This window comes from Oryza glaberrima, chromosome 11, assembly GCF_000147395.1.
Source record: "Oryza glaberrima chromosome 11, OglaRS2, whole genome shotgun sequence".
Lineage (NCBI taxonomy): Eukaryota > Viridiplantae > Streptophyta > Magnoliopsida > Poales > Poaceae > Oryza > Oryza glaberrima.
The window spans coordinates 24,120,345-24,191,241 of NC_068336.1; the positions used below are offsets into that span (position 1 = coordinate 24,120,345).

The following is a 70,897-nucleotide window of genomic DNA, read 5'->3' on the forward strand; positions in this document are numbered from 1 at the left end:
TTAAAAAAGGCTTTTTTGTACATTTGGAATATATGACAATCTTAATTACTTTTTGATGATCGAAGTCTTTGGCATATTATTATTTCGCTCATCTCGCATTATGCCATACCTCCCCTTTCTTCCGCCTATTCTTACTATGTAAGCTGTGTCTTGCTTTTTCTGCACTGTCCATCAGGGGGTTCGCTGAAAGTCGTGCATCCGGCCCCCTTCCGGGAGCTGGCGAAGTCAAAACGAGAAATTTGTAGCAGTGAAGGGTCTGCCGAAGGTGCGATGTCCTTGGGTCTTGCGCGTTGCCACGTTGCCTAATGTTTCGGCATTGCTCCATGGTGTGCGAAGAGCGTCCGTGAAAGGCGCAGTAGAGGTCTTTTCGGACCTTCTTGCGGGCTGGCTGCTGATGGTTGCTCGCTTGCTGGGCATCGAACTCCTTGTGGAGGGCTTGCACTTCTTCGACCGCCATCACAGCTTTGCCCGCACGGTCTGTTCTGAACTTTCTCCAAGTTATGGGGGCTTGGCCTTGCCTTGGCGGCTGTCCTTGGATCGCCGGCTGAGACTGGCGAACAGAGAGGGGAGGTGGTTCGGCAACTTGAACTTGTGCTTGATCTTGAGCAGCGACGATGGAGGCTTTGTCGTACTCATCTTGTATAGCTTGTCGTCGCTTGGAATCCTCCTCGCCCCTTGCGAACCCGTCAATGATACGAAGTAGGTGCTCGAGCGTCTGTGGCTCCTTGTTGGCGATTTTTCTTGTGAGTTCGCCCTCGAGCAGACCGGCCGAAGCGGCGTTTATAACTGACGCCTCGGTTATGCCTTGAACTTGGCACCGGGCTTGCGAGAAGCGACGCATGTACTCCCTTATCGACTCCCCCAGCCTTTGGCGAATGCCGAGGAGGTGTTGCTGCGTCTTCGACTCCTCATAGGTGCCTCGAAAGTTAAGGACAAAAACATCGCGCAATTACTCCCATGAGTAAATGCTATTGGCTGGTAAATTGAAATACCAAGAACGGGCGATGCCGTCTAGAGCGAGATGTATTACCTTTGCCTTCGTATTTTCGTCACCATGAGCCGCTTCGATCGCTGACTCGTAGATGGAGAGGAACTTGTCATAGCTAGATTTTTGTTTTAGGATTTATAAATTATCTAATAAATTATCAATAGAATTTATATTAAATGTTCATTAATTTACAACTGAAGTTAAATGTGGGAAATAAAATTTTCTAAATTTAAAGCATGGCTGGATTTAATTTTTATTAAATTCTCCATGATTAATTATACTCTTTGAAATTTTCTCTGATTTTTTCAGAGCTCAATTCCTAAATGATACAAAGAACAGTTCAGTAATTATTTAATCATTAACGATCTAATTATAATTATGTTAAGAGCTTTTCTTGTTTAAAAATCCTTAATTTATAAATTGTTGTCTAAAAGGGAATTATTAGAAATGATCTTAAAAGCCTAGAAGAGAAGATCTAATTTTAATTTGGTAAATCTCAATATAAAAGTGGGCTAGATAAAATTTTGTTAAATACTTCTCTTGTTTCTATAGTTCCTAGATTTTTCTGGGATTTATTTGAGCTAAGGAAGTATGTTTAATCAATGGAATTGCATTTAATGAATAATTTAAATTGAAAAAGGTTTTTAAAAATCCTCCTTTGGCTTTGGGCCGAAAGTCGGCCCAATCCCTCTCTCTCTCTCCCTCGGCCCAAGCCAGCCTGCAGCCAAGCCGCCAGCCCGCGTGCGCGCGTCTGCCGCTGACAGGTGGGGCCCGCATGTCGGGGTCGTCGTCTACCTCACGCCGCTGCCGGCCGAAACCCTAGCCGCCGCCGCTTTCCAATCCGGTCGATCCTTTCCGTTTCCGATGAAATCAATAGAGGGGAAATGATCTTCTCGATCTCCTCTATCTTTTCTCTTTTGGAATCACCGGCTAAAATCGCTTGGAAAGTGTTGGATTCGAGGTCGATTCGGATCGGTCTCTCTATCTCCGAACCCTAACTTTCCATCCCGTCGCCGGCCGCCGTGGGCCTTCGTCGCCGCCTCCTAGCCCCTACAAAAAGATCCCCAGGACCTCCTCTCTCCACCGCCACCTTTGTCTTAGCCCGCCGTCGCGTGTAGCGCCGCCTCCGTGTAGCCCTAGCCGCCGCCATCGTTGTTGTCGGTTCAGCCACGCCGCGCCGCCGTTGCAGTCGCCGCCTTCGGTCACCGTCGCCACCATCGGCATCGTAAGGTCTTCATCGTTCCCGTCCACCGCTTCGCCGCCGCCGAAGACCGCCGGAGCACCGCCGTCACCGTCGACCCAAAGACCGCCGCCGCTTCAACCTCGCTGCCGTCGTCGTCTGTCGTCGTCTGCCGTCGTCCAAGTGCTCGGTGAGTTCGCCGCGTCATCCTCTACGCGTTGGTGTCTTCCGTTTGCGCCGCCTCGCCGTCGCTCGCCGTCGAGCATGCGTGAGCCGAATCGCCGCCGGTGATGACGTCATCGTCGCCTTGTCCCGTGGACCGGTCGTGGGCCGATGGATCTTGGCCGTCCGTTTTGGATGGATTGATCTCGGCCGTCCGTTCTGTAGACCGCCGCTGTGCACCTGGTCCACCGTAAACCTGAGCCGATGACGCAATAATTCCCTTTTCCTTTTCAAAAATAATTCATTATTGCGTCATAATTCAATTAAAATCCATATAAATGCTTTAATCCGGTTTAATCTTTAAAAATTCATAACTAATTCATTGTAACTCAGTTTAATGTGATTCAAGTTGCAAAAGTTGTATAAAATAAAGATCTACATATTAAAATTATCAATAAATTGAATTAAATTTATTTAATCCTTTTTAAATGGGCTTTAATTAGATTTAATCTTGTAAAATTCGTAATAAATTCATTTGAAGTCAGAATGAGGCCGTTCAAGTCTCATAATTCATCTAAAATTATGATCTACATGTTTGTTTACTTTATATGTATTGTTTATTTGGAGTTTCTTAGTCGTTTTCCTCATTTTGCGTTTTAGCTTGTCGTTTCCGTCGTTTCAAAGGTCCACGAGTGCGTCGGAAGTGTTCAAGAAGATTAATTGAAGACCCTTTATTGCAAGGCAAGTCACACAGATCCTAAACACAATTCCTTTGAGCATGTTGATCCTATATTTAAATTCTCTATTTATTTCAACTGTGCATTTATTTTCGAATGTCACTAGGTGGTGTGAATCTATTCTTTTGTTATGGCCTGTTTGCATTGATTACTCTATTCCTTGATACCTTGGGATATTATAATTTGACTAGTTGAGTTTTATATATATTGGTTCAGTTAGATGTTAGACATAATTGCTTAGCCATGCTTAGAAACATTAGCACACAATTGGGATAACTAATGTTTCACTATTACTTAATGATGGATATTAAATGATAGCTCACGATGGTCAATCGTGATTGGTTAATTAATTAATGTGCCAACTAAAACTTGATAATGGTGGGTTGTGAGCACATGGTTTTGATGGTCGTGCTCATGAAAATTAAGGACCGGTTCACGATTTTCGGTTGTGAAACATTAACCGTGCCAACCACAAGCCAGAATGGGCAACGGCTAGACACTTTGTATAATAAGGCTCATTGCGGAGCACCAGACTGAGAAGTGGCGGAGATAAGCCCACGGGGGTCGCTGGGGAGTCCATGCCTTGTTTATAAGGGGGTGACTATGATCCGGGAACGGTGCACTGTTTTGGGTTGAGTTATGTGAGGGGTCTTGTCACAACTACACAAATGGTGACATGTTCAGCATGGGCACATGATGATATGGTGACATGTTCAGCATGGGCACATGATGATATGGTGACATATTGTGGAGTTGTGTCTTGTGGGTACAGTGGTACACCTCTGGCCAGAGTAAAACTATTCGAATAGCCGTGCCCGCGGTTATGGGCGGGTCTAACAATGTCTTTCGTGATTAGTCTCACACTTCTCACCATAATAAATGATGATAAAATTGGTAATAATTTGATTAGCTCCTGGTTTGGAATGGTATATTCCTGGTTTGGAGATAGATCTGTGCAGCCGGGTATGGTTGTTCAGAATGGTTGGGCCTGTGCAGCATGGGTGTGCTATTCAGTGTTGATTAATATTGATGATTAATTACTTTACTGTTTTACAATTCTCAAATGTTTGCTAAATGCTGCTTTTGCAAATGAGCCCTATATTATGCCATCCTTTGGTATCCTTGTGCACTTGCATATTTGCTGTGTGGCTTGCTGAGTATGTCATATGCTCACCTTGCAATAATCAATCAAACCTCAGTTGAAGACAAGTTGCGAAGGAGAAGACGTTTGGCTTATACCCCAGTTGAGCTGCCTGTGGGAGTGGAGCCGGAGCTTCGCTAGATTTTATTTTCCGCTGCAGTTTTCTTCATGGTGAGGACTAAGTGCCTCTTAAGTAAGTATTTATCGTTTTAGTTAATTTGATGAATCTGTATATTAAATTGTCAGTTTGTGTACCTCGGCTGATTCCTGGACGAGGATTTTATGCACAAATAAGTTCGGAAATTACTAGTGAATTTCTGGGCGTGACAGAACTCCTTCGGGTCAGTTTCGCCTGAATAGCGCGGGACGGGTGGGAACTTAAACTGTGGTGGGATTGGATGAGTCTTGATTCCCCCACTCAGCGGTAGCCCCTTTTTGCCCCCCGCCCTGTTTGCCGCACCTTGCTGCGGGTACAGTGTGGCGAAAGGCAAAATCGCAGCTTGTGCGTGAGGTTGGGCCGTGGCATTCGACTGCCCGGTTCCAACTGGAGGTACTTGCTGAGCCGCCATGGATGGGTCAAAGTTTGGCTGCGACCACGTCATGGCAGCTTGGATTGGTGCTTGGTTTGTTCCGAAGCCTGGAGTTGGAGCTTGCTGCCGAACGGTTGGCGCCTGAGCACCGTTGACGAAGTCGAACTACGGTCCTTGATTCCACGGCAAAACTCCCAGGCCCGGCTGAATCGGTGGCAACCAATTAGGCGCACCTTGACTTGTATTCCCCTCCAGGTGGGCCAATGGGTTGTACTTGAAATGCAGTGGGGTTGGTTGAGTTGCTGAAGGAAAGCTTGGAGTTGCGCCTGCAGAGCTGAAGCCCCTTCTGCCACTGTTTGTGGCGCTTGGCCAGGTGGTTGATGGTGTACTTGGGCAGCGACTGGTTGAGCTTGCAGTTGCACGTGAGGGGCCAGATGCACAGCTGCGGCCGATTGCTACTCAGCGAAGTACACCGGCGCCTGTGCGGCTTGTGGCGGAAAGGGCTGGGTCGTCACTTGCGGATGGACTTGAGGTGGGACATAACTTGCCGAATACTGAAGGATTGGAGCCGACGTGGCCTTGGTCCGCCTTGCCGCCTCGTATGCTTGTTGTTGTTCTTGCATTTGGCGAAGCATATCTTGGAGCCGTGTCATGTTCTGTCGCATGGCTTCCATGTCGGCTTCGGCTTGTGCTTCGGGGTCAGGGCTGACTTGGGCCTGCACAACGGCGAGCGCAGTTGGGGCCGCTGCCGGCTGCGATGGAGCGGCTTGGGGCACCACCGGTTGGCTTGTCGAAAGGATCTCCGCCCTGGTCTGGAGTGCCCTTGCTGCCGCAGCCGCCTTCGCCACATCGGCCGCATTCGGCACTTGCACAGAGGTTGCAGGGGCCGAAGGCGGTTGTGATGGCGCTTGTCCTCCTTCATCTTTGGCCACGGGCGCCGAAGGCTCTGCTCCTTCCTCCGCGGCCATGTCCGGTCCGGCGTCGCTTTCCTTCCGCCTGGCAACCTTCTCCTTCACGACCCTCTTCGGTGGCATTCGCTCTCAGTGGTTTCGCTCGGAGGTCCCCACGGTCGACGGCAGCTGTTGTCGAAATGACAACTGCATACGTCGAAAGACGTGGTTACTCAACAGTAGTTGGAAGGAAACGAAGTGTATTGAATCTTGAATTTCTTCCTTTTTTGGGGACTATTTATAGCCCCATTACAGGTTCTTACTACTAAGGTTTAGGTTATACAGGGGAATTTACATGATTACCCTTACGAAAGGGACATTTACAGGGGTACATGATGTTATAGGGGCTCATGGGCCCCTGATGGGCCGTCTGGCGATCGCCGGCCCTATAGCCCCTAGGCTTGATGGGCCGGAAAGGCTTCTTCGGCCCTCGCGAGGGCGAACTTGCCATGGCGAAGTCGTCTTCCTTCGGCAGATAGTCTTCGTCTTGCACCCTTCGCCTGAGACGCCTCTGGCCTGGCAAGGCACTCGTACGACTCTTCGCCTCACGCCGTTCTTGCTCCATAGCCTTCGCCACGGGTTTCGGCAGATTTGGTCGAAGGGCCTCATGCCATCCGCCAACAATGACTATCAAAAGTAGATGGAGAGAGTATCATATTAATTTATTTTTTAAGTTTGTAATAATTAAAACTCAATCAACCATACGTTAATATCACCTTATTTTGCGTAAAAAACTTAATCTTCATCTTTAGGAGAAAAGAACACCACCGTAGAGATGCCTAATGGGATTCGGAGTTCAAAACTCCGAACGATTTTGCTATATCTCACTCGAGAGATTTTTTTCTTATCTCTCACTCTATTTTCTCACTCAAATTTACAGTGTATTTTCTTGTAAGTTACAGTGTAATTTATGAAACTTACACTGTAAGTTTTGTAAGTTACAGTATAATTTTTGAATCTTCACATGTAAGTTTTGAAATTTATATTGGATTTGGTCTTTTTATTGAAGATATGGTAATTTAGTGTCCATTATGGTGTTTTTTAGTTGTTTTTTGCCTTTTACTGTTTCTATTGGATTTTAATCCAAAGATTAAAAATCTGTGTGATAAGATCGTAAAAATCTTTCGAAATATGCATATTTACTCCCAAAACCCACCTTGGCTCTGCGGACGTGGGCCGAAACCGAAACACGCTGCAGCTACTGGCCCAGTAAAAATTGCGACGCGACGGCCCAAATAAATAGCTGGCCCACTTAAACTGGGTTGCCCACATCTGAGGGCCGAGGAGGTCCGGAGTATGAAACTCCGAACCCCCTACGCCGTCTGTTGCTTGATGCCCGTCTGATCCTACGCTTATCAATCAACAAAGCATATACTCGTATGATGATTGATGCATGTGCCCGTGCAGAATGATAGACGCCGCCGGCTGTCGTCGGCGGTGAGCAATGGCTGGAATTAAGCCTGGAACATGGCGGCCATGTGATGTGACTGTCAATTTCTGTTTCTGCAACTCATGGAACGTAACTCACCAGCAATTTGTCTTTGTCAACTTATATTAAACTCTACTAACTCCAGGAAGCTGCCACAAGAACCAAACAAAAGGAAAAGCAAGCAAAACTAGTATGTACGCAGTTATAAGTTATGATCTACTAATAAGCAGTCCGTCCTGTTGGTGCTTAATTTGCTTGATGACAAACTGGTAATAATATGCACAGTTTCAGCACTAGAGTATCTGAATGTTTCTGATAGATAACAAGAAGATCATATGACCAAAACGGGAGTGCTTCAGTGCATGCGCAACAGCAGGTGACTGTCAATACCAACGAAATTCAGCAAACGAGACAAAGAACATATATTCTCTGGACAGTTATATCTTTGCTTCTTAAATTCCAGATTTCCACTCTAATTAACAAAAATAAAATTACAAAATGTGCATGTCTTTGCTGCTGAGTTTAATATAAGCTGACAACAACTGAACAGAGGACAACAGGATCATCAGATGATCAAAATGGAGTGTTTCACTGCATGCGCAGCAGCAGGTGACTGTTAATACCAACGAGACTCAGCAAACGAGACAAGACAAAAATTCTCTGGACAGTTACATATTTGCTTCTTGAATTCCAGGCTTACACTTCAATAAAAACAAGATTAAAGAATGTGTAGGGATAACATGATGAGTTCCAGCACTAGACTTGCTGATCTATTATGATAGACAAGAAGTAAATAGAAATCACCCTGGCATGAAGCATAGTGGAAGATCAGTTCGATCAAGATTCAGAGCTTCAGAATATTTTTAACAGCTCATCAAGATATAGTGCTAAAGAATATTTGAGAACAGGTTGATCAACACACCTTGAATCCTCTTGACTCACCATTAATGTAGAGGCTACAGCCTCTCTCCCTTCTGTGTCAAAGAAAAAAAATCAACACAACAGCTTAGATATTACAGATTCAGTGCACTTCTGATGAATGAGGCAGCGTACATTGGTAATAAAATAAATATAAGAGTATCAAGCTACCTAGGACGACACGATTACGCGTAGTAACATTTGGAGAAAGTCAACCACGCGTTCCATGTTAAAACTAATCCACAATAATGGTCAACGGAAGATGGGTCAGCTGTTCCATGCAGCCATACGACGAATGCAAGCCACTCCACATGCAGGTAGCTAGCTAGTCACTCCTGCTACTTAGCTTCACTCTCTTAGCTTGTTTGGAATGATCACCACGCACTGAAAGTCTGAAAACCAACCAGCAAATCAAGCTTTGTGGCCACCGGGCGCCTGCAATGGCGGAGCTCGTGGTCAGCTCGGCCAAGGGCGCCGTGAGGTCGCTGCTGGGCCGCATCAGCACCATGCTCATCAACGAGGCACAGCTGCTTGGCCGCGTCCGCCGCGACATGCAGTTCATCAAGGACGAGATGGAGATGATGGACGCCTTCCTCCTGCTCCTCCTGCACCAGCAGGCCGGCACCCTCGACCACCACTACCACAACCAATGCACGCCATGGATCAGGCAGGCGATGGAGCTCGCCCGCGACTGCCAGGACTGCGTCGAGCAGTACGCGCAGTGCATCGCAGCTGGGCCACCCTCCAAGAGCCTCCTCCTCAGCCTCCTCCGCCGGGTGTCCCGGCTTGTCCGGAGCTTCCCCGAACGCCACAGGCTGGCCGTGCAGATCCAAGACATCAAGGTCCGGCTGGGCGAGGTGAGCCACCGGCGGAAGGCGTATGACATTTGTGCCAACCTCAACAGCTACCGTCCACCTGAGCAGGACAACGGCGGTGAACAGGAAGATGAAGCTGCTTGGAGGTGTTATTTGGCTTCTGCTGAACCACCGGCCGACCTGAAGAACACTGTGAACGAGCTTGGCTCATGGAGGATCAACCTGCAGGGCTTAGAATCATACCTGTGGTCGGAATCTGCGTGGATACCAGCGCGATTATTGCTGAGAGAGTCTACCAGCACTCCTCTGTCACCAGCCTGTTTGACTGCAAGGCTTGGATCACTGTCCGTGATTGTCAATCTCATCTTCAGATTCTCAAAGATATACTATGTCAACTTGTTCTCCCTCTGAACAAGTTCAGGAGTGAGATGATTGGCTGGAACGAGGAGCAGCTGGTGGAGAAGCTGCGCTGCTATTTGCGAGGTAAAATCTTCCTCATTGTTCTTCACGATGTCCGTGATGAATCAATCTGGAGTCATATAAAGCTTGCCTTCCCAGATGATTGTTCTGCTGGTAGTGCCATCATAATCACCACAGATGATGATAAAGTGGCCGAGTCTTTCTCTGCGTATAAAATCTTCAACCCAGATAGCCCCGGTTATGTTCTCAATTTCTTCCTTAGTAAAGCTATAGCTCTGCTTAAACATGAAAATGAAAAACAGCTAAGGAAAATCCTACCGTGCATGCTGATCCATCTTGAACCTGAAACCTTTTTTATGAAGATGCTCCTTCGGTACCTTTATTATGGGAGATATGCTACGTTACGACTGCGTGATGCACTGCAGCATACGTCATCGCTGCATGATTATTGGCCTAAGAAGATGGTATACTTATGCTACAATTATTTGCCTGATAAGTACAGGAGCTGCATGCTGTATCTGTCTATTTTCCCACCTGGTTGCAGCATCAGGAGGACCAGCTTAGTAAGACGATGGATTGTTGAAGGCCTCATCACTGATGAGCAAGAGAGGAGTGCACTAAAACAAGCTGATCACTGTTTTGATGCCCTCGTTGGCAGGTTGATTCTCTGTCCACGCGACATTGATGCTTCAGGCAAGGTCAGGACCTGCATAGTACCTGACTTGGTTCACGATGCTCTTACTGATCTGGTAGCCAGAGGAAGCAACATTACTTCTGTGGACACAGTTTTGGCACCACCAGAGTTGGCCCGTCATCTTTCAATCCGCTTCAGCATGAAGTTGCACATGTCTCCATCTGAACCAATCAATAGTATTCTTTCCTTTCTCAAGTCCTTGCCTTCATCATCTCGGCTTGGTCTGCTTAAAGTCCTAGATTTGGATGGCTGCAAAGGTTTGAAGAGACGCCACCTGAAGAACATATGTAGCATATATTTGCTCAAGTATTTGAGCCTACGGGATACAGATATCACCAGACTGCCCAAGGAAATAGAGAATCTGATCTACTTGGAAACACTTGACATCTGACAGACGAAGATCAGTGTCTTCCCCAGGAAATCTTTAGTGCTCCCTATGCTCAAGCATTTGTTCTCAGGCCATACTGTCTATCCAAGTGAAGACGTTATCAGGCAGCAGGAATCGTTCTCTGCCATCCACATTCCTCACCAAATCAGGAGGATGACAAACATGGAGATATTGTCCCATGTCAAAGTTTCACATGGTGGAATGGAGTTGATTGCTGTTGGCCAGCTACTGAAGCTGAGGAAGTTAGGTGTTGTCATCCATGACACAGATAAAGATGGTTTTGACAGTTTGCTTCATGTAATTGGCAAATTGAACAAATGCCTACGATCTTTGTCAGTCCAGATTAGATCACCTTCTGCTGCTGATGGAAGCAATGGCTTTGACATGAGCATGATGTACAGCACATACCCGAGGCTTCTTGAGAGCCTGACCATCTGTGGCATCAAAAGTGGATTGCCTCCCTGGATTGAACATCTCCACCAACTTACTAAGGTTACTCTGCATGATACCTCCCTGACAGAGAGTGCTATCCATGTCCTGGGCAAGCTCGTGGGCTTGCGCTATCTCAGGCTCCGACACAGGTCATACGTCCGAGGCGACCTCACCATCTCTACAAGGGAATTCAAAAACCTCAGGTTTCTTTTCATTGAGGGCCCAGACATTGTCAGCATCAGTTTCGACGAGGGGGCAGCTCCTAGGCTCGAGAGGATGGTCTGGCGTTTCACGAGAATGGTTTCTCTTGTTGGGATTGGTCACCTCCTAAGCATCAGGGAGCTCGAGCTTGAAGGAGATTGTGACCTGGAGAAGATTGGGGTGATTCTCCGTGACATCAAAGCACACCCCAATGACCCCAGTCTGAAGCACATTCCAGCAGCAGGGAACTAATCATGCACAAGGACTGGTGCCTACGGATGAAGCAAACTGAATAAACTGCCGTGGCTTAGATTCATTATGTGCCATGGACAAACAAGGATGCTTGACATTACTACTTCTTTCCCACTTTGAGCTGCTTGTTGATGCTGCTGCTCCTGCTACTTCTGAAGCGCTTCTACTGCTAGTATGGAATAAAGATGCTGATGCATGGATTGTTGGCTTTGTTGCATTGTAGCACCAATATTTAGTATGCTTGTTTGTTTGTCTCCTTTCCCAACTGTCATGGGTTTAATTTCCTGTACCATTCATTAGTAAGGCTTTTGAAAGAATTCCTGTGTTTATCTTATCTTCCTTGTGCAAGAAAAAACTTGGTCCTATTGCCTAAAGCTTAGTCTTCCTCCCTTGTTTCTGTACACAGATATGTTCTCACTTGGCACCCAATAATTACCACTGTTGTCAATAATCCTTTAACAAGTAAACACCGGCCTAGAAGCATCATCCCTCCAAAATCCAAGCCCCTTTTAGTGAACTATGCACTATGCAACGAAAAAAAAGATGCAGCTAGCTTTCTGACAAATTCAGAATCAGCAGACATGTGAGATGAAGACAAAAAAAAGGGGGAAATGGTACGAGTCCTACATGATACAGAGAAGTGCCAAGGTATTACTGCGAGATTTTTCATCAAACCGAACAAAAGTTATTCAGACATAAGCATGTAGAATACTGAAAAGTGATTCTTCTACATGGAATCAAAAAAAAAAAAAAAAAGAGGTGGGCGAATTTTACCTAGGGCTTACGCGCGGATGTGAAATCCTCCCACGCATCTGGCGGAGGCGAAATCCCCAGTAAAATCAAGATTCAGTTAGTTATCCCCTAAAATCCCCTTACTCTGTGTCAGGATCAGCGTGACACTCTGATCCCCCACAAAAGTTCAGGCGATTGATCTAGCAATCGAAGCTCATAAGGCCTACAGCTCACCTGCCGACGCCTACCTGCGGCAAACGTTGAGTAGGGCAAAACTATATAGCGGCAAATATAGTAAGTCATATTTGTGTAGAATTTTACTTATGGACTTTAATCCAATGCTAACATCAAGTAGGAGTTACTATTAGCAACTAATAGAGATATCTGGCAGTCTTGGTGGCTGGAGTTTGGCATGAATAGGACTTTTTAATCATTGTGGAATTGAATCAGCAAAAGTTACCAAAAATGATCTTGTAAGCAGTTCATTGTTTCCTTGGGTGCCAACCAACGCCTTGTCTAAGATGCTTTACTGTTTTCAAAACCTCCAGCGCACCTGAAATTTAAGAGAACATGTAATATTAGAATATTGTATAAAGTGGTTTTCAAGACTGACGCAGTAGATAAAATTTAGCCTCATGCTTGCAATTATGTGTTGACATAAGTGGTGATTAAAAATAGTTTGACCATGTTGTCTTACTATGTAATTGTTAGTGTCAAAGTCAGAAGAATATGTTACTCCATGAATGTGGACATACAAACAGATGCATACTGAATGACTAGAAATTCAAACCAAGCCAAGGTCATTAAGCCTTTTCTTTATGCATAATGGGCACCTCATTACGCTATGAAATAACATCAGCACCTAGCTAGCCACCTAACTACGGCAGTAAAATTTGATAATCTCCATTTCCTAATCATCGAGGATGTAGCTCCTACAGATTTTTTCTTTTTTTAACCGTCCATTGGAAATACTAGAAGCACAAGTTGTACTACATATATTTAAGGCATGATAAATTATGGCCGACCGTTAAATCACTTCTACCTTTTCCTTGTCTCTACTAATGTATAGCAATCAACTAATCTTAAAACACTGAGGATAATAAGAAGCAAACCCACATGCAGTGCAGTAGTGCACACAGCAAATTACTACCTTTTCTTCTATAGTAGTCCAGGTCTCTAGCTAGCCAGCTAGCGCTCCAAACTGCATTATTCTCCATTGTATCCTGCTTGCTTGGTCGGCCTGCGTTGAGATGGACAAGGAAACTAGCACCCCTTGACTGGAGCAGCTAGTGCGATGGCTGAGGTTGCCGCAATCTCAGCGAAGGGCGCCGTCGACTCGCTGCTAGGCCACATCAGCGCCGTGCTCGTCAGCGAGGCACAGCTGCTCGGCCGCGTGCGCGGCGATATGCAGTTCATCAAGGACGAGATGGAAATGATGAACGACTTGCTCATGCTCCTCAGCACCCAACACCGGCACCACCTGCCGTGGATGAAGCAGGCGACGGAACTCGCCCGCGACACCCAGGACTGCATCGACCAGTACGTGCAGTGCGTCGCTGCTGGGGCTCTGCCAAAGGGTATCCTCGGCCGCCTCCGGCAGGTGTCCAGGCTTGTGCTGAGGCTTTCCGTCCGCCACCGTCTCGCCACGCAGATCCAGGACATCAAGGTCCGGATATGCCAAGTGAACGACCGGCGGCAGGCATATGACATTGCCCCCATCACTGACCCCTATGGGCGAATAATGCGTGACATAGACATCGTCTTCACTGATTCGCGCGACGCCTGGAGTTTTTCTCCCTCCTTTGATGAACCACAGGCTGACCTGAAAATGAGCACTGTGAATGAGCTGATCGGGTGGCTGATGGAGGATCAATCTGCAGGGCTCAGGATCATACCTGTCACAGCAGTCTGCGTGGAAGCCAGTAAGGTTATTGCTGAGAGAGTCTACAAGAACTCCTCCATCACTGGCTTGTTTGACTGCCAGGCCTGGATCAATGTCCATGGAGCTGAATCTCACGTTGACATACTTAAAGACATACTATCTCAGGTTGTTCTCCCTCTGAACAAGTTCAAGAGTGACATGGATGGCTGGTGTTGAGTTATGTATGTGTTGGCCCATGAGGCCCATATACTACTCATATGTACATGTATATAGCAGAGTTAGAGAAATGAAAAAAGTAGTGAAGCTTCTAAAAAAAAATTCCCCAAACTTCATGGTATCAGAGCCAACCGGCTGGTGGCTGGCGACGGGCGACGGCTAAACCCTAGCCTCGCCGGAGCTTGTCGAGGCGTGCAGAGAGGTGCTAAGGGAGCTGCGCTGGCAGAGCTGCACGTGTACGCGGCGCAGGAGCGCGTGGAGCTCCAGGTGAGGAGGGAAACGCTGGTGCTGGAGCTCCCGGCGAGGACGCAGCGGCGTCGACGGCGGCAGGCAGAGCCAACGGCGGCCGCGCGCGGAGGGAGCTGCTGGTTGTGAGGACGGCACTGCTGGTGCTGGTGTGAGGATTTGGTGAGCTGCTATTGCTGTTCTGTTGCTGAGGCAGAGAAGATCGAGCTGAGGATTTGGTAGTGTGTTGTTGCTGTTGCTGTTGAGCGAGCAGAGGAATTGTTTGCCGGTTGTGCTATTGGTGTGGCTTGTGTGTGCTGCGGCAAGGAGGTGAGCTTGTGAGTATTGTACTGCTGTGTGTGGTTGAGAAAGGAAGAAAAAGAAGGGAGTATTGCTGCTGGATCTGTTGGTGGTGTTGTGTGTGCTGAAGATTACAGGTGCAGAGAGCAATAGCAGGTGAGGAAAGCTGTAGCTAGCTTCATCTAGAAGGGAAGAAGCGGCTTTGGTGTTGGAAATTAATTATTGTCAAGAAGTAAGGCAACAGGTTGTGCAAGGTGAATGTGAAGTTAGTGCTTCAGATTGGCAGGCAACCAACCAAAATTCGTGTGTGCGAGAACACAGTCCAAGCCTCGGCAGTCACAGAGAGGGAGAGGGGTGCTGCTGTGTCGAGTTCCCTGATCAGGAGGAAAGAAAACCAGGGGACGTTGTCTTCAAGGTGTTAGAATAGAGTGAGTTTGTAAAAAAAAAAAGAATGGAGGGAAGTCAAGGAATTGAACAACTGCTTGAGAAAATGGCTGTAGAAATACAAGAAATAAGGGAAAGAATACGGAAGGAAAGGGAGAAAACAACAGTTCTTGGCAACCTTGTCAACCTCGCGCATCCCATGCAGATGCAGGTACCTCACTCAACCTGGATATTAGACTCTGGAGCATCTAGACATGTAACAGGTATGCCAAGTGAGTTTGTGTCATTTACTCCATATCCACCCACATATAAAGAAACTGTTCAGACCGCCGATGGTACTTCACAGCCTATCAAAGGTGTGGGAAGAGTACAGTGCACTCCATCCATTACATTATCATCAGTGTTATATGCTCCCTCCTTTCCAGTTAATTTGGTATCAATAAGTTCTTTGGTTGACCATATGGATTGTCGGGTTACTCTTGATCGAGAAAATTGTCTAATAGAAGAGAGAAGAACAGGAAGGAAGCTTGGGATTGGCATTAGGCAGAACGGATTGTGGTACTTAGATAGAAGCGGAACAAATAAAGCACTATGTAGTGCATTGGCAGTTGGTACAAGTGAAGAGGAAGCTAGATTGATTCTCCAGCATTGTCGATTGGGCCATATGTGTTTTGAAACTATGAGGAAGATATATCCTGATGAGATGAGTAAGGTGGACAGAAGCAAACTAGTATGTGATGCATGTGAATATGGAAAGCATACAAGAGCTACATATATAAGCAGAGGACTTCGGAGCATATCACCCTTTATGTTAATCCACTCTGATGTGTGGACTTCCCCTATTGTCTCGGTGAGTGGAATGAAGTACTTTGTGACTTTTATTGATTGTTACTCCCGAATGACCTGGATATATCTTATGAAACATAAAAATGAAGTACCAAAATGCTTCAAGGACTTCTACGCATTTGTTAGAAACCAATTCAACACATGTGTCAAAATTATCAGAACTGATAATGGGAAAGAGTATGTGAACAACGAATTTGGTAGTTTCCTTTCGATAGAAGGGATACTACATCAAACTTCTTGTCCTGACACACCACCGCAGAATGGGGTGGCTGAGAGAAAGAATCGCCATATCTTGGAGGTGGCACGTTCACTCATGTATACTATGAATGTACCAAAGTTCCTCTGGAGTGAGGCGGTCATGACAGCTACATATCTTATCAATCGTACACCATCAAGAATACTTGGGATGAAGGCTCCATATGAGATGGTATTTGGATGTAATGAATTTATTGTTCCACCAAAGGTGTTTGGATGCGTATGCTTTGTTCGAGATCATAGACCTTCTGTGGGAAAATTGGATCCCAGAGCTATCAAGTGCATATTTATAGGTTACTCATCTGGTCAGAAAGGATACAAATGTTGGAGTCCATCTGAAAGGCGAACATTTGTAAGTATGGATGTCACCTTCAGAGAGTCTATTCCTTTCTATGGAGAAATGACAGATTTGAGTTATTTGTTTTCTGATCTTGACAATCCAATCATGAGTGAAGATAGGTATGAAGGGGTGAATGAATCACTAGGAATGGAAGAAGGGGATGAATCAAAGAGGACGAAGGTTATTATTGGGTCAATCCCATGCCCTATGGGCAAACTCCCACATGAGCAGAATTGGAGGAAACCACATGAAGAAGAAAATCTACAGGTTTACACAAGGAGAAAGCCAAGGTCCTTGGAGACACAACAGGTAGAACAACAACCTCTAACAATTGATAGGAATGAGATGGTGGAACAACATCAACAACCTCTAGTCATTGATGAAATAAATGATCAATCTTCTTATCAGTCAGATCCTATACAAGAGAATACCGAGACAGGGGGAGAGGAGAGTGAAATATCAGGAGAGGAATCTAACTTGCCTATTGCTAATAGGAAAGGGATAAGAAGCACAGCAGGAAAACCCCCTATAAGATATGGCTTTGAGGAGGTTGAGGAAAATGGGAATGACATAGCTAATTATGTGTCATATTCATCTTTATCTCCTGCCTATAGGGCTTTTATTGCATCATTACAATCCATAGTAATCCCAAAGGATTGGAGAGAAGCGAAGAATGATCCAAACTGGCATGAGGCAATGATGGAGGAGATGTCAGCACTTGAGAAGAACAAGACCTGGGAGCTTGTACCTTTTCCAACAGGTAAGAAGGTGGTTAGTTGCAAGTGGGTGTATGCTGTAAAACAAGATCCACTTGGGAAAGTAGAAAGGTACAAGGCAAGGCTTGTGGCAAAAGGGTACAGTCAAACATATGGAATCGATTATGATGAAACCTTTGCACCTGTTGCAAAGATGAGCACAGTGAGAACCTTGATATCATGTGCAGCTAACTTTGATTGGCCACTATACCAACTAGATGTTAAGAATGCATTTTTGCATGGAGATCTTCAAGAGGAAGTTTATATGGAGATTCCACCGGGTTTTTCCACCTCTCAAACTAAAGGAAAGGTATTGAGATTGAAGAAATCCTTGTATGGCCTTAAGCAGTCACCAAGGGCTTGGTTTGATAGATTTAGACGTGCAATGTGTGGCATGGGCTACAAACAGTGCAATGGAGACCATACATTGTTTTATCGTCACCGTGGAAAGAAGATTGCCATCCTGGCTGTATATGTGGATGACATAATTATTACAGGAGATGACACTCAAGAAATAGCTCAGTTAAAAGAGAATATAAGCAAAGAATTTGAAGTCAAAGATCTTGGTCAGCTCAAATATTTTTTGGGCATTGAGATTGCAAGATCCCCTAGAGGGATAGTTCTTTCACAACGAAAGTATGTATTGGATCTACTTTGTGACACAGGTATGCTCGGTTGCCGACCTGCCTCTACACCAATTGAGCAAAATCATAAGTTATGTGCTGAATTAGGAGATCCAGTGAATAAAGAAAGATATCAAAGACTTGTGGGACGACTGATATATTTGTGTCATACCAGGCCTGACATAACTTATGCTGTGAGTGTTGTTAGTCGATACATGCATGACCCTCGAAGTGGTCACATGGACGCAGTATATAGAATCCTGAGATATTTAAAAGGGAGCCCAGGAAAAGGCTTATGGTTCAAGAAAAATGGACATCTAGGTGTGGAGGGCTACTGTGATGCGGACTGGGCTAGCAGCCTTGATGATAGGAGGTCAACCTCTGGTTACTGCGTATTTGTTGGTGGCAATTTGGTCTCTTGGAGGAGCAAGAAACAACCGGTAGTGTCTCGCTCAACTGCTGAGGCAGAATACAGGGCAATGTCAGTGAGTTTAAGTGAGCTGTTATGGTTGAGAAATCTTCTTTCTGAGTTAAAGTTGCTAATGAATATTCCCATGAAGTTGTGGTGTGACAATAAGTCGGCTATTAGCATCGCTAACAATCCAGTTCAGCATGATCGAACAAAACATGTGGAGATAGATCGTTTTTTTATCAAGGAAAAACTAGATGAAGGGATTTTGAAGCTAGGTTTTGTTATGTCGGGGGAACAAGTAGCTGACTGTTTAACAAAAGCTTTAAGTGTTGGGGAGTGTACTTCATCGTGTAACAAGATGGGCATGATAGATATCTATCGCCCATCTTGAGGGGGAGTGTTGAGTTATGTATGTGTTGGCCCATGAGGCCCATATACTACTCATATGTACATGTATATAGCAGAGTTAGAGAAATGAAAAAAGTAGTGAAGCTTCTAAAAAAAAATTCCCCAAACTTCAGCTGGAATAAGGAGCAACTGGTGGAGAAGATTCACTGCTATTTGCAAGGTAAAATCTTTCTCGTTGTTCTTCACGACGTCCGTGACGAATCGATCTGGAGTCATATAAAGCTTGCTTTCCCAGATGATTGCTCTGCTCGTAGTGCCATCATAATCACGCCAAATAATGATGAAGTAACTGAGTCTTTCTCCCTGTATAAAATCTTCAACCCTGATACCTCTGGTTATGTTCTCACTTTCTTCCTTGAAAGAGCTATACCGCTGCTTAAACATCAACGTGAAGACACGCTATGGCCATCTGTACCCTGCATGCTGATTCATCTTGAACCTCAGATATTTTTTATGAAGATGTTCCTTCGGTATCTGTATTATAAGGGAAGCTGTTATTGGCTCCGTGTAGAAGAAGAACACCATGGGGGCTTGCTGCATGATTATTGGCCTAGGAAGATGGTAGAGTTATGCTTCTATGATTTGCCTGTTAAGTGTCAGAACTGCATGCTGTATCTGTCTATTTTTCCACCTGGTTGCAGCATCAGGAGGACCAGCTTAGTAAGACGATGGGTTGTTGAAGGTCTCATCACCGACAGGCAAGAGAGCAGTGCACTAGAACAAGCTGATCGCTGTTTCGATGCCCTTGTTGGAAGGCTGCTTCTCTGTCCAAGCGATATTGATGCTTCAGGTAAGGTCAAGACCTGCACGGTACGAGACTTGGTTCACGATGTGATTATTGATCTGGTAGCCAGAGGAAGCGGCACTACTCTCGTGGGCACAATTTTGGCACCAAAAGAGTTGGTGCGTCATCTTTCAATCCGCTTCAGCATGAAGTTGCACATGTCTCCGTCTGAACCGATCGATAATGTTCTTACCTTTCTCAAGTCCCTGCCATCATCTTCTCTGCTGGGTCTGCTCAAAGTGCTGGATTTGGATGGCTGCAGAGGTTTGAAGAGGCACCACCTCAAGAACATCTGCGGCATCTATTTGCTCAAGTATTTGAGCCTACGGGACACAGATGTCACCAGACTTCCCAGAGAAATAGAGAATCTGATCCACTTGGAAACACTTGACATCCGACAGACGAAGATCAATACCTTCCCCAGGAAATCTTTAGTGCTCCCTATGCTCAAGCATTTGTTCTCAGGCTACACTGTCTGCCCAAGTGAAGACATCATCAGGCAGCAGGAATCATTCTCTGCCATCCACATTCCTCACCGAATTGGGAGGATGAGAAATATGGAGATACTGTCCCACGTCGAAGTTTCACATGGTGGAATGGAGTTGATTGATGTTGGCCAGCTACTGAAGCTGAGGAAGTTAGGTGTGGTCATCCATGATACTGATAAGGATGGTTTTGATCGTTTACTTCATGTAATCAGCAGGTTGCACAAGTGCCTACGCTCTCTGTCAATCCGGATCAGATTATATTCTCCTGATGATGGAAGCAGGGGCTTTGACATGAGCATGATGGATGCCACACTCCCAAGGCTTCTCGAGAGCCTGAGAATCTCTGGCATCAGAAGTGGATTACCTCAGTGGATAGAACATCTCCACCAACTTACCAAGGTTACTCTGCGTGATACCTCCCTGACAGAGAGTGATATCCATGTCCTTGGCAAGCTTGTGGGCTTGCGCTATCTCAGGCTCCGACACAGGTCATACATCCCAGGCAACCTCACCATCTCCGGAAGGGAATTCAAAAACCTCCAGCTTCTTTTGATCGAGAACTCAGACATTGTCAGCATTAGGTTTGATGAGAGAGCAGCTCCTAGGCTCGAGAGGTTGGTCTGGCGTTTTACCATAATGGATTCTCTTGTCGGGATCGATCACCTCCTAAGCTTCAGGGAGCTCCAGCTTCACGGTGACTGTGACACGGAGAAGATTGGGGTGATTCTGCATGACATCAAAGCACACTCCAATGACCCCAGTCTGAAGCACATTCCAGCAGCAGGGAACTAGTCATGCACAAGGACTGGTTCCTACGGATGAAGCAAACTGAATAAACTGTCATGGCTTCAACTCATTGTGTGCCCTGGAGGAAAAAGGATGCTTAACATTGCTATTTCTTTTCCACTTTGAGTTGCTTCTCCAGCTACTTCTGAAGTACTTCAACTACTAGTATCGAATAAAGATGCTGAAGGGGCTCTTACTCTTCCATGCACCAATTGTTAGCTTGCATTGTAGCACCAATATTTAGTATGTTTGCTTGTTTGTCTCCCTTCCCAACTGTCATGGGTTTAATTTCCTTCATTAGTGGGGCTCTTGAACTAATGCATGTGTACAATTCCTGCGTTTGTTTTATCTGCCCTGTGCAGGCAAAACTTGGTATTATTACCTAAAGTTTACCCTTTCCCCCCTTGTTTCTGTCAGATATAACATCTGAACATTCGCATGATCAAACACCATCCCAATCAAGAAATCCCCTGCGTAAAGGAATATGTTCTCACTTGGCACCCATTAATTACCACCGTTCTCAATAATCCTTTAACAAGTAAACATCGGCCTAGAAGCATCATCCCTCCAAAATTCAAGCCTCTTTTAGCTAATTATGCACTATGTAACGAAAAAACACACAGCTAACTTTCTGACAGAAATTCAGTATCAGCAGACATATGAGATGAACATTATAAGGGGGAATGATACAATTCCTACTTGATACAGAGAACTGCCTAGGTATTACTGCGATATTTTTCATCAAACGAGCAAAAAGTATTCAGACATAAGCACTGTAGAATACTGAAAAGTGATTCTTCTACACGGAATTGCAAAAAAAAAAAAAAAAAAAAAAAAGGTGGGAGAATTTTACCTTGGCTTGCTTACGCGCGCGGATGTGAAATCCTCCCGATTCAGTTAGTTATCCCCTGAAATCCGCCGCGACACATGCAGTTAGTTATCCCCTCACCCTGATTCCCCACCAAAGTGCAGGCGAGTAATCTAGCAATCGAAGCTCGTAAGGCTACTCCTGCTCACCTCATCTGCCGACGCCGATCTGCGGCAAACGTTGCCCAGTCTTTAACCATGCATATCCCTCCCGCCAGAACATCCCACCGCCGCTCTGGACTCCAGTGGTCGACGGCGGCGAAGTCGCCGAGACGTGCCACGGCTGGGTGTGATGCCGTCCGGCGGACGGCGGCGGCATGCCGGCGGTGAGCTGTCCCCCAACGCGAGAGACGGTGCGGCGGTGGCGTGGCGATGTTTCTCTTCCCTCTCTCCGGTGAGAGGTTGGGCTATGTGGGCCGAAACCAAGACCGACTGCAGCTCCTGGCCCAGTAAAAATGCACCACGACGCCCCAAAGACTTAGCTGGGCTGCTCGCTTCTTCTGATAGAATGTGACTCAGTAAGGTGGTAGTTGAATATCCTGAAGATGAACATGAAGATTAAGTGTTTCACGTAAAACGAGATATTAATAACGTATGATTAATTGAGTTTTAATTATTACAAACTTGAAAAATAGATTAATCTGATATTTTAGAACAACTTTCATATAGAAAGTTTTCGCACGAAACACACCATTAGCCGTTTGAAAAGCGTGTCATTTTAATCCAAAAGTTTATCTCCCACTTTCATAAGAAACGAAGAGCCTAAACAGTTAAACACACACTCAAATATGCACACTGTAAAGACTCAAATATGCACACTGTAAAGAATATCTATACTGAATGAATACCTTTATGAACCAAATTATACGGAGCATACAAAGAAGCTGCAAGGGACATGTATATGAGTAAGTCCATGTCCACCAGGTTACAAATTAATGCCCTTTTGCACAGCAACAGATACAGAATTACACACTGAAATTCAATGATACTACCTTCGTTTTTAATATATGACACCGTTAATTTTTGAAAAACATTTAATCATTCGTATTATTCAAAATTTTTGTACACATATAAATATATTTAAGTCATGCTTAAAAACATTTAATGATAAATCAAGTCACAATAAAATAAATAATAATTATATAATTTTTTTAAATAAGACGAATGGTTAAATGTATGTCAAAAAGTCAATGACGTCGTATATTAAAAAAACGGAGAGAGTACTACTATCCAATGACCATATGATCGACCTACCTTCAGCTCCAGGCCTCCAGCTCCGCGAGTAATTCAATTAATCATGCATCCATGAGCCTGACTGAATTTGTCTTCCAGTAGGCATGTGACTCCGGTCAAATTTGGTAAAATCCACATCTTGGATGAATGAAGGCAGCATCTGGTACACAAGAATGTAAACAAAGAATGAACCAATCAATGTTACTTTCCAGCTAGAATGCATACATGCCTGGTATTATTCTAGGTTATCTTGTCTTTTTTTTTTTCAGAAGTATCATTCATACTCAAAACAAGTCGATTCCTGACTTGTTCAAAATCCACATGGCTGTTGGTCCTAGCAGACTAAATTAAGGATTTCATAAACAAACAGAATAGACAAATACATACCAACTACCTCCGTTACTAGCGTGATGTGCCTATATTACGAATCTTGTTCCCACCAAATTCAGTGTAATAGTTTATAGGTGAGGTGAGACCAAATAGTCCGAACGGAGAAATCGATATGTAATATGTTGACGATTCACATTGCAAGTCATGAATTAATTTGACTGTGTTTGTGGAAATGTAATGGTACCTTAGAGGATCTGGATCCTTTGATTCTGCTTAGCATGTGGTTGCACACTTGCTGACTTGGTGATGTTAAAAGGAGATGAAGGATGAAGCTGGGGCTCATTAAATAGACTCCAGATTGCTAGTAGTATACTTTCCCCCTCTCCAGTTGCACTTCCACCTGTTCAGGCTGAGTTCATCCTTCCTACTTAGCCATGGTGTGTGTCTGATGAGCGAGCTGAGCGACGGAGATCCCAGATATGGATGGTTTTGGCCTCAGCTCCACCCACTCTGCCGTGAAGTCCCTCGTCGGCCGGCTGACTGACGTCCTCTCCGACCAAGTGCAGCTGCTAGGCGGGCTGAGACGCGAGGTGCAGTTCATCCGGGACGAGATGGAGAGCATGAACGGCTTCCTCCTCAACCACGCCCGCAAGGGGCGCATGGATCACCAGCTCCAGGCATGGATGAACCAGGTCAAGGACCTCGCCAACCATTCCCAGTACTGCGTCGACCAGTACTTGCGGTGCCTCGGCACCACCAGCCACCGCTCGCCGGGTGGCCTCTGGGGCTCCGTGCGCCGTCTCCCCCGGTTCGTCAGCACGTTGCCGGCGCGCTACCGGTTGGCTATCCAAATCCAGGACATCAAGATCCGGGTAGTGGAGGTTAGCCAGAGGCAGCAGAGGTATCCTCTCCATGGCACGGCTACCGAGCAGGAGCCGCAGTCTGGCATGGCCAGCGATCGTAGCCAGCAAGCTTTCCTTACCGGTGACAGTGAAGCCGATCAGCAGGAGCATCTTCGGAGGCGTATCTTGGCCGAGGACGACTCTGGTCTGTTCAAGGAGGCTGCCGATGAGCTCACCAGCTGGCTGACAGTGGAAGGAGATGGCAGATCAGATCTCAGAATCGTCCCCATTGTCGGCTCCCGTGGTATGGGCAAAACCACTCTAGCTGAGCAAGTGTACAAAGGTTATTCCTCAAGGTTGGCAGACCAAAAGGCATGGATCTCGGTCGGCTCCAACCAATCTCCCCAGCAAGTACTCCGGGACATACTCGCGCAGATTGTAGGGCTTCATGCCAATAATCTGCAGGACATGGGAACATGGGGAAACAGCCAAATCGCACTGATGATTCAGGAGCAGCTGGAAGGTAAAAGGTTCCTTATTGTTCTTGATGATGTCTGCTCCGAGTCGCTCTGGAAAGATATCGAAGCTGCTCTCCACTGCGGTAATTCTGCTCCCAGTGCTATACTTGTCACCACAAGCTTGCCTGAAGTGGCACAGTCATTTTGTCCTTACAGAATATATGATCTAAGGTGTATCCAGGAGGAGCATAACCGCTCCTTAGTTGATTTCTTCCTCGTGAGAGCAGCTAACTTGATTAGTGACAGTGGTCATGGCAAAGCTGGTCTCAAGGAGGAGGTTCTTCGCAGCATTTTAGTGAAATGTTCCCCCTGTATCTTTAGCATGAAGATGCTGCTCCGCTTCCTTTATGCCAATCCTAACAAGACCCTACAGGAACTGCACGACTTCGGCAATAGCTTGTGCTTCTGCAGCCCTCTGCATCTGTCTTCGTGGCTGTCCAATGCCGAGAAGATGCTCACATTCTGCTACAACGCGTTGCCCTGCGATTACAGGAGCTGCTTGTTGTATCTTACCATTTTCCCCAACGACCACAACATCAGGAGAACGAGCCTGCTCAGACGATGGATTGCAGAAGGCCTAATAGCTGAAAGAGATGGGCTGAGTGCATTTGATGTTGCCAACCGATGTTTTGATGCTCTTCTCGCTCAAAGATTTGTTCTTCCTGGTGACATTGGCAATTCAGGCAAAGTAAACAGCTGTAGAGTGCACAATCTAGTCCGTGACTTCATTGCTTGGGTCATCAGAGATGACAACTTTGTGTACACAAAGCTACCAGTCGACTTGGCTCACCGCCTTCCCATCCACAATGGAGAAAGATTGCAGCAGGTATCGCGGATCAAGCTTCGTGCTTCTCATTTCAACGACTGTTGGAGCATGACAAGGTGTTGCTTCACTACGAAGTCAGTGGATCCCTTGGCTGGCATATCCATGTTACTTAGATCAATTCAGGAATCTGCTCAACTAGGATTACGCCTCAATGTACTTGATCTAGAAGGCTGCAAAGGATTGGAGAAGTATCACCTGAACAGCATTTGCAAGATATTTCAACTCAAGTATTTGAGCCTCAGGAATACAGATGTTTCCCACTTGCCCAAGAAGATCGACAAGCTACAGTACCTGGAGACGCTTGACATCCGGCAAACCCAGATAAAGGCATTCCCAGGAAAGAATGTTATCCTTCCTGGGCTGAAGCACCTACTTGCTGGTTGCTCCAATTGTCCTAGCAAGAAAAACAATCTCAAGGAAAAGGAATCTTGCTCGTTTTCCACTGTGCTCATGCCTCGAAAAATTGTGAGGATGGGAAAGTTGGAGATACTATGCTATGCTGAGGTTTCCAGTGGCCTCACTGGGCTAATGGGCATTTGTCAGCTACGACGACTCAGAAAATTGGGAGTACTCTTGCAAGGTAATGCAGCTTGTAATCTGGATTACTTGTTCCGACAAATCGATATGTTGGATAGAAGCCTGCACTCTTTGTCAATCCGGATGGAACGGCTGAAGTTAGCCAAAGACGATGCTCGCAAAAGGGATGACATGGTACCCGCGTCATTTCCCTTCTCACCTCCAAAGTTTGTTCAGAAGCTAAACATCAGTGGCATCAGAAGTGCATTGCTTGGTTGGATTGGTGACCTCCACCAACTTTCCAAGATAACTCTGCATGAGACTTCACTCACAGAACATGTTCTCGGTATCCTGGGACAGCTTGGCAGCCTGCGGTGCCTCAAGCTCCAATGCAATTCAACCATGGGTAGCAGTCTATCATTCAGGAGTGGAGCATTTCGGAACCTCGTAGCTCTTGTTGTCCAGGACAATAGCCTCCTTGACATTATCTTCGATTACGGAGCAGCTCCAAGGCTTGAGAGAGTGATATTGTCGATCGCCGCCATTGACTCTCTGTCTGGAGTACAGCACCTTCAGCAGCTGAAAGAGCTCGAGCTACATGGAAGTGCAAGAAACATAGGCGAGGTCGAACAGGCCATAGCAGGACACCATAATAATCCAGTTTTCAGACACGAGCAATGGAATGATCTTCACTGAAGCTTCCGAAATTCTGAATGTCTGGTGCTTGCATCTGTGTTCTACAATGAAGATAGTAATAAGTGGACGCAAAGCAAACCTCTTTTTTCTTGATGCATCCATGTTAAATTTTACTTGTGTTGGATTTTCAGTTTGTTTGATTTATATGTATCCTCCACAGTTACCACTATTAAGCTTGTTGCAACTATATCTTCCGGAAGCATTTCTGTTGTACAAAAGTTGCCTTAGTCTTCTCATTGAAATCTCCTGTAGATACATGGCAAATATCACCAATGTACAATTACAACAGTGGCCTCCCTCATCAAAGCAATACACATCCATTTGCATTAGTATACACCAGCGCACCATCTAGTCAAAGATTGCACCATGTCAAGGGTAATGCTCTGTTTAGTTGATTGCATGCTAGGCAAAGAAAGATGCAGCAGAATTCCTGACAGAAATCCAGAATCAGTAGGCACATATAAGATGACCCAAACCAAACAATCAGTAGTGTTGATGGGTGAGAACGGTTTCAGTTCAGTCATTTCATCAGCATCTAAGATTCCAACATGATATACAGAACTCCAAGGTGCAGCTGCGAATCTTTCATCAAACCGACCAAAATGTATTCAGATATAAGCACAAATCAATATTAAAATGAAATTTTTTTACTTGGAACTGCAAAAATGGGGGGAAGATTATACCTACAGTACACGCGCGGGTGTGAATCGTCCCACGCATTCGGCGGAGGCGAGATCCCCAGTAAAATCACGATTCACCCGGCCGAGAAGAACCAAACCTTTCCCCCTGAAATCCGCCGCGACACATGCAGTTAGTCATCCCTCTCGCTCCGATCTCCTACCAAAGTTCAGGCGATTGATATAGCAATCGAAGCTCATAAGGCTACTGCTCACTTGCCGACACCAACCTGCGGCACAAAGTTTCCCCAGACTCCGTACCAATGCACCCTTCCTGCCAGAACATCCCTCCGCCGCCGCCCGGACTCCGGTGGTCGACGGCGGCGAAGGGAAGGAACCGTGGCGGTTGCTGTGGCGGCGGCGAAGTCGCCGAGACTCGCCCAAGGCGTGGAATACAATGCGGGTGGGCGGGTGGGTAGGAGGAGAGGTGCCACGGCGGGAAGGGATGCCTTCCGGCGAACGGAGGGAGCGGCGGCGGCGGCGGCATGCCAGCGCCCAACGCCATTGGCGACGATTTACCTTCCCACGGCTCTTGTGAGAGGTTGGGCTATGTGAGCCGAAATCGAAACGGACTGCAGCTTCTGGCCCAGTAAAATGCACCGTGACGGCCCAAAGAGCTAGCTGGGCCACTCATCACTTATGATAGAACGGCGTTCAGAGCGGCCCGAGGTGTGTTGCTACGCGATAGCTAATTTCAGGCCCGAAGGCCCAGCGCCTCCTCCCACGCCTTTTTTTCGTTTTTTTTTACCGATTTTTTCGCTTTTTTCCCCACTTTTTTATTTTTTTTTTAATCTTTAGCATGTTTTGAGTTGAAAGTTTTAGATTTTGAGTTGAAAATTTTAAATCTCGAGTTGAAAGTTTTCAAATCTGATTTGAAAGTTTTCTATTAAAACACGGAGATACATGTGACGAAAAATAAACGACGTTATCTATTAAAACACGTAAATAGCATGTCTACGTCCAGCAGGTCACAAATTAATTGCCCCTTTTGCACATCAATTCTTTTTATAGAAAGAGAGGCAGGATCCTCTCCCGTTTTCATTTAAGAAAACGAAACGATTATAAGGTCCAAAACAGTTCAGAGCACATTTACCATCGACAAATACAGCTACCGGATTTTAAACCCAACCACAAAAGTGCCTGCTCAGAGCTTCGACTAACAGTTTCAAAAAAAAAAAAGCTAAACACCACTAAAGCCTCAGTTTTTTGCACAGCATAAATATATGATTCTGTGTTGCTGCAGTAGACTCTGAGTAGCTAGCTGCTCGAGTCTTTTTCAACTCTGCTCGCAGCTTCAGCTCCGTTAGTAATCATGTAGCCACTGCTCTCCATCGAGGCATCAACCTGAAGCTAGCAGCTCAGCAAATCCTATTGTGATGATCCAGAGAATTTGATTGATGGAGCTTTCATCGATCATTGGTATGGATTTATAGGTTCAGAAATAACCAGCTGGTTCTTGTGAAGCAGAAAACTCAATCTGATACATGATAATTATTCCTTCCAAAATCCTCAGTGCTTATTACATGTCCAACAACACATCAGACCATGACAGTTGATGGGAAACACACAAATATTACCAATTCCAAGCAGTGATGAGTGTTCCACAGAGCCCACACAGAACCTAAACAATACTCAAGAACAAGTGCAAAACTGCAAACACCTGCGAAGTACTACCTCCATATTTTAATATATGACACCGTTGACTTTTTGTCCAACGTTTGACCATTTGTCTTATCTATTATATACTAAAAGTCCATTAAACTTTCTACAAACGCTCTCAAGCCGCCATGTGGCGCTCCTACAAACGCTCCTAGATCGGCACGTGGAGCTTTAACATCCAACCATCGGTTTTCATTTAATCTGGTGGACCCATTATTTTTAACCACTAGATCTTCTTTTTTTAAGAAAAAAACAAATCAATCTATCTAAAAAAATCCCACGTTACTCGGGCGTGTCCCCTGGACCTGTACGTCTGTATGTCCGATGTATGTACATATCCCCTCTGTCCTTTTCTTTTTCCTTCTTATATACTTAGATTAGATGAAAAACTAAAAAGTTCATGTTAACCATATGTTTTAAGTTGTAAAAATATATGTTATTTTAAGTTTTATTCTAAATAGTGCATCTCATTGAAACATCCATAAAAAATATTAATAATTAACATTATAGACTATATGATTGTATATCACAATTAAATTGGACTTATAATTAAAAAACAATTTAAATTTTGAGTAGCATTTTAAAAATTTACTCACTCCCTATTGTGTAATACTGATATATCCAAATGACATTATTAAATTTATCAAGAATGTATTTTCATATATTCTATGTTTCTGTATTCATATATTTTTTTTTGGAAAATTAACAACCATATATATTTTTTACACCATGTGGATGCCCTTTTATCTCTTAAGCTTCATTCGGTCTATCTCATTGGATGAGCTTATCTAGGACATGCGAAACAAAGCATGCCATCAGCGTAAGATTAATTAAGTATCAAATATTGCATATCTCGTGCTTATCTAAGAAAAAATATATAGAAAAATGGTTCTATGAACCCAGGAGTATGTACTGTATATATATAAGGGTCATCCTATATATAAAAAACAAAATCTAGCTACTTATTTATACATAACCCGTGGATATATCATTTTCAACCATTATTTTATATCTATATCTACGCAAGAAATGTCATAAAGGAAAAAAAAAAGAAGAATGTGTACCAGATCAGCTCCATCGAATAGTTTTTTCTTTCTTTCTTTGTGGCTATGAGATTTTCCTCAATTTGTGCATATGCGTAGCAGCCACCCTTGGAAAGTTTGTCAAAGAATTCACGCGGCCGCAGCACCGCTTCACGCCATCTTGCTAAATTTTTTGAAAGTATTTTTTTACTAAAGATGTATAAGACAATCACGTTTCCTTAAAAAAAGCAACCACGAGCGCATATATAAACATGTGCTCACCCATCATATAAATACACATACACACACCTACCCTAAGAGAAAATATATTTGTCTCCAAAAAAAGGAAAAAGTATGTGCTTAGTATTTGCTAGAAAAAACATATACACATATCATCGAAAATACCGCATAGAACCACATTATATCTTTTTAATTATGTCATTCTCATCTATATAATGTTAATAACTAGGACAAATAATTTTGACAATATAGATTATTCCATTGTATATTACTCATGAACATACATAGGTAAATCAGATGTATAATAAAAGAAAAAACAAAACAAAAAATATATTAGTTTATATGTTTGCGAACGATGGTGAGAGATCAGATTATATATAACCGGGACAATTCGTACCGTTCTTATTGTTTAAGGGTGTAATTCAGACTTTTTCCTTAAAAGTCTTCCACATAAGGATTTATAATAAAAAATTAATCAACACTAAACTTCCTACAAACGTTCCTAAGTCTCCACGTGGTATTCTATAAATGCTCCTAAGCCGCCACGTGGCATCCTATAAATTAGAGAAATCCTTAAAAGGACACAACGTATAACCATTGATTTTTATTAAATTTTGTGGACCATTATTTATAACCATTAGATTTGTTAGAAAAAACATATCCTTATCCCTAGGCCCACCTCGGCCTGTTGGCAATTGCATGTACGTACATACGTACGTCTGCTCAACCCCCCCCCCCCCCTAATTCTTTCCCCCTTTTTTCACCTATTTTTTCTCCTATTTTCATTCTTTTAGAAAAGCAAAAATTGTATGCCAAACAATTAAGCAAATGCAGCATCTAAATTATAATGCTAATATTTGATCTGCTTATGTCTTTAGATATTTTACATTTTAAAACTCATGTCCTCTTTAATTCAACTGTAAAGAGAGAAATGTCACATTAATTGGGGCTACCTTTTCTAACTTTTGCGTGTCATTTAAGCAATTTTAAAACTATAAAAATTAATGATATATATTTTTGTCATTGTATATAACTTGATAATAATTAAATTATATCTAATAAAAGTAAAATGAACAGATCTATGAGTAATATTAAAAAAATAGCCCCCCCCCCAACATTGTAACACAGTAAAAAGTACGCATCTTATAAATGCTTCTAAGATATTATGTCATTCTCTTAAATCGGAGAAAATACACTCTTAAGATCGTTCTCTTAAATAAGAGAAAATCGTAAAAATTCTGACAAGAAAACAAAACATTCGACCATCAGCTTCGACTTAAACATCTGACACATAATTTTAGTTTGTTAGATTAATCATTTAGAAAAAGAACATCTGAAATCTCCCTTCCTCCCTGCTCGCGTACAGCGTGCGCCATTCTTTTCTCTCTATTTTTTTTATCTCCTTATCAACTGAAATTAAAATTATCTATATGTAAAAAAGACACAAATGGACCTCCATCTATTACTTATATCCTGTCAGGCGTCTAACGACTTTCTACTAACTTAATTAATTTCTCTTAACATGCCTATGAGGGCTATGTACCTATACAAATTGACCTTGATACTTTTAAAACGATCTTATTAGGAGATAAATAAATATTCATAAGAAAGATGATCATAGCATCCCAATTACACATATGATCTATAAAGTCACTAATCATAATAAGTATTCATCTAGCAATATAGACAATAGGTTAAAAATAAATGTGTGGCCAGTTGAACATCATACCAATAAGCATGTGGGTTGCACCTAGGAATCTTAACAGTGAAACAACCTTAAGGCGGCCTTTACAATTGGAAATTGAGCAAATGTTGCTAGATTTAAAACCCACAGTAAATAGAAAAATTCAAACATTTTACGAGTTCTATTTGAATGAAGGATTTTTTTTGGTTGTAAGATATCCTACCGGGGAGTTAAATATCCTGAATTTTCTTATAGGAACCACCTCCTTTGTTTCGACACAATATTTTCTCATCAATTCAAAACCGCATGTTCTCAAATAATTTTATTTTAGAATTTAAATGTTACAAGGGTAATTATAAGAAAATAACCAGCGCTCAAATCACACAAAATACATTTAACTTTATAATATAATAAAAAATATTTTAATAAAAAACACACACATAAATATTCATAATAAAATTTCACTCATTATATAAGAAGGTGCCCGCGCATGTGCGCGAGCTTTCTTTCTAGTTAAAAAAAATTATGTAATTATTATTTATTTTATTATGACTTGATTCGTCATCAAATGTTCTTTAAGCATGACATAAATATTTTCATATTTGCACAAAAATTTTGAATAAAACGAATGGTCAAATGTTGGTCGAAAAGTCAACGACATCATACATTAAAATACGGAGGGAGTAATTGTTAGGAGTACCTCATAATCTTAAGTGCGTACGTAGCAGGGGTCTAGCTAGCAGCATCAAATTAAACTAGCTAGTAGCGGCAGCCACATGATTTGCTTGACCGTCTTTCGTTGGGCAGTCAAGTACAGGCTTATTAGGGTGCTCCTTGATCTCTTGCCGCAATTGGGGATACTCGTCTGTGGCGATGTCTCCTGCCGACCGCTTGAGTTGGATGCGTTTCAACCTCCCAAGGTTCTTGATACCTGTCAGGGACTCCATCAGTTGGAAGGACCAGGCGATCTTGGCGAGCTTGGGTGCAGCTTCAGGAGCAAAGGTGATGGTGACAACCGTGTCGTCCTCGACGACGAGATGTACGAGTTTTTCGAAGTGGCTTCTCCTGAAGGTGAGAGCACTTGCATCGAACGAGTGGTAGCGTAGACCGAGGTGATGCAGGGATTTGAGCTCGCCGAGGATGCCGAGGGCGGCCTCGTTCATCAGAGTGTCACGGAGGGTTAGCTTGGTGAGGTTGTGGAGCTCCTTGATCCGGCGAGACAGCAGCGAGCCTCTGAAGCCGCAGATGCGCAGACTCTCCAGTTGTTGCAAGGGAGTTGCCAGTACAACAGCATTCGTCGAATCCCAGAACACTCCTGACACCTCCATTCGGATTGACAGGGATCGGAGGAAAGCTAATTCGTTCAGCTTGTTGATCTGATCGAACAGATCATCATTCAGGTTGCTGCCTGATCTGCCGTCGTCGCCGCCGCACAGGACTATGCCTAGCTTCCTCAGATTCTTCAGGTTGTCACGGACTTTGGCCAACTCCATGATTTGGGAAACCCTAACATGGGACAGTGTCTCCAAATCAGTCATGCTGTACCACGCAGGATTAGGAACACCATGACGATCATGCATGCTCACTGTGGAGAATGTCTCCCAAGACTTAACAGAGGCGGCGTCTTCACCCTGGCAGTCGGTGCGGCCAACGAGGAGATGAGCTAGCTTGGGCAGCCTCGGGTCGAACACCTGCACTTTGGTTTGTCGGATGTCGAGCGTCTTGAGCTGATCTAGCTGATCCAGGCGCTTGGGCAGCTTGGCAACCTCGGTGCCACGCAGGCTTAGGTACTTGAGCTTGCGGATCTTGCACATGTTTCTGAGGTGCCGGTTGGTGATGCCCACGCAGCCTTCGAGATCCAGCACTCTGAGCAGCTGAAGCCTCGACGAGGTGGGCGGATTTCTCAGGAACTCCATGACGCTTCTCCTTTGCAGCCTGGGATCCGTGGTGCAATCCAGCTGACGGATCCGAATCCCGTTGTGGATGGAGAAGTGGAGATCCAAGTCGAGGGGCAGCTGCTTTGTGTCCAGCAGGTCGTCGACCGTGGCGCCTGCTGCGGTGGCCCTTGCTGCCATGGCGATGACCGGAGGGTTCACGCCATAGGTCTTGTCGTCACCACGGCGAGCGAGGATGAGGTCCTGGCAGCGAAGCATGTCGAGGCAGAGCTCGGCTTCCTCCTTCGCGCTCCTGTTGCCTGATTTGGCGATCAATCCTTCGGCTACCCATTGCCTTGCCAAGCTTGATCCTCGGACATCGTAGATCCCTCGAGTGAACACGGCCGTGTACCACAGGCAGTTCTTGTACTCATCAGGCAGCCCCTGGTAGCAGAAGGCAAGCATCCGGTTGTTCTTCTTCATCTTGTTGTCCAAGCTCGCAAGGCTTTCCGACAGGTCCCTGAGCTCCTCCGATGTCCGATTCGGGTTGTTGCACAGCGCCGTCAGGAACAGCTTGGTGCAGTAGTCATCCATATCGCACATCTTGAGGACACCCCTTACATCTTGCATAATTTGGGTGTAACTTTCGGGGAGATATTTGCCGGCCTTATCTATGTGGAATTGGGTATGAGAGTAGAACACGGTCTTTGTTGGAGAGAAGCAGCTGACAACCTCTCTCTGCTTGGAGGAGATCACCAGCACGCTACCGGGAGAGCAATCCAACGTGTCCAGTAGTAGCGCTTTCATCTGAACAACTATCTGAGGATAATCCATGTTGGAAAGATGTAGCAGCAACCTTTTTCCTCGCAGACATTGCTGGAGCTGGAGCATCACCTCATCATCTGTAGTGGACGCAGATGCAGTGAGTGCTGTGAGAGCCATCTTCCAATTCCATGGCCGCCGTACAAGAGAAGTGAGAGCCAATGAGGATCTGAGATATTGAGATCCAGCACCAGCAGCAACGTCGTCGTTCACTCTCCCAATATAGCCTTCGGTGCGGAGTTGGATGACCATGCGATCCATGATCGTCTCGACATTCAGAGGCCGCTCGACGGCGACGCTGAGAACTCGCTCGAACAGCGGCGGCGGCGGCGTGGCGGTGACGCCGGAGAATTGATGCTTGTAATACGTGTGCACTCTGTCCGCAAGGGTGGCTCCATCGGCGCCATCTGGCGCGATGATCACCACCGTGCTAAGCCGCCGCGACGGTTGCACGCCCGCGGCGCCGTCTTTTGGCATTCCATAGTCGAGGACACACTTGATCAGCTCCTTGGTGCTCTCCGCCAGCATGTCAGTCGTGTAGTCGAGCACGGCGGCTCGTCGTCTGGAGGAGGCGTCAGCGTCAGCGTCACCGCCGAGCGTATTCCTGCTGGCACGCTCGCCGCCGGCGCCGTCCGTCTTGGGAGGGACGGCGACGCCGTACCGGTGCTGGCGCTCACCGACCTCGCGCGCCCGGACCTTGAGCTTCCTGATCCGGGCGGCGACCTGGCGGCGAACCACCGTCGCCCGCGGCAGCCCGGCCGCCCACCGAAGGCGTCCGAAGAAGCCCTTGCGGTCGCCGGGGCGTGAGCGCGTCGCCGCGTACCTCTCGACGCAGTTGTTGGAGTCGTAGGCGAGCTCCATGACCTGCTTGATCCAAGCTCGGACCTGGTGGTCGCTGGCACGCTCCTTGGTGCCGGCGAGGTGGCGGAGCAGGCCGGTGATGCTCTCCATCTCGTCCCTGATGAACTGCACGTCGCCGCGGACGCCGACCAGGAGCTCCGCCTCCTTGCTGATGACGCCCAGCAGCGCGTGCACGGTGCTCACGGCGAGCTGTGCCATGCATCTCTTGGTGGATCGCCCTGGCTATCAAATTTTCGTTTGTTTACAGTTTACCGAGAAATCGATTACACCCCTTAATTATGCAGAATGCGTGGTATATATGGTAGTTGTGGAAAATGATCATAACAGTGGATTAATCTATTATATTATTAAAGGAATAGAAAAAGGAGCCTCCACGTTCGCTCTCACAGCCTAGAAATTCTCACATTAATCGGAAAAAAAGAAAAAACAGAGTCCATATAGAAATACAATTAAATACAATTTAGAATTAGCTGAAATTCGGAATTAAAAAAAAAGGAATATTAGAAGAGAAGACTAGAGTCCATATAGAAATACAATTAGGAAAAAACTGAAATTCGGAATTAAAAAAATAAGAAATATTAGAAGAGGAGACTAGAGTCTATGTAGAAATACAATAAGGAAATAACTGAAATTCGGAATTAAAAATAAGGAATATTAGAAGTAGAGTATAAAGTCCATATAAAAATACAATTAGGAAATAACTGAAATTAGGAATTAAAAATAAGGAATATTAGAGGTAGAGTATAGAGTCCATAAAGAAATACAATTAGAAAATAACTGAAATTCGGAATTAAAAATAAGGAATATTAGAAGTAGAGTATAGAGTCCATATAGAAATACAATTATGAAATAACTGAAATTAGGAATTAAAAATAAGGAATATTAGAAATAGAGTATAGAGTCCATATAGAAATACAATTAAGGAAAAAAAATAAAAATAAGGAATATTAGAAGTGGAGTATAGAGTCCATATAGAAATACAATTAAGAAAAAAAATAGAAATTCGGAATTAAAAAATAACGAATATTACAAGTAGAGTATAGAGTCCATATAGGAATTTAAAATTAACCTAAAATTTGGAATAAACATAATAAAATTAAAATAGAGTTTAGAGTCCGTATAAAAATACAATTTACAAATGGTAGAAGAGCCTAGAGCCTATATAGAAATACAATTTACAGATAACGAAAATTCGGAATTAAAAAAATAGAAATATTGAAAGACAAGTCTAGAGTCTATATTGGAATATAATTTACAAATAACTAAAAGTTGATATTAAAAATAATTAATAACTAACATGTATATATAATACAATATAAATATTACACATTAGTAGTTTCGTAAAGTTAGTACAAAATTTAAAATTATATTGTCATTTTAATATATTTGAATAATACATTGAGAAAACATATATGCTATTACATAAGAGAAAATATAATGATGCTAGCCGCGCAATCTGCGCGGGCCACCACGCTAGTTTTGTAAACAAGAACCGTTCAACGTCCCGCGATCCACGATGAACATCAATTATGTAAGTCAGTCTTTTCATATGTTTGTGTTCGTGCTATCTGATATATTGAATCTAAAATTCAAACACGCAACCATACAATTTGGTATATCATGTTTGCTTATACTTATTTATTGACTACTAGTCTGCTTGCGAAGGAGATGACTACAATGGTGACCAACTGATAATCAGCACGTCCTAATTGCAAGGTGGAAATTTCATCAAGCTAGTGTGAAAAAGAACATTTTTGTACTACAATAGTAATTCAATCCAGTACATGACGCGGTTCAAAACAATATAAGCAGGGAGTTATTCCTACATCTGCTGATAGAATGGATAGAACGAAATTGAAATCAAAATCTTGTGTGTTTTATACTACTTGTTAGGTTCTACAGTAGTACAGTGTAAGGGTAAAATCCAGCGCTACGTGTAAACAGTACCAAGAACAAAGCGTAAACCAGAACAATTGATCATAGCCAGATAGCTTTCCTTACCAGTGAGGCGAAGCCGACCAGCAAGAACATCTTCGGATTTCGGAAGCGTATCTTGGCCGACGACGAGCTCAAGGAGGCTGCTGATGAGCTCACCAGCAGCTGGCTGACAGTGGAGGGGCTTCATACCAATAATCTTCAGATGATTCAGGAGTAGCTGTAAGGCAAAATGTTCCTTCTTTATTTATGCATCAACATTAAATAAAGGTTCCTTAATTATTTATGTATCTTCCACAGTTGCCACTGCTAAGCTTGTTTCCCAACTCGAAGGTGCAGCTGCGAATCTTTCATCAAACCGACCAAAATGTATTCAGATATAAGCCCAAATCACTGTTACAATGAAAATTTTCTAATTGGAACTGCAAAAATTGGGGGAAATTATACCTACAGTACACGCGCGGGTGTGACTCCTCTCACGCATTTGGCAGAGGCGAGATCCCCAGTAAAATCGCGATTCACCCGGCCGAGAAGAACCAAACCTTTCCCCTGAAATCCGCCGCGGCACATGCAGTTAGTTATCCCCTCGCTCCGATCTCCTACCAAAGTGCAGGCGATTGATCTAGCAATCGAAGATCATAAGGCTACTATTACTCTACTCACCTGCCAACGCCGGCCAGCAGCAAACGTCGACCTTGTATCCTTCCTGCTTGAACATTCCTCATTTCCTCTCCGCCGCCGCCGGCGAAGCGGCGGTGCTGTGCTCGACGGCGGCGAAGGGTGGTCCGATTCGTTCGAGAGGAGAAACCCCTAAATGGGCCGTGGTGGGCTCTATTAAGGCAACCCCTAAATGGGCTGGGCCTCATTTGTTTCTGAAACCGAAGGCATTTCGCGAAGGAGGTTCACTCAATCTGAGCCGCACGCACCTGATCCAACGGCTAGTAGTTTCCCATACTCTATTTTGGACCGAGTTTAAACTGATGAGCGCATCTAAGTTTTAACTGAGGATGTGCACATACGATAAAAAATAGATGAACTATATAAAAAAATTTTGGACCGGTTTTTTGGGCCCTCGGACATAGTATGTAGCTCCACCACTGAGCATGACAGCAAGTGCACTTCTTTAGCTTTGCTAGGATTGTAGGAGAAATTTTCCAGTCAAGGTGGCACTGATGTCTGTGCATCTCAAAATTAACATAGAGCGGTCATTTGGTTTCAAGGGTCATGTTCGCCTGCGAAAAAAATACCCCCACATTAAGAAAAATGCTTTTTCTAGTAGTGAGACTAAAATGTGGATAGTCAAGAAAGCTAGTGATGATCTAGCTGCCGGGAAGTACATAAGATAGATACCGCGGTTGTAAGGAATCGGTTGGACTTTTGGGGTTAGATTTGCGTTGATAAAGTGAATGATAGTATATTTATTTTTCGGGAATTATATTATATTTCATCTCTCAATAGGGCATCCCTTCCCTAAATAATCACTAAAAAATTTAAAAATAATAATAATATATATTAATATGAAATATATCACTCTACAAACATGCAAAACTAAATTCAATCTACAGGTTGCAAATAAAAATAAATTAAACTAAAATAGTTAACGTACATTCTCAGTTATACTTGTTATTTTTGTTATGGCTCGTAAAAGTTGAATTTGAATTTGGATGCTTGTAGAGTGATATATTTCATATTAATATATCTTGTCATTTCTTTCAAATTTTTAATGACTATTTAGGTGACACGTAAGAAATGGATGAAAACAATTTCCCAAAATTTTTTTCCGGGGAGAGAATTTTACTAATTTGCATGCATGTATGATTAGCTCTGAAGTCCTAACAACCGCGAGGGGAGGTATTTGAAATAATCAGGTGTGAGTTGCATGCCAACTTGATTAATTACTTGAACTAATCCAAAACTAAAGTCAACACAAAGATAAATATTGGAAAACCTATATATATATATATATATATATATATATATATATATATATATATATATATATATATATATATATATATATATATATATATATATATCTGTTCTATCTTGCATATGCATGCGGACGGACGTATACAATTAGTGGGAGAAAGCTACTTCTTCCATTTCATGATGTAAAACTTTTTAGCATTACTCACATTTATATAGATATTTATAGACATAAACATCTATATAAATATGAGCAATGTTATAAAGTCTTACATTATGAAACGGAGGGAGTAGATGCGTGTAAACGTAAAGCCAAAATAGGAGACGAAACATCCTAACAACCACCAATTAATTATAGAAAGACTTCATTGACCGAGCTAAGTCAGTCTTGCAAATATATACCTACGGACCAGATTAAATTTTGGATAATCATGGCACATTTTTCTAACTGCTAAACGGTTTGTTTCATGCGAAAATTTTCTATATGAAAATTGCTCTGAAATATTAGATTAATTCATTTTTCAAGTTTGTAATAATTAAAATTCAATTAATCGTATGTTATTATCACATCGTTTTACGTAAAACACTTAATCTCTTCATCTTCATAACTTATATATTCACATGTGTTGACAAATTATTTAGTATTCCCTCCGTCCACAAAAGTAACACCTATTTCACATTTGAGGTTTTCCAAATAAGTTGTTCCTGTTTGTAGTCTTTATGCATCAAGACTTAAATGAAGAGATAAATTAAATGTTTTATTAGATCCCAAGGAGTCCTCTAAATACTCATTGGTTGCATACTTGCATTCACTACTTGATTTTGTAACATCCAAGGTGATTTAATTTCTCTTTGGTCTTGGTGTCAAAAGTAATATGTGTAACTTTTATGGATTGAGGGAGTACTACCTCCGTACAAATTGTTTAGTACTACCTCCATACATATATATATATATATATATATATATATATATATATATATATATATATATATATATATATGTATGATGTTGGCTAGTTCAACGTCATATAAAAAAAAAACTGGAGGGAGTACTAAGTAAGTACTCAAGCTGGCTAGCTTTTGGACAGTGGAAGAGACAACTTATACATGCATTGTACATTGGGAAGGGATATTATTATCCTTCAAAATCTCATATTAGTGTTCTTAAAACAGATACTCCTTCCCTCCCTTAAATTACACTTTCAGCTAGTCAAGAACAGATTAAAATAGTACTATGCCTTTCATTAATGCAAAAAAAAAAGTTTTTTTAACAAATTTCTAGACTAAGGTACCTTAGTCTAGAAATTTGTTAAAAAACATATTTTTTAGTCCATTATGCTTTCGTAAAAGGTACTAAAGATTAAAGTTTAGTCCCTCATTTCTAAACACCACCTAAAATTACAGTCGTTAAAAGATGGAGGGAGTATATGAATGCAAACAGGAAGGTTGTTGGGAGGCTGGGCCAAGCTAGGCTCCTCCACAGAATATATGATCATGCATGACGTACGTACTTGCTAGTTCATACTATCTTTGTTTCTTTAATATATATGACATACAAACGTTTCATCATTCTTGTTATTCAAATTATTTTACAATTATAAAAATATTAAGTCATGCTTTAAAAAATATTTAATAATAAATTAAGTTACAATAAAATAAATGATAATTATTTTTAATAAAACGAATAAATAAACATATAAAAAAGTCAACGGTGTTACTATATATTAAAAAAGGATAGAGTAGTACTTGCTATGCTTGTCCTGACATAATAACACACGATTGATGACCCCTCTTAATTAGTCCATATGCCCGCAATAGTTTTAAAATTTATCCCTAGTTCATGGAAGATTATTATCTCTGAGATTTTCCGCATCAATTGCAAGAAATGACAATAGGTATGATGTCGAATGTGCTTGTCAGCGTGTGAACTGCATGACAATAAAACTAATTAGCACGTCAACTCTGCATGGTCGTATTAGTGTTAATTAATCTTTTGGTGCATAGATTAATGCTACCAGCTGTACTTAATTTATATTACCTACATAGTAATTTTTTATAAATAGGGTATATTTTATTTTGAAAAGTCTTCACCGTCACGCTTTGGACGCTGATTTGTCATAATATATATTCATATAATTACTAATATCTAACGCGTATGCGTGCAATCGAGCTAATTTGCCTCTTGCAGAGCCTAGCTACTTTCCCACTTTTAAGCGATACGCATCAGATAAGGTGGGGCTAGTTTACAGTTTACTCTATCTTGCAGCATTTTCGTTAGAATTTTCTGGCCCAAATTTTCATAGCTCCCAAGAGTCAAAATATACTACCAATCCTTTAACTTGGACCGGGGTATCACTTAAATCATCAATTATTGTGAATGTGCATGTATTTCAAATCAGAAAACAATCCTATCGATTCGTTTGAAATTCGTTATTATGATATCTCACAAATAAAAATCAAATTTGTACATACATATTTATCCACCATCATCTCATCTACATGTGAGTTTCACCTAAGTTGGAGTTTACATCATATATATGTGCATGCAAAGCACAGAAGTGTTGTGATCAGAGCTAAATGTGTGAGGAAGATGATAGTACGGCGAGGCAGTGCAGCAGGGCAACTAAAGCCAAATAGTTAGGAAGAGATGAGAGGAAGTGCCGATTCGTTAAAAAAATAAAGGATGAGATGAGAGGACAGCATAGGCCGATAATCGAGATAACTAGAAAATGGGCGCGCCACTTTGCGCGCTGGATATTTTATATCCCACTGATACTATTCATTGCTCACCTATGCATATAAATATCATCGGGTCTTTCATAAGAATTATTTAGTTTATATTTGAAATGATATATATATATATATATATATATATATATATATATATATATATATATATATATATATATATATATATATATATATACTCAAAATGATTGATGCTTTATTCGTTAGCTTTTACTTATTCTTTTTAACCAGTGAGATTTTCTATTTGAGCAGTAATATTTTTTTAATGATGTTTTAATAAGTTTTGTTATATTTACTGTGGAAAGTATTATGATGGTACGTCATGTTTTTTAGTATCTATATTTTCTTTAAAACAATTAACGGTCAGAGATAAAGAGAAAGTTTACGGTGTAGAATACTTAGAATTTGCAAAATTGTTGTATAAAAAAAGAATGTGTTTGAATTTAAGCCTAGCTTGACATGGCCTAGCGAGGCTCACCGTTCGTTCAGAACCTTAGACTAATCATAACTTCCAGGGGCGAGCAAGGCTGACTTAGGGCTCAAGCCGGAATGGGGCTCATCGCGATGGGCATATAACTCATGTTGGTAAACAACCAAACGTTACCTAATAGTTTTTACCTTATTCAACTGCCGTTTTATTTTAAAAAACTGCAAATATAAAAATATTTTTGAAAGATGCCGGCAGTACTCAAAATATAAAGTTTTGCATATAAGATTTTTAAGATTTAATAAATATATCACATTACAGAAGAAGGATTTTCTAGAATCCTCTATAATATACTACATACTGGTGTTTGTATATATTTACTACTTTTTTTTCGATCGACGGTTTTACAATTTAGTTCCAAATTTTTTTTACCTCAGCAAAATTCCTAGATTTATCTAGAAACTGCACGGGACATTACACAACCAACGCTCTAACTGAATCAGAGCAAAATCTGCGATTGCACAGGGGACACGTGGCTAATTTTCAAGGGAGCTAATCCTAAATTCTCAGGGAGCCACATGACCCAATCACATGCCTGATCTTCATCCCTAAAATCGGTTTATAAGATTCGATATAGTCGAGAGAGGTGGGAGCTGGGGAAGGCTTGATACAAGAAACAAGAGAGAGAATGGGAATGAAGAAAGAATGTCATGGCCAGTAGTTTGTGTAAAGGTAGAGTAGGGGTAACATCAACAGGGTTGAAGGAGAAAGATGGAGATGAGTCCCCCACTAGGACCTAATCGGACTCGATTAAGACTCTTGGAGGTCTGAGGGGGAAGACTCGCTGAAGTGCTACTTCAAATTATAAAGTTTGGTAAATGAAATTTTGTCCAAATTAAGTGAAAGGCTTGTTAATACATGGTCTAATATGCAACAACAAGTTCTAAAAAAAGCAACAACAATAAATACTGGGTTTAAAGTGCAAACCTTATGTAAGAGCAAGTATAATAGTAGAGCTAACTATTGACTATTAGTTCAGGTTGGAGATTACTTTTCTCCCCTCTCTTTCTCTCACAATGAATTCAATGGAAAAAATTTGGAGCATGTCATATTTGTGGTGCAGTAGCTAGTCTGATAATAAGAACTACTCCCAGTCCCTAAAATAGTAGTACATTTAGCGTAGGAACTTGTTTCACAGGGTGTATTTTAGAGTGGGGTCTAAGTAACTCTCAATACAACTCTATATGATATTTTTCTTCCCGTTCTAACCATCGAGCCAAATAGTGCTCTCTCATTCTCCACGCTTTATCACATTCCTCTTTTCCGTCTAATATTAATGAAGGGCATATAGCAGTTTTTTAACCTGTTGCTTAATCTTTAAAACTACATTATTTTAAGAACAGAGGAAATTTTGTTTTATCGGTGAAATATAAATTAAGTAAAAGATTAAAAAGACTACCATGTTCTTCACTAATGAAGACAAAATGTGGAGGATAAGGAAGTATTACTACTTTGATGGCTAAAATAGGATTAAAAAAATGATGAAGTTAGGTCTAGTGGAACCAAACAATATTTATGGAACAAATCTTCATGCAAAAGGATAATTATTTAGGGACCGAGGGAGTAGTTAGTACTACGTCCGTTCCAAAATAATTATAATTCTAAATTGTTTAGCATATATTAATATTTGAAAAAAAGACTATGATGCCCCTTATTAAACAGTGTATAGGTAAGAGTGGAAGGATAGTTGAGGATAAAATAGGAAGAAATTTGAATGAGAATTGATTAATGAAACCATTAGTACTTTATTGTTATAATTATTTTGGGACAAATTTAAATCCTAAAAATACAATTATTACGGGATATATGTATAGTAATTAGGAGCTCAAATTAAATGAGTCCCGGTCACTGAACTTGTCATGTTTACACACGCGGTCATACTCCCTCCGTCCCATAATAAACGCGGTTATGGATTTTAGTGCCTAATTTTAACCATCCGTCTTATTTAAAATACTTTTATGATTAGTATTTTCATTTTTCTTAGATGATAAAATATAAATAATACTCTATGTGTGACTTAACTTTTATTTTCTTTTATAAATTTTTCAAATAAGATGAACGGTTAAATGTTGGACACGGCTGCACTTATAATGCATGGGACGGAGAGTACCTTTCATGCATGCTACTAGCTAGCTAGGCAGCTCATTGAGTTTCATCATTTTCCAAAAGATTAGGTGAGGACAGAGCTTAGAGTTGGACCACTTCAATTCATACGTACTAGGCTGTATTTATATCCAAAGTTTCATCCAAACTTCAGTCCTTTTCCATCACATCAACCTGTCATACACACATAACTTTTCAGTTACATCATCTCTAATTTCAACCAAAATTCAAACTTTGCGCTGAACTAAACACAGCCCTAGTAGTACATGCTCTGCAGCCCACGTGCAATAGTTCAAACAATTTCATTGACCTTGAAAGTTTAACAATAGAACTGCACAATTATTGGTGGAAATCTACACCTGTAACTAAAAGCCAAGAGATTCATCTTTTAAAATGATATATTAAAGAGTTTATTTTTTAAAATTTTACTGGGGTAGAAAAAAAAATCTGATCCGGTATTAAAACTAAATATTATTACAACAATATGTTTATCACCTATTTTTCCCGGTTCCAAATATAAGTGCGTAGTTTTAGAAATTTAGGCATTTTTCATCTTTGGAGACCTAGAAATATTTATGCATTTTTCATATAATTTGAAGGCATTTTTCATTGTTAAGATAGTTCAAAAGGAGCCACTATATTTTTTTGAGAATAACAAAGTATTAGTATAACCCCTATAAGTATCTTCGAAGACTAGGCCGGCAAATTCTTGAGATTGACGAAATAACAGGCGCCTCATGAGCATCTTCGAAGACTGGGCCGGCAAATCCTTGAGATTAACGAAGTCACCACAGGTGCCTCGCTGTCGACGGGTACGTCGCCTACCACTGAAAGCACAATGCCGTTAAATCCTGGAAAATTCGCTCCCAAGGAGAGTCAAACCCAGGACCTCAGGTGCTACTGAGACTCTTGTAACCACTAGGCTATAGCCACTATATTCGTTTTGAAGACCTACAAATTACTGTATTAATTAGATATAAACAATAAAATTAACACTTTGATCGTATGTGTCAAAATTGTAATTATAACACTATAGATTGATCAATGATAGTTGTCTAGGATCTAGGGAGTCACATGTTTGTTATGGAGACCAAGTATAATGTATTAATCAAAGAAAAATAATAAAGTCACACCATTTGTAGGCTCAAGTTTATTTTTATCCAATCCATGATTAACTATTAGGAGTCAATTAATTTTGGATCACTCTTGTAGTCTTGGAGATACTCTTGTTGTGCCTTAAAGAAACCCTAAAATTAAACTACAGCCAGTTGCACATGCAATGCAAACGCTATTTTATTGCATACTCCTTCCGTTCAAAAAAAATCCACTCCCTCCATTTCATATTATAAATCGTTTTATTTTTTTCTAGTTAAACCATTTTAAGATGTTTGATCTAGTTTAGAAAAAGAATGTAGTAGTATTTTTAACACAAAGAAAAAAAACATATTATTAAAATATATTCAATGATAGATTTAATGAAACTAATTTAATATTTTAGATGTTGCTAAATTTTTTTTATAAATTTGGTTAAGTCAAAGTTTGACTTAGAAACAAAATTAAACGACTTATAATATGAAACAGATGGAGTAACTTCTAGAGATAATTGTGGACAATTTTTTTCGAGAATTACAGAGTACAACGCAGTAACTCACAACGCACGCACGTAAATCCTAGCCCTATGAGCATCTACTATGACTGAGGCGGCAAATCCATCAGAAATTGATTTTTTATGAAACAAAAATAGTATTTACATATACAAGTTGCATTCCAGCTGCCCGCCGTCTAGCCTACATATACGCTCACATGCTTCTCAATATTACTCCATGGATCACATCGATCTCTCCTCGTCTTCAGGAGAGTTGTAGACACGGCCTCCGGGCCTCCAAAATTTGCTGGGCGGCGGCCGGCCATGGCGGACCTGGCGTTGAGCACCGTGCACGCGCTGCTGGGCGTCATCCGCAAGGAGGCGGAGCTCCTGGGCGGCGTCCGCGGCGACGTGCAGTTCATCAGGGACGAGATGGAGAGCATCAACGGCCTCCTCCGCCACCTCGCCGGCACCAAGGAGCGTGCCAGCGACCACCAGGTCCGAGCCTGGATCAAGCAGGTCATGGAGCTCGCCTACGACTCCAACAACTGCGTCGAGAGGTACGCGCGGACGCGCTCCGGCCGCCGCCGCCGCAGGGGATTCCTCGGCCGCCTCCGCCGCGCCGCCCGCCTGCCGTGGGCGATGTGGGTTCGCCGCCGTGTCGCCACCCGGATCCGGCAGCTCAAGGTCCGTGCGCGCGAGGTCGGCGAGCGGCAGCAGCGGTACGGCGTCGCCGTCCCGGCCAAGAAGGACGGCGCAGCAGCAGCAGAGGACGACGGTGACAACAAGCGGCCGCTGGAGTACTCGAGCATGCCCCGCAAGGTGGCCGGAGGCGGCGATGCTTCCCGGCGACGAGCCGCGGCGATCGTCTCCGAGTGCGGGACCGATCACATGCTGAAGGAGTGCACCGACGAGCTGATCAACTGGGTCGACATGGGAGTGGCACCGGACGGCCGCTCCGGCGTGGAGCTGAAGCGGCCGAAGCTCAGCGTCGCGGTCATCGTCGCGCCTGACGCGGCGGACGGAGCCATTGTCGTGGACAAGGTGTACAGGCATTACAAGCCGATGCTGCAGCCACCTTCCTCCGGCTCCGGCACGCCGGTGACGGCGGCGGCGACGTCGCCGTTCAAGTGCAGGCTCAGCGTCACCCTCCGGCGGCCGACGAATCTGATGGAGGTTCTGATGGACATGCTCCGGCAGCTCCAATCCGAAGGCTGTGTCGAGTCCATGGGCGACGACGTGCAAACATGGGATCTAGACACGCTCAAGGAGAAGATCAAGAATTCACTGAGGGGGAAAAGGTTGCTGCTCTTCCTCACCAATGCGGACTACCTCGACATATGGTTCCCGATCGAAGAGGTGCTCGCCTCCACTGACTGCGACCATGGAAGCGCCGTGGTGTTGTCCTCCAAGGACAGGGAGGTGGCCAACAAATTGATGCCCCCTCTGATGAACACTAGTACCATCTCTGACAACTCGAACAACGGAAGTGCGAGCGCGGCAGCGGCAGCGGTGGAGGTGGAGGTGGAGGAGGACAAAGATTTGGAAAGCAACAATTCCAAGTCCAAGTCCAAGTCGAAGCTCCCTCTAATGAAAACTGTGTCCTACTCCCATGTCGATTTCCACTACAAGAAAGCTAACCAACTGATGCTGCAGCTAACTAGCAGCTACAACACCAGCGATGCCATGAAACAAGTACTCACCAGGTGCGACACGGATGACTTCTGCGCCAAGGTCTTCCTCCATGCCCTGCACAACAACCCAAACCGGACGGCGGATGAGCTCAAGATCTTGACGGAAAACCTCGCACCGGACCGATGCTCCAACGACCCCTTGGAGAAAAGGGTCCGGTTGGCTGCCTTCTGCTACTATGGCCTGCCTGACCGCTACAAGAATTGCTTGTGGTACGCGGCTGCCTTCATCCGAGGGAGCTACGACATCCATAGGGCAAGCTTGACGAGGCGATGGATCGCCGAGGGGTTGATCATCAGATCAGGCCAGCCGACCGAGCAAGAGGAGGCTGAGCGCTGTGTTGACACTCTCCTATCTCTGAATCTCCTCATCCCTAAGGAGCGTGAGCGCGGCGTAATTGAAGGCAAGGTCAAGACCTGCTCCGTCAACACTCCGGTCATCGACATAGTCAATGGGAGCCGAAGCATCAGCGCAAGCACCGTCGACGACTTCCTGGATACTAACCAGCTGCCGCTTGACCTAGATCTCCACTTCTCTGTCCGCAATGGGATCAGGATCCGTCAGCTAGACGCCATGGATGGCTCCACTATGGAGCCACGGCCGCCCGCACCCAAAAAGCAACTAGAGAGCGTTATGGAGTTTTTGCGGAAGTTGCCATCCTCGTCAAGGCTGCGCCTCCTTCGAGTCTTGGATCTCGAGGGTTGTGGTGTCATCATCACCAACCGCCACCTCAACAACATCTGTCAGATCCGCAAGCTCAAGTACCTTAGCCTGCGTGGTACCAATGTTGTATGGCTTCCAAAGAAGCTCCACCAGCTGGAGCTGCTTGAGACTCTTGACATCCGACAGACCAGGGTACGCGTGTTCGAGTCGACGCTGCCAAAGAGCCTGAAGCATCTCCTCGCCGGCCGCGTGGACTGCCTCGGTGATGATGCCGTCACGGTCAAGTCAAAGGAATCATTCTCCACAGTGCGTATGCCTAGCGGCATCCCTGCCGGTGACATGAGCAAGCTAGAGATACTATCCCATGTTTGGGTCTCTGACAGTGCCAAGGAGCTAGACAACCTTGGCGAGAAGCTAAAGCAGCTAAGAAAGCTAGGCGTAGTATTGTGTGGCGGTAGCAAAGCCAACTTGAAGGATCTCTTCGCTCAGATCAATGAGCTGCACACAACACTCCGATCGCTGTCCATCCGAATGAAGCCGGTCGGCAGCTGGGGCTCCACGGAGGCAGTCCTAATGACACCTCCATTGCTGCTCGAGAGCTTGCGCATTTGTGGCGTCAGAGACTGGCTGCCCCGCCGGATGAAAGAGCTCAACAACCTCTCCAAGCTAACCCTCCGAGACACTCTCCTGAACGAGGACAACCTTGCTGTCCTCGGTGCGCTCAAGGGCCTACGTTGTCTCAGGCTCCGCTACCACTCCTTCGACTCTGGCGGTCTCACCTTCAGTAGTGACAGCTTCCCCAACCTCGTAGGTTTGGTCATCGAGGACGACATGCTAGTGACCATCACCTTTGCTCCTGGAACAGCACCCAAACTTGCCAAGATCATCTGGTCATTCCAACGGATGGAGTCCCTGACAGGAGTTAAGAACCTTCAGAGCTTGAGACGCATCGAGCTTAACCTGCTGGCAGGAAATGGTGCCACGGATGATTATCCTCAGTTGAAGCAAGAGATCAAGGAGCATCCCGGTAAGCCTGTGCTTGTTTGCCAACTCATTGATCCAAAGAAAGGGGGTCAAGTAGCTAATCGTGCCGTTGGTGCTGCTACTACCTAGCCAGCTTAATTATGAGCTGATAGCTATCTACTCATCCATCCAAAAAACCCACCCTAGTTGAGGATGGGACACAACATAGTACAACGAATCTAGACAGGTTTATTTACTATGTTGTGTCCCATACCTAACTAGATTGGGTTTTATTTGGGACGGAGGAGTACTGATGTTGAGTTGTTGATGCATGTTGTTGCAACTACAATGATGTGTAATAATTTCTAGATTGGTGTTTCAGTACTTGTCCTTCAATGTTGTTCATTTAATTTGTGTACTTGTGTACTGCATGCTGAGCACTGTTTGAGAGTGGTAATTTGATACATGTTTGTGTTTCCTTTTTTTGTCCTCTAATTCCCATCAACTTTTATGGTTTGATGTGTATTGTTGGAAATGTAATAATCACAAAGGCTTTTGAAAGGAACAATACTACTCATGTATCAAATTTGAGTTCTATTCTACAAGCACCAGCTTTATATTTTCCTTTGTTTTGCCCACAAATTTGATATATCTTTAGCTATGAAGGTCATATTTCTCACCCCCTCCCCCCCCCCCCCCCCCCCACACCATGCAAATCTCCCAACAAGGCAAAAAATTGGTGACATTGGTATGTTGCAATCGTACAACATCTTTAAAAATTCGTAGTTTTCTGTTGAGATACGTAGAACCTCCTTCAAAGGCATTTCACCAACGGGTGCATGTGATCCGGCTGGAAACCAACTACTTGCCAATTGTTTGAGGTTTAGGTATGACTTCACGGTTAAACTACTTAGAATTAATTTTAAATCCACCGACTTATAAATCATATAAGTTAAAAAGCTAGTACAAGCTAATAAGTCTAAGCCTATAAAAAGAGGAAAACCCAAAAATAATGAGCTTTCAGAAAATGACAGAAATCTTAGGAGAATTTCTGATGAACAACTTGTGTACTATACTCCTAAAATATTTGTTACGAGTGGGGTACCAACGTTCAAATTTTAAATACCTCCTCCAAAAAGATAATAATATTGGGTACTTTTATTTGATGGCAACTATGAATGAAACATTTGATACAATGAGTTTTTAAGCCTGAGCAAGATGAATGGACTACATAATAATAGACTAATAGAGATGTTATTAATTGAAAAATATTCGTTGCCAGTTACTATAAAGGTTTGTTTGGTTCTTCGGAGTGTAGCAATTTCCCGACGATGGTGGAATCACTCATGACAAAAATTACCAAGTTTCTCATATAGAGAATGGATTTATTTTAAATTAAGCGTAAAGGGTACGTAGTAATATAAAGCATTTTTTGCAATACATTAGTAAAAATCAGTAGACTTCATAATACTATGAAATTACTTTGGAAATAAATCTACGCATATGATACTCATATATCCAATTCTCAGTACTCATTTGAAAGTTTGACGGAAAAGCATATTTGTTTGCAGAGGAAGCAAGTCAGAAGAGATGATCGGAAAAAAAAAAAGAAAAGAAAAAAAGAAAAAGAGAGAGATGGACCAGAGTCTGTGAAACTTCATGGGCTTAGGATTTCCGAACGGCCCACAATGGAGCAGCCCACTAATCCAACAAGAGAAAGTTACGGCCCATCAACTCGACCACACCCTTCTAGTCCCCACATGGAAGACGACGCCGCGATTCTCGCCGTCGCCGGCCGCCACCAACCGGCGAATCCCCCCTCTCGCCGCGGCGGCGGAGGGGCTAGCGATGACCACCGCTCCTCACGGGCTCATCGGTAGCCGGCGGGCCGTGGGAGGGGAGGCTTCTACCGCCGTGGAAGAAACTCCGGCCGCCGCCTTCTGCCGCCGGTCACCTGCGGTAAGCTCCTCTCGCCTTGTGGGCTTTACAGCTTCTGTTAGTTTGTGGAAGGCGATGCAAACAATCTCTTGGCAGATTCGGAATGCGTATGTGATTTGTGATTGCCTCATCCGTATTATTCTGTCTAGGAGCATGGTAGATTGGTAGTTGCTATCGCCTGGATCTGGGGGGGGGGGGGGGGGGGGGGGGGGTTTCGTTTTCTTAATTAGTGAATTTTAGTTTGCGATATTTCAATTATGGATCGGGAAGTTTGATGAAAGAGAAGATGTATTTGGAATTTTGGATGTCCCTTCTTCTGTGCAGATCTGTAGAAACCTAGTTAGGGAATTCAGTACATGAACAGTCAAGAAATCAATCATTACTATACTTGTTGCTAGAAGGTAAGGTAGATAAAGAAGCTGAAATCAAAATAGTCAGTTTTGTGCTTTATACTACTTGTTGGCTTCTGCATATATATAGCAAGGCTCAGAACCTGCAGAAGTGTTAAATTCTATTTACATTCCTTGCGTGTCTGTTTCTGAACTTTGCAATGTTTGATAAACTAAAAACTCATGTTCTGCAATACTACTACAGGAATCTGAATGCTTGAGGTTGATGAACCAAATGGCATGTGCATTGCTTCGATGAAGGAGGCCACTGTTGTAATTGGACTAGAGTCACACGCCCACTGTAAGACCAGACCTTGTGTTTTTTTTTTTTAATTTTCTGTTTCCTTCTCCTTGCCAAACATGAATCCCAACAGGACTAGACAGACTAACAGAATTTCAAACTAGGAAATACACAGAGGACCAAATAACTTCAATCGAAATATCAAATGCATATCCATATTTGTTGGGGAGATTGGTTCTATACCATCGAATGGCTTTCTGTGGTCGACGAATATATATAAAAATGAGAAGAGCACAATGCAGTCACTCATAATATAATAGAATCAAATGTATAATACAAGCACTAGTACTGTTCATGCTCACGCAGGCGAATACTGAAAACACACATATGTCCAACACCACACCATGGCAAGCATAACTGGAGCAGTACACACAATCAAACACACAACTACATGGAAATCCAAGTCCAGACAGCGGACACCATAGAGGATTAAACCAAGCACTCACACAAAGCAGAAATACAAGCTAGCCAATCACACACACAGAGGAAGAGATCAAGTGCAGCGATGCATGAGGCTGAAAGAAGCTAGATGACCAGGGATTTTCCTTCAGCTGCATCTTTATTCTAGGATAAATGAATCCAAACACATACCAAATCAAGCTTCAGGTTGATGGGAATTGGCCGGGGAGTAGTAATTGCATGACTACTCATGAAGCTGAAGCTGCAACCTCAGTCACTTCCAGCTTCTTCGTGTTGATGGCTTGAATTGTGCTTGAAAACTGGACAGTTGGGATGTGCTTCCCTGATTAGTCTCATTTCAGCCATGTCTTCGTCTCCATTGAGCTCTAGCTTCTTCAGCTTGGGGAGGTGTTCAATCCCTGAGAGTGGAAGGGCATCAACAGAGTCAAAAGTCCAGATAATCATCTCGAGCTTAGGAGCCGCCCCGATGTTGACAAAGTCGATGTTGGTTATGTCACAGCCGTCAACAACCAGAGACTTGAGATGTTGGAATTCTTCCGTGTTGAAGGTGAGCTTGGTTCCAGTGTAAGACTTGTGCCGAAGCCTCAGGCAGCGTAGAATTCTAAGTTTTCCGAGTACTCGGATTGCATCTTCTCCCAAGTAAGTATTGCTCAGTGTGATCTTGGTGAGTTGGTCGAGCTTAGTGATCCAGCCTGGAAGCCCACTTGTGATGCCGCTGATGTTAAGGCTCTGAAGAAGTTTTGGAGGGGATACCAAAGCAGCCAGTTTATCTGTCTCAGGCACAGTGCCCTCACTTGTTGCCGGATGGTTGATCTGGATCGACAGGGTGAGGAGGCAGCCATGCAGTTCCTCAATCTGTTTGAACAGAAGTGCCAAACTACCGGCTTTCTTGCCATCGAGAACCACGCCCAGTTTCCTCAGTTGCAGGAGTTGCCCAATGTCGATTAAGTCATTAACATTGTTGAAAGCATCAACATGGGACAATATCTCCAGCCTTTCCATTCTTCGGGTACCACTGGGAAGCTCCATGGTCGCAGGGGACTCCTCAAACCCATGCGAGTTATTGTCGCTTCGGCTTGGAGAGCCCTTATTGCTGGCAAGCAAATGCTTTAGCATTGGAAGAAAAATTGATTTCGTGGCAAATGCCCTGATCTTGGTTTGCCTGATGTCCAATGTCTCCAGGCACTGCAGCTTCTCGATTTTCTTGGGAAGTTGAGTGACGCCTGTGTTCCTGAGGCTCAGGTACTTGAGCAGCAGTATCTTGCAAATATTCTTCAGATTCTTGTTCTTCAGGTCTGTGCAGCCTTCGAGATCGAGCACCTTGAGCAGCTGCCATTGATCAGATCCAGGCAGGGAATCAAGGAGAGACAGGATATCACTGGAACAAGATGGCCCTTCAAGTGTCACCCCACTGTTGATGGAAAACCGGTGAGCCAGATCAAGAGGCTGGCATGAGTCCATGAAGCTGCTTACATCTGTAGCAATGAAGTCGTGGATTTTTTGATGCATTGTGCAGGTCCTTATCTTGCCTGCAGCACTGGTTTCCCCTGGACGGAGGAACCCTCGATCGATCAGAGCGTTGAAGACGCGCTCGGCTTGATCTTCCAGCTGCACAGGCCTGCCGCTGTCCTTGTTAGCACTCAATCTCCTCTCAGTCACCAGTCCTTCGGCAAGCCATCGCCTGATGAGCCTCGTCCTCCTGATGCTGTGACCCTGAGGGAAGATGGATAGATACTGCAGGCAGGTCTTGTACTTGATTGGCAACTCGTTGTAGCAGAACATGAGCATTATCCTTGATGTGTTGTTTTTGTGCTCAGCTAGGGCCTTAGATAGGCCTTCCATTTCAGTCTTGGACCTATACGGATTGACGTATAACAGGTGGAGGAACATATGCAGTGCAAAGGCATGAGGATAGCACTCCTCCAAGACGTGCTGTATGGGGGCATGCTCACATTTGGAAAGGGCAAGTGCTCTCGGCTTGTAAAACCCTGGAAGACTGTAGTCCAAATTGTTGAGTTGTAATATGTGATGAAACCCCTCCAAGTAGTCGTGGTCGACATACCTTGTGGTCACTATTATCGTAGATCTAACAATGGCAGGGTGCTGGCAATGGTCAAAAAGTTCTTCCCAGAGTTGCACAACGTAATAGTAAACACAATCATTTTGAGATGCGAAAAATTCGGTAGGAGCAGCATCAATAGCCAACAGAAGGAACCGAATCTCGTTCCCCTCCGTACCTGAGCCGCCGGTCGCCGACGTCCCTCGCCCGGTCCTTGGGCTCCCGGATCCTCGTCGCGATGCGGTGCCGGACGGCAATGGTCCGCACCGACCGTGGAATCCGCCGCAGAAACGCCAATACGCCGCCGCCGCCGCTGCCTCCGCCTCCGACGTAGTGGATGTAGAGCTCGACGTTGCCGCCGCAGTCCCGGGTGAGGCCGGCCGACGATCTGCCTCATCCACGCGCGGACCTGGTGGTCGCGGTACTGGGCCTCCGTGAGGTGGAGGAGGCCGTTCATGCTCTCCATCTCGTCCTTGATGAACTCCACATCGCCGCGGACGCCGCTCAGCAGCTGCGCCTCGCTCACCAGCACGGTGGTCAGCCGCCCAAGCAGCGAGTCCAGGGCACCCTGGGCATCCATGGATCGATCGATACCCCTCGCCCCTCCGCCTGCAGCTGGGCTCTAACTCACCGGTATAATATTTGCTCGATCTACCGTAACTCTCTACTTCTCTTTTTAGTGTGGAAGGACGATTGATCGATGAACTACGGCAAGGTTTCTTTGCTAGGGCTGGTGCATGGCTGGAACAACTGAAGGAACTAAGTTGGAGTATATGGCATGTAGCATTTCAAAAACTCTTCATTGCTAGCGATCCAGACACTGGCATCGATCTACAGTTTGGAGTCAACTGGACCCTTTTTGCACGCTCGGAAAGCTAGGTCTTGGCCAGTCCAATTAATTAAGCTTATTAGTGGAATCGTATTAATTAGCTCCAAGGCCCGCATATCTGGCACATATCACGTGCACACAGTTGTTTATCACACACGCGCACACACACAGAGATGCAATTAATTACTAGTTATACTCCAAACTATATTTTCTCTCCACGGTGTTCCAGCCCAGTCAGGTACCGAGGACCGGGCCATCGGAGCAGCAAGCGGCGATGGCTGAGCTTGTGGCTAGCTCAGCGATGAGATGCACGTGACAGTGCAGCGGTATGAGGTTCGTGGTTTCAACTTCGAGGTCCTGTGTTCAATCCCCAACACGTTCACAATCTATTATATTATTAAAGGAATAGAAAAAAGAGCATCCACGTTCACTCTCATGGCCTAGAAATTCTCACATTAATCGGAGAAAAAGAAAAAGCAGAGTCGGAATTAAAAATAAAAAATATTAGAATAGGAGACTAGAGTCCATATAGAAATACAATTAGAAAATAAATGAAATTCGAAATTAAAAATAAGGAATATTAGAAGTAGAGTATGGAGTCCATATAGAAATACAATTAAGAAAAAAAATAGAAATTCGGAATTAAAAAATAAGGAATACTAGAAGTAGAGTATAGAGTCCATATAGGAATTTAAAACTAACAAAAATTCGGAATAAATATAATAAAATTAAAAGTAGAGCTTAGAGTCCGTATAAAAATGTAATTTACAAATAACTAAAATTCGAAATTAAGAAAAATATGGGAAGAAGAGTTTAAAGTCAATATAGGAATACAATTTAGAAGTAACTGAAATTTGAAATTAAAAATTAAAGAATATTGAAAGATGAGTTTATATAGAAATACAAAGTAGAAATAGATGAATTTCGGAATTAGAAAAAGGGAATATTAGAAGAAGAGACTAGAGTCCATATAGAAATACAATTTAGAAATAGTTGAAATTCGGAATGAAAAAATAAGGAATATTAGAAGAGGAGAGTAGAGTCCATATAGAAATACAATTAGAAAATAACTGAAATTTAAGAATTAAAAATAAGGAATATTGGAAGTAGAGTATAGAGTCCATATAGAAATACAATTAGGAAATAATAGAAATTCGGAATTAAAAGTAAGGAATATTAGAAGTAGAGTATAGAGTCTATATAGAAATACAATTAAGAAAAAAATATTAAAAATAAGGAATATTAGAAGTAGTGTATAGAATCCATACTAAAATTCAGAATAAACATAATAAAATTAAAGGTAGTGTTTAGAGTCCGTATAAAAATACAATTCATAAATAACTAAAATTCGAAATTAAGTAAAACATGGAAGAAGAGTTTAAAGTCAATATAGAAATACAATTTAGAAGTAATTGAAATTTGAAATTAAAAATTAAAAAATATTGAAAGATGAGCCTAGAGTCCACGTAGAAACACAATTAGAAATAATAAAAATTCAGAATAAAAAAAGAAATATTAAAAGACGGGTCTAGAGTCCATATATGAATATATATATATATAATTTACAAATAACTAAAATTTGATATTAAAAATAATTAATAACTAACACGTATATAAAATACAATATGAATATTATACATTAGTAGTTTCGTAAAGTTATTGCAAAATTTAAAATTATACAATGATACAATATATTTGAATAATACAATGAGAAAACATATATATGTTATTATATGAGAGAAAATATAATGATGCTAGCCGCACAATCTGCGCGGGCCACCATGCTAGTTTCTTATTAAAAAAAGTTTGGAGAGACGTATCTCCCTCCAAATCCGTCAGTTTTTTGGGGGTTAATTGGATCATACAATTGCAAATTTGCTATTTTAGATAAATATCATTACAATTCATCTATTTTATCCATGTCATTTGAATACGTGCAAAATTAAAATCATGCCATCGTCATAACTTCCATCTTCTTTCCCCAATTTCTTCTTTTTCTCTTCCCTCTCCCTCCCCCTGATGGCTGGCCACAGCAGCGGTCAAGACCAGCCATAACCCTCAGCCGAGACCGATGAAAACAGACGCCGGCCCAAGCCCAGCCGGCAGCAGTAGCCACGCAGGTGGTGTCACTTCGTCTGAGCTCCGCCCAAAACTGGTGTATTGAGAGAGATGGTTGCCTATGGGGTTGGATCTGGCGGCTAGCGCCACGGAGCATAAACAACAAGCAAGCTCGAAGCAGTAGGGCCCACTCGAAGCAAGCTTCATGCAGCGGCTAGCAATGGAGTTGTGGAGCTGTCTAAACCCAGCTCCACCTCTCTAGTTTATTTTGTGAGAGCGTTCCATTCAGCTCCGCTCCTATTTTAGATGGAGCTGAAACTGTTTGGTTGGGCTCCACCTCCAGAAGAGATGGAGCGGGAGCTGGAGCTGGAGCTGTGCCAAACAAGCCCTACATGTGGTTTCCCACTTTCCCTGTGTCTTAGGAGTTAAAACCGAACAAGCCAAAAGGAAGACTTTAACATAAGGAAAAAACCTGACCATTTCTTGATTTCTTTCCCCTTCTTCTCCAAGTCATGGCCGCAGTAGCCGATCGAAGACACGTGACGCTATGGACTCTGTCCAGGAGGACCCGGCCAACGATTTCAATAAGTTTCTAATTATTGAGCAGATGGCTAATCAAAGTTTAGTTGAAAATGGAATTGTATTATTCATGATAATTGTTTGCTTTGTTTCTAGAGAAACAATCGTATACTTATGTTATTATATATTTGTAGTTGTCAATCATTACAGTGTAGATCTCCTTCTCTATTCTTTTACTAGCAAGGTAATTTCTACTTGATAAAAAAACCAAAGTAATTTATAGGCAACAAGTTGTATTTTTAGCATTGTTTAATAATACAGCAAATATGCAGTACTCAATTGTGCGCAAGTGTACCCATCATAGATACTGTCTCTGCTTTCTTTTATTTGGCATTGTTTGTTTAAAATTAAACTAACCAAAGTCATGTAAATAAAAATGAAAGGAGTATTATAATATGTGGAATAGATAGCTAAGGTGTAGGGGACACGACGGTGTGACAACGCACTCCATCGAGCGCAGCTGTGCCCATCAACCATATAGAAAAGGAGTACTCCCTCCATATTAAAATATGCTTCCTCTGTTTTAAAATGTTTGACACCGTTAACTTTTTAGTACGTGTTTAGGACAAACGGTTAAACATATACTAAAAAGTCAATGGTGTCACACATTTTGAAACGGAGGGAGTATGACGCGGTTGACTTTTTATAGATGTTTGACCTTTCGTCTTATTTAAAAGTTTATGTAATTATAATTTATTTTATTGTGATTTGATTTATCATCAAATGTTTTTTAAGTATAACATAAGTATTTTTATATTTGTATAAAATTTTTGAATAAAACGAGTGGTCAAACGTTGGTTAAAAAGTCAACGGCGTCATACATTAAAATATACAGAGGGAGTATATACTATATGTATGTATGTTGTTAAAGTTACACAAAGTCATTTTTATTTATTAAATTACTCTAGTGCTTTGCTATTATACTACAATATAATTTGCATTTTTTTTACAAACACAATACAAATACAGACACTTACGATATGCACGCACTTACTCCTATAAACACGTGCACGTACACCCTACACATATAACCATAATGGCTTAATTATATATTTACGGTATCCTTGCACTACTGCCTCATGCTCCTGGCCAAGCATGAGATTTGTTTCTCTAACAACCTAAATAAATGTTGCTTTGAAACATATATTTATGGGCAGGGACAGGGTTAACCTTAGGATTTACCTCAGGCCCTGGCCAACCCAATTAACTTTGGGCCAAGCATGAAACTTTAGACCCAAAGCCATGGGCCACGTGGCCTAGGGCCTGGTATGCTCCTATTTATGTGTCGGCTTTGTTAATATCCTACCAAATGTTGATATTTAAATGTTGATAGTGTTAAATATTGAGAAAATGTTTGCCTGTCAAATTTTGGTAGGGTATGTGTTTCTTGATCTTATCCTCAGATTTGTGCAAATATAAGAGATGTATGTGTATTGCCTTCATTTGGTAATGCATAATTTTGGTAGGTCGGCAAGCCAAACTAACCAATACTATCGGAGTTAATTGAGCTTCCCATAAAAAAGAGAGAAAATCGCAAAAGGTTATACTCCCTCAGTTTCTTAATATCGGAAACTATTTAGCTTTGAGATTTGATAATTCGTTTTCCAATATTTATAAACACTAAAAATTGATGCCACGTTATTAGAAGGGGTGTATCAATTTCTTTCGCTTTGGTCTAACAATTTGAGGATAATTATTATCGTTAAGTTTAATAAATAGATAGGTGAAAAATTACCGGTTATTAATAAAAATAGAGATGGTGTTATAATCTTGTGAGAATCAAAATACATGAATAAAATGCACATAAGGTTATTAACAACTTGGACCGTTCAATTGATAACCTCCTAATACCTCTCACTCGTTCGGCCCAGAGGACTGTTGTACCTGCTGTGGCTATAGCAACAATACCTACTACCTAAAAGACAGTATGATCGCTACAGAGGTTATGCTATACAACCGCAGTTAAGCTGTGCCAAAAAGACATACTATTTCAAACTTTCAATCTCAAATCACAACATCTTAATTCAATTAATTGGTGGTCGGATTATTTGCATTATTTTCTTACAAGAAAAGTTACACGTCTAATGTTGGATTCTTCCAGAGCAGTGTGTTTGAAAACCCCAAGCCATCCACCATTGACCAATGCCACGTCCTGCCAAATCCTCCTCTCCGTGACATGTGGACCCAGCACACTGCTGTTGACAATAACTATGGCTCGGTCGTTTTCTTCTCGCACCCTCCACCTCCCCTATTATAGCGTGTCGGACACTGACTCCTCCCCTGCTTCTTTCATAATACCGGAATAATTCAGGTACCCAATCACAAAAACACCATCTCTATATTCATAACTGGACACGTGGCAGTTTATAAATGGGCAGGCGCCAGGAGATTTATCTATCTCGTGGATAAATTTACAATATTGCAGTAACACGGGGTGTTAAGTGCAAAGTAGCCGAGACCCAGTCAGTTACGCTACCAATTTACAAATCACCCCCTCATAAATATATTTTTTAATTCCCACTTACTCCCCCGATTCTGCGGCGAGTTCTTTCTACCCGTCTCCATTGGAGGTGGTGGGTGCGAGTTGGGAAAGGCGAGAGGGAGGGAGATGCTGCGAGAGAGGTCGTCGCGGAGGCGGATGGCGAGCTCGAGCACCGCCGCGGCGGCGCTGGTAGTGGCGGCGCTTCTGCTCTCGTCGTCTCCCTCACCGGCGGCGGCGGCGGCCGCTGGTCGAGGCGGAGGTGACGATTTCTTTCCCCGACCTGTTCTTGATTTTTCTTTTTTTTTTGTTTATTTATTTCGTGGAGCAGTTGCTTGGTATGAGTAGCTCAGGTTCGCCGTTCTTGGGAGAATTAGTGCGAGGTTTGCACGATTTGTCGATTGTGATTGCTTGTGAGTGGGGTGTGCAAGGAAACTTGTACAAATGCACGATTGGGAAAGTCAATTCGATTGGCTGTGAGCCTGTGACAGGATGGGGGGATTCCGTGACATTTTGAGCGAATTAAAGGGTATAATGATGGGGAGAGTATGAAATGTGTTAGATTTAGTATATTGACTGCTATGGCTGCTAGGTTATTGGCAATTTGACTGAATCTGTGCGATGTTTAACTGGGAATGGAGTTGGGAAATTCAGAGTAAATGCTCAATAAGTTTTCAGGGTCAGATGTTTTGTACGGCTGTACCGTTGCTTCTGTACTATGAAGCATATTAAGCCGATGTATTGCAAGCAATCTCATAATGTAGATAGAGATGTACTGGCTATGATAGCGTGGGCAATGTGGCTGAAATCGTTTAGCTTTACTTATGTTCTTCCTGAGATCTGAAAATCCTGCTAGATTCTCAGCAATGAACTCTGCCAATCTAGCATATATGGGGTTTCTAGGGGCTATCTGAAATTCTGATTTATGCAATTGCTCTTATGATAATATGATTTGTTTAGGTTATGGAACAGGATTAGCAAACCTGTATTTTTGTTAAATGCAACAGAGCTGTTTACATTTTGTTTCCTAGTGCAGAACTCAGGATGAAGCATTCTGATGGTGGCTATTCTTATAACCGCACTCTCGCCCATATTTTTGTGCAATATGCATCTGCTGTAAGTTCCTTCTTGAACATGACAGTAATCACTTGTTTTTGTTGAGAACTGCTCAGATTAATTCCTGAAACCAATTTCCTATTGCCCTAGCAAGACAAGTTTTCTGATGAGAACTGCTTTTAGTGCTTGTTTGCAACTTGCACAAGTCCCTTCCTGTTCCATTCAACAAATCCAACGACTAGTATCCTGCCTTACTTTTGCTTATTGCAAGATTTCAACTCCAAATACTTATTTTGACTGAAAAAGTTTTCTAGTATTCTTCATTCATCATCTTAGAGGATAGTACTTGTTTTGAACTTATGTTTGAGTTTTCTCATGAAATGTTTATATACGTGTCTTATGTAAATGCATTTCAGGTGTATACATCTGACTTAACCTCACTTTTCGCATGGACATGCCCAAGGTGTCAAGGTGGCACAAAGGTGTGCACTTATGAGTCCCAAGACTGAACTTGTTCGTTGTGCTGCTTCTACAAGCAGTTCTGCTGTTCCTTGTTGTCTGATTATGTTATTGTTGGTATTATTAATGCAGGGTTTTGAGATGATAGAGATAATTGTAGATGTGGAGAACTGCTTACAGGTTCATTATCTAATCCTCTTCTGCTTCCATGCATTTCTGAGTGGGTATTTATGTTCCTATATTAAATGATATATAATTATGACCAGGCTTTTGTTGGAATCGCCCCTGATCCACAATCCATAATCATTGCTTTTAGAGGCACACAAGAACACAGGTATAAATGATGTTTTCGTTAGAGTACCTTACTAGTGACTACCATGTGGAAACAAGAGGAACTTGTTCACTCCCCCATCCTTTTAACTTGTTTCCTTGAACTTGTGAAGTGTCTCGAATTGGATTGAAGATCTCTTCTGGAAGCAGCTTGATGTAGGTTATCCAGGCATGCCAGATGCAATGGTAATTCCACTAGTCAAGTTTCTATTGTTTTTTTGGGGAAATATCATTAAATTAGTGATATAACTCTATTTTGCTTGATGTTTATCTATTTATGTAGGTTCATCATGGGTTTTATACTGCATATTATAATACAACAGTGCGGCATGAGATCTTGGAATCTGTTCGGTGGGCAAGGAAGACATATGGAAGGCTACCTATAAATGTTGTAGGTCACTCAATGGGAGGGGCTTTAGCATCGTTCTGTGCCCTTGACCTCTCTGTACGTGCCTTTGATCCATCTGGATGTTTTTTCTGTTACATATGGCCATGATTTATCCTCAACCCTTGGGACTTTTGGTTCATACATGGGATATCATGAACCATATTTCCCTTGAACCACGCCATTAGGAACAGATGAAAATCCAAGTTTTTCTTGTATGAAATATTTCGTTTTTCTAATTTATAGCCTCTGTTATTGCATCAAATTTATGAAGCAAGTGTAAACCTGTGATCTTTCAATATAAGATTTATTTTAACTATTGTATGTAGGCATGTTGGAATCAAGGAACTGATTTCTGGCCTTCTGTTTTCCAGGTTAAGTATGGATCGCAGGAAGTTCAACTCATGACTTTTGGACAGCCTCGCGTAGGCAATCCTTCTTTTGCTGCATACTTCAGTGACCAAGTCCCGAGAACAATCCGTGTGACCCATCAGAATGACATTGTCCCACACTTGCCACCATATTTTTGTTACCTTGGTGAATGGACATATCACCACTTCTCGAGAGAGGTTAGTCTCTGATACTTACAAAAAAAGGACTGAAGTTCTTCTAGACCTTTGTTCAATCATTTGTTTCTTCGGCATTTATCTGTCTTCAGGTTTGGCTTCATGAGACCATAGTAGGAAATGTAGTTACTAGGAATGAGACCATCTGTGATGGATCAGGCGAGGACCCAACATGCAGCAGGTATCTATCTGCTTTACACAGTTTTTGGCACGCATGATCTTCACATAACTTACCATTGGTCTTGCTTGAATAGATCGGTCTACGGCAGAAGTGTGGCAGATCATCTTGAATACTACGGTGTCTCACTACACGCTGATTCAAGGGGAACCTGCCAATTTGTGATTGGTTCAACCAACACGGCATATGGTAGCATTCTTGAAGTTGATAGAACCATCATCATGACAAGATATCCGCAAGAGTGGCACGCCGTGGAATCTATTTAACCCTTTGCCCGAGGGTAAATTGTATATAATTATTTTCCTTTTGTGCATATAGCTCATGTAATGTAGGTGTACTGGGTTCTCCAGGAGCTCTCCTGAGGATAAGGAGAGGTTTCATTTTTAATATGTGCCCCCCTTTACTCAAGTGAGAATTGTACATGGAAGCTCCATATGAACATTGTAGACACGCCTTTATTTATGTACATAACAATATCAATGGAATAAATAATAGAAGGATTTGATGGTATTATATGCTTTTCAACCATTGTGATTCCCCCTTTAATTGCCAGAGAGATTGCCAGATTTTTCTCTGCATTTTCATCCCCACCATTCCAGTTACATTCATGTCAAATATGTATTTGCCGATAAAATAGTGTTGCTCCTTTCAGATTTGAGGAGCCAAGAACTGATGAGAATCAGAAAAGAATCAGAAGATGCAAAGCTCTATGGTTGGTGGGCACTGCCAGGTCAGATAAAGAAGGATAAGAATACATGTCTATCCACATATTCTCCATTTTTCATCTGCTTGTTCATAGGGTTTGCATTGCAGCACATCAACACTAACTGTTTCATAGCATCACTTTTTTGCATCATTTGCAGAGAAAATATGCAAAGCAAAGATTTGCCCGTTCGGGTTTCCGCGTGGCGAATGCCTGCATATCTGATAAGGTCACAAAACTGAGAATCTTCAAAAGTTAGAATGAACACTGTATGACAAATTGAACAGATGACACTTGACAAGATCAGCCTAATGGTGTGAGTCAGCAAGTACAGTGAAAATCTCCAGAGACAACAGGTATAAGTTGCAAATTGGACAGATTCCGGACTGTGGCAGATAAGGTCAGAAGAGATATTTGTGTGACTGTACGATGGACTGGAAGCTCTCTGCCTGAAGATGCTACTCTGAACCAGCCTAATATCTGATATCTCCATCCAGACGGTGCTGTTCTGGTCGAGTCAATAATTTTTGGTAAATTTCATTAAAAGAACTCATATTTTTTAGGTATCCGTATAAGAAAAAACTCTGCTAGTTTGTTTCAGACACCCAATATTTCGAGGTAAAACATTTTGCAGAGCTGGTGCTATACTGCCATGATGCATATGTGATGTGATAGGATGAAACTGATTACCAATAATGTGGTTAGCAAGATTGCTGAAAATCTCAAGGGAGAAACAAGGGATGCATTGGCAGATTGGGCAGATTATTGATAGATGATGAGAAAATTCAGAGACATTGGTCACCAAGCTGGAGAGATTCTGCCATTGGGATAAGGTCAGAATAGGTAGAGCGCGTGTGCTGAATGAGACTACTGCAGGAAGCTGATCCCTCCTACATAGAAAGCGGCTGTTCTTAGCGTGTGGAATCAGATCCTGGTGTCAAAGTTATTACTGTCATGCGACGACGCGTGCGTGTGGCCGTGTTTGTGTTGGCATCATTATTTTGAATGTGTCTGTTATTCTCTTCTGAACTTGTGTGTTTACTGTCAAAACTCTGAAGTTGTCAAGAATGTTTCAGACTCAGTTTCAGAGAGAATGGTTAGAAGTCATCAACTTAAGCTTATTTTCCAGAAATTACAAGCTTCAGATCGTCAGTAAGTGCAGAAGAAAATTGTGTAATCCCCACAACTCTTGAGATTACTTAGTCTGTTACCACCATATACTTAACTAAAATCCATATATATATATATGCTTTGCTGGGTGAGGCATGCATGCATATATACTGTATACTATAAAAGATTTTCACAAATGTATGTATATACACTCTGAAGATCCTGCTTACTTAGTTATGAACCTTAACTTAACTGAGGAATGCTACAGCTACAAAATACTCCCTCTGTTTTCTTAATATATGATGTTATTGACTTTAGACATATGTTTCGACGTCTTATTAAAAAAAATACTTAACTTTTACCTATGGTTTGTTTATTTTATTATTAAATGCACTTGAATCATGACTTATATTCTTGTATATTTGCACAAAAATTTTTAAATGAAACTAACAGTTAAATTAATGTATGTCTAAAAGTCAATAATATTATATACTCTCTCTCCATTCCAAATTGATCTACATATTTCATAGGTACACCAAGACCAAGAAAAACTAATAACTCTCTCATACTATATTTACTCTAGCAACAAACTCGATGCATGCACTATCTCCACTATTTCCTAGCCAACAGCAAATCAAGATATTGCATGTGGGCTATAAATACTTATGTGCATGAATGCATGTATTAATGTCCATTTACTCCAATGCACAAATAACAAATAGACTTAATGAATGAACATAAATATGTAGATCATTTAGGAATAACCTTAAAAAAAACTATATGTAAATCAATTTGGAATGGAGAGAGTATATTATTAAAAAAAACAAAGGCAATACTAAGACGTCCACAAATATCCATACAAATAAAGTTGTACTACATGCATGCTAATTTCAAAAGCTTTATAAAATTGAGACTTCGAAAGAGGGTCAACAAAAAAGGAAAGATACCAAGGTCCACGGCCCTTGGTGAACACAAACATCGATTCTCTAATCCAAAAACCATCCAACCTTTAGCCTGTGCCTGTATAATAGATTTATAACATATTTCAGTAGAATATCAGAATATGTAATTAACAAGTAGTAGCAACAAACACCTTTCTCTAAGCCTATAAAAGGCTAGCCACCCCAGCAACAACAAACCACACCTAAGCTAAGCTACTTCCAAATCATCATCTCAACTTCTCTCAAGCACACAGTGATCGAGAAGCTACTAGAAGCATCTAGAAGGGGTTCCAGGTCAGGTCTCGATCGATGGAGAGGGTGGCGAAGCTGGCGTCGGAGAGGGCGGTGGTGGTGTTCACGGCGAGCAACTGCGGCATGTGCCACGCCGTGACGAGCCTCCTCGTCGGCGAGCTGGGCGTCAACGCCGCCGTGCACGAGCTCGACAAGGACCCCCGCGGCAGGGACATGGAGAGGGAGCTCGCCAGGAGGCTCAACGGCGGCGCCGGAGGCGGCGGCGGCCGCGCCGTTCCGGCGGTGTTCGTCGGAGGAAACCTCGTCGGCGGCGCCAACCGGGTCATGTCGCTCCACCTCGCCGGCGAGCTCGTTCCCATGCTCAAGAACGCCGGCGCGCTCTGGCTCTAGTGTGTATACATATATACACGTGTATGCATGCAGAATGCAATGCAAAGCGAATTAAGCCAGGTTTTTTATGTCCTCCTGTGCTGATGAGAATAAATTAGATCGATCGATCGAGTGGTGTAATGGTGAAGTTGTTGTAAATGTCGTCCATTTTGATAAATAAATTCAGTTTTTTCTCTGAACATGTTCTGGGTTTTTATTAATTTAATTTGGATGTGTATAATATATGCTCTGAAAAAATATATCGTCGATGTGTTCTTTTTTTAATATAAGAAGGTAAATGAACGTTACAAAGTTAAAGGAAGAAGGGAATGAGAGAGAGAGAGAGAGAGAATGGGAGGGAGAGCATCCCAGCAGCTCATTCAAATTTGATCCTCCATATGCTCATATGGATGATCATCTAAAAAGATTCCTCATCTACATTTCTTCTCACTCCAACAAATCATTTATATTGCATTTTCCATATCACATCCTTCTATATTTTACTAATATTTTTCAACTAACCATACATTTGTATTATTTTTTGAAGACTATATTTTAAACAACTAAAATTTAACATTGTTATTTATCCCGATAATCTAAATGAGTTTATTTTAATGAATATATTTTTAATGGTTCGGACTTTTTTTCTCCTCCTCTCTACTCCTTTTCTTTCCTCTTTACGATTCCTCTTCTTCTCTCCTATTCTATTCCTCTTCTTCTTCTCTCCTTTTCTCCCCAGCGTGGAGGCGGAGGCTGGTGGCCGCGGCGGCACGACGGGTGCGGCGGCATGGCAGCGCGATGGGCGCGGAGGCGCGGCGGCGCGACGGCCGGCGTGCAAAGGTGCGGCGGCGCGACAGCCGGCGTGGGTTCTCCTTCCAGATCTGGTATGTCTCTCCCTCTCCACCCTCACTCCATAGTGAGAAAAGCACATCCGGCCGGCGACAACAACGACATTGAGGAGGTCGCGGCGGAGGAGAGGTCGATCCGGACTCCCGATGGGGGCGGGCGACGCTGGCGGTTAGGATGGCGTGAGGAGAGAGAAACTTCAAATTTGACGTTTCTCTCTCCCCGGATGGAGGATGGCTAAATTTGGATGCTAGGATGGAGTATCTGCTGGAGCTCATTTTTCTTCTCCCAACCTCTATTTTGTGGATAGAGGACTGGATGGAGTATCTGCTGGGGATGCTCTAAGAAGGAGAATGTACAAAAGTTCAAAAAAAAATTGCAATGTGTTCTTTCTCACAATCTTTGCAATGTAACAAGTTTCTTGAGATGATCAATGAAGGGATGTGAGGGTTTAATTTGTAAAATATTCGTAATATTTACCAGTTATATAGAAGTACAACATAGTTATAGTGTAGTGTTGGAAAACGGAACTTCTCTAGCGGGGAAGCAAGGCACTCCTCCTTCGTGAGTTTGGCTGGGGTGCAAGTTTTGAGCTCAGGTCCTGCTCACACGGATGGAATGAACACAGACAATTATATAGGTTCGGGGTACACGGATCCGTAATACTCTACTCTTGTGTGGTGGACTATGGATGATCGAGTGAGTTACAAAGGAGATGTGAAAAAAGTTTAAGTGAGGAGGAGAAGATCCTTGCTCACTCGATGTTTGGCTAACCTAGCGTAGATGACTGTGCTAAACCTTTTCTCGGAGGCATGGATCCTCCTTTTATACGTGAAGGGGAGTCCATAATGATGTTGCATGCACGTAGGAGTGGGACCCACTCCTCTAAACTTGATATGCTTAGTCTTGACGTTGTCCCTTTCAGGGCAGCTGATCATATGTGACAGCCACCTACCGACTGACAAGTGAAGAGGAGACTTAAAAGTCTTCGTTTCAACTGTCCCTGAGCCTATGTGTCAGCCACCATAGCCAACAGGGGTGGCTCGGGGGAAGGTTGCTGAGGACACACCATGTCGCACGTCTCATTTTCTTCGGGGTGATGTGGGCATGTAAGGGGCTACATGTGCCGCCACGTCTCTCGTATTGTGGATTAGTTGTACACCAGGTTTGTACTGCTCTAATTAATGTAAAGCGATGGTCTAAATGTAATCACATGACCTAAGTAGATTTCCTTAATGGGGCGGACCCCTCCAAGGAGAGCCCGGGGTGCCCTCAGGGTTCTAATGAGAGCTTGGTGCCCCAAGGGATTAAAAACATATCTCTAGATGGCCGTCGTGCTCGGTCACCCTGTATCCTCAAGATAGGCTGAGTTCTCAGGACACCCCTGCCCATTCGTGCGTGCTCCTATTGCCGAAAGTAGATTTCATTGTTGCTTCGGACGAGCTTCTCGAAGATGCCAATGAAGAAAGAGTTCATGATGGGTAAGGCTTTAGATAAGATGTCGGTGTCCACCACCCGCTTCAGCAACTTGAAGATGTAGATCTTGTAGGTCTCAACACTCTTCTTGACACCTCTTGAAGTCGAAGATGTAGATCTTATAGGGCTTGGTAGGGCCTAAAGTGTCCCAAGCATCCAAGGGAAGGGGAGTACCTATTCCCATTTCTCCAATATATAGTTGCCGTATAAGTATAATTATACTATAATTATATTATAGTTTCCTTTGATAGTCCGTTATTTTAATGTTATCGCTATATTTCACTATTTTATTATTATCGCTTATATTTTTAGTAAGCGTATGACACCGGTCTAGATTAATTAGATATGATCGATCGGATTAGAAGATGGACGGTGTAAATTAATTGTACTACCACTAAAGAGTAAAGACCAATGCAAAACACCTTGACATGAGACAGTGGGCGCCCCATGAGAAGGCTAAGGGGCCAATGAAATGTCCAAAATTAATCCTCAAGGAATCATGCAGCACAGCACAAGATGCAAAGAGCTAGCTCTGACATTCATTGACCTTCAGAGTATGCGAGAGCTATATCTCTGAAGAGTCATTTCAAGTTTCAGAGATGATTGAGCTAAGCCAAGGTAGGTTCATCCCTGCAACATCTCTATCCAAATATCCAGTGGCCCATCGATCGATCCATCCTGCACGCATACGTTGTGCTACTCGACGAATCATTCTCTGTTCAATTACATCAGGTGATGAGTGCAGAATCATTCTCTGTTCTAGCCACGAGCAGAATCAAGGCATCTCTCTCTCTCTCTCTCTCTCTGATCGATGGACAGTGCTGTCTCAGATATGCGATGCGATTGCTGCATGCAGCATCAAATCATCAGGGAAGCAACTAGATGAACAGATCAGCAGAACTGCAGAAGATAGATATAAAGCATCGTTCGATCGAGATGTGATCTTTCTCTGGATCCCGATTGGCGCGCACATTCATTCATGAATGCATGCATGATTATTCATATGCAGGTTCATGTCACCGGCTAGCCGTCATCTGAAAACCAGGCGCCATCAGATCGCGGCGTCGCAGTACGTGCACTGATCCACATCTGATTCGATCGGCGCCACGATCGAGGAGCAGGAAGATCTTTGGGGACAAGTATATGGATTGATTGATCATAAGATTCCGATAAGGAAAACCCGAGGGAGAACAAAATAAAGGTTGCGAGTTGTTGCGAGAGAGTTGCAGAAAGAAGAAGAAGGAGAAGATGCGATTCGATCTGAAGCTGCATGCATTGCCGCGTGGGTTTCGCTAGTGGACACATTTGCTGCCGCCTTTCTGAAACCACCCGCGCAATCGATGCAGGCAGCAGGCACGCGCGCCGCATGCGCGGCAGTGCAATTTGCAGCTCGATCAGGTGGCGCCGGAATCTGGCCGGCTTCCTGTCCACCGTGCGGCGGCGATGGCCGCGACGTTTCTGCCATTGTCGGCAGCATCGCATTTGTACTGTGTTGAAGGTACATGCAGCTGGTAATGGTATTCCTCTCTGGAAGGATCGATGTTTCAGCCTGAAATTCGACTGAACTCTGAAGTTGGAAGTGTTGAACAGTTTCAGAAATATGTTGACCTATTACGTAGCAAGCAAGAGAATGTGAAACAACTTCAGAATTGCAAAAACTGTAACGCATGATCGGATTTCAGAGTCATGCAAGGATTTATGGCAGAACGTTTTCAGTCTGAATTCTGAATTA

At 42.9% G+C, this 70,897-nt stretch overlaps 6 protein-coding genes, 1 long non-coding RNA gene and 2 pseudogenes across 7 annotated transcripts; 6 read left to right on the forward strand and 3 right to left on the reverse strand.

Moving 5' to 3' along the window:
- The first annotated feature begins 8,475 nt into the window (after window positions 1–8,475).
- Window positions 8,476–11,237, forward strand: LOC127755630 (disease resistance protein PIK6-NP-like; annotated as a pseudogene).
- Window positions 11,238–13,124: 1,887 nt separating this feature from the next.
- Window positions 13,125–20,679, forward strand: LOC127755631 (disease resistance protein PIK6-NP-like). Its single transcript, XM_052281321.1, has 2 exons — window positions 13,125–14,060; window positions 18,729–20,679. Exons 1-2 carry the CDS (start codon window positions 13,264–13,266, stop codon window positions 20,677–20,679), a joined length of 2,748 nt encoding a protein of 915 aa, XP_052137281.1. The 5' UTR covers window positions 13,125–13,263.
- Window positions 20,680–23,582: 2,903 nt separating this feature from the next.
- On the forward strand, window positions 23,583–26,501 carry LOC127755849 (disease resistance protein Pik-2-like). Its single transcript, XM_052281476.1, has one exon. It carries the CDS (start codon window positions 23,583–23,585, stop codon window positions 26,499–26,501), a length of 2,919 nt encoding a protein of 972 aa, XP_052137436.1.
- Window positions 26,502–32,538: 6,037 nt separating this feature from the next.
- LOC127755850 (disease resistance protein PIK6-NP-like) lies at window positions 32,539–35,538 on the reverse strand. The gene has a single exon (XM_052281477.1). The coding sequence runs from the start codon at window positions 35,536–35,538 to the stop codon at window positions 32,539–32,541; it is 3,000 nt and encodes a 999-aa protein (XP_052137437.1).
- Window positions 35,539–37,242: 1,704 nt separating this feature from the next.
- Window positions 37,243–38,036, reverse strand: LOC127753794 (uncharacterized). Its single transcript, XR_008012698.1, has 3 exons — window positions 37,939–38,036; window positions 37,723–37,824; window positions 37,243–37,622 (listed from the first exon to the last, which is right to left on the reverse strand). It is a non-coding gene; the product is annotated as an uncharacterized LOC127753794 (long non-coding RNA).
- Window positions 38,037–46,448: 8,412 nt separating this feature from the next.
- LOC127755851 (disease resistance protein Pik-2-like) lies at window positions 46,449–49,592 on the forward strand. Its single transcript, XM_052281478.1, has 2 exons — window positions 46,449–46,676; window positions 46,806–49,592. Exons 1-2 carry the CDS (start codon window positions 46,449–46,451, stop codon window positions 49,590–49,592), a joined length of 3,015 nt encoding a protein of 1,004 aa, XP_052137438.1.
- A 2,831-nt stretch (window positions 49,593–52,423) lies between these two features.
- Window positions 52,424–55,809, reverse strand: LOC127755852 (disease resistance protein PIK6-NP-like; annotated as a pseudogene).
- Window positions 55,810–60,549: 4,740 nt separating this feature from the next.
- Window positions 60,550–63,978, forward strand: LOC127755935 (lipase-like). Its single transcript, XM_052281544.1, has 10 exons — window positions 60,550–60,756; window positions 61,531–61,610; window positions 61,967–62,032; window positions 62,142–62,189; window positions 62,276–62,343; window positions 62,453–62,525; window positions 62,623–62,784; window positions 63,099–63,293; window positions 63,383–63,471; window positions 63,545–63,978. The coding sequence occupies exons 1-10, from the start codon at window positions 60,624–60,626 to the stop codon at window positions 63,732–63,734; spliced, it is 1,104 nt and encodes a 367-aa protein (XP_052137504.1). The 5' UTR covers window positions 60,550–60,623; the 3' UTR covers window positions 63,735–63,978.
- Window positions 63,979–66,405: 2,427 nt separating this feature from the next.
- LOC127755232 (glutaredoxin-C10) lies at window positions 66,406–67,043 on the forward strand. Its single transcript, XM_052280890.1, has one exon. It carries the CDS (start codon window positions 66,532–66,534, stop codon window positions 66,862–66,864), a length of 333 nt encoding a protein of 110 aa, XP_052136850.1. The 5' UTR covers window positions 66,406–66,531; the 3' UTR covers window positions 66,865–67,043.
- The last annotated feature ends 3,854 nt before the right edge of the window (window positions 67,044–70,897 follow it).

Excerpts from the sequence above, each read along its gene's own strand:
- LOC127755631 (XM_052281321.1), top strand. The coding sequence starts at position 13,264 with ATGGCTGAGGTTGCCGCAATCTCAGCGAAGGGCGCCGTCGACTCGCTG. Across the intron at positions 14,061-18,728 it reads AAGAGTGACATGGATGGCTG|CTGGAATAAGGAGCAACTGG; the intron begins GTGTTGAGTTAT and ends CCCAAACTTCAG.
- LOC127755849 (XM_052281476.1), top strand. The coding sequence starts at position 23,583 with ATGGATGGTTTTGGCCTCAGCTCCACCCACTCTGCCGTGAAGTCCCTC.
- LOC127755850 (XM_052281477.1), bottom strand. The coding sequence starts at position 35,538 with ATGGCACAGCTCGCCGTGAGCACCGTGCACGCGCTGCTGGGCGTCATC.
- LOC127755851 (XM_052281478.1), top strand. The coding sequence starts at position 46,449 with ATGGCGGACCTGGCGTTGAGCACCGTGCACGCGCTGCTGGGCGTCATC. Across the intron at positions 46,677-46,805 it reads CCTACGACTCCAACAACTGC|CTCAAGGTCCGTGCGCGCGA; the intron begins GTCGAGAGGTAC and ends CGGATCCGGCAG.
- LOC127755935 (XM_052281544.1), top strand. The coding sequence starts at position 60,624 with ATGCTGCGAGAGAGGTCGTCGCGGAGGCGGATGGCGAGCTCGAGCACC. Across the intron at positions 62,033-62,141 it reads GGTGTCAAGGTGGCACAAAG|GGTTTTGAGATGATAGAGAT; the intron begins GTGTGCACTTAT and ends TTATTAATGCAG. Across the intron at positions 62,526-62,622 it reads CAGGCATGCCAGATGCAATG|GTTCATCATGGGTTTTATAC; the intron begins GTAATTCCACTA and ends CTATTTATGTAG.
- LOC127755232 (XM_052280890.1), top strand. The coding sequence starts at position 66,532 with ATGGAGAGGGTGGCGAAGCTGGCGTCGGAGAGGGCGGTGGTGGTGTTC.